This window comes from Thamnophis elegans, chromosome 12 (assembly GCF_009769535.1).
Source record: "Thamnophis elegans isolate rThaEle1 chromosome 12, rThaEle1.pri, whole genome shotgun sequence".
Taxonomy (NCBI): Eukaryota; Metazoa; Chordata; class Lepidosauria; order Squamata; family Colubridae; genus Thamnophis; species Thamnophis elegans.
In genome coordinates this window covers 4543355-4604302 of record NC_045552.1, presented here as the reverse complement: position 1 = coordinate 4604302, position 60948 = coordinate 4543355, and the positions used below count along the sequence as shown (strand labels likewise).

The window sequence follows — 60948 nt, the reverse complement described above, 5'->3', positions numbered from 1 at the left end:
TTATTTTTACATTTTTCGATCTTTTTTGTCGCGCTGTGATGACGTCACATACGCGCTTTCGTCGACCGGGATTTTGTCGTCCGCGGTTTTGTGGTGGAACCGAAAAGTCCAGTTGCCTCTTGAAAAAAAGCACCCTTGGGGCTATTACTAGAGCAGAAGTGGGGGGAACCATGGCCCCTGGATGACTTGTGGACTTCAACTCCCAGAATTCCCGAGCCAGCCTAGGAATTCTGGGAGTTGAAGTCCACAAGCCACAAAGGGCCCATAGGGAACAGAATCTATCACCCATCCTAGAGCAGAGATACTTCCCTCTATCACTTTCTTCTTCCATCCATCCCATTTAATTAATTTAATGCAGGGCAGGAATGCACTATTGTTCTTTCAATCTTTAAAGCTGTGTTTCTCAAACCTACGCTGGTTTACAAGAGGCGGACTTCAACTCCCAGGATTCCCCAAACCAGGGTGATTCTGGGAGTTGAAGTCCTCCAGGCTTAAAGCCGCCATGGCCGGAGACCTCTTTTAGAAGGCTTAGCACATATTTTTGTCACCTCCACACAAATCTACCTGCCGTTACGAAGAAGCCATCCTGATTTCAGGAGCGCGTGCCTGCAGGTCATTAGATTGCTGTTTAGAGAAATCCTTTGGAATCTCCTTGTCGCTTTCTGATTTATCATCTGATCTCTAATGAGCAGTTTCGTCATTGGCATTCAGAGGTGATGGAAGTGACAGCGCGAAGCTTTCTCCCGTTTCCCGGGCTACACAATCGACGATCTTTCCTTTGACGGATGGATTCCTGCCTCCACTCGGCTGCTCCTACGTAGGTTGAGCTTTCCCTGGCCGCCTGCTGGGAATCTGCGTTCCACATGTTTCCCCTGTGCATAAGCAGAGTTCTCTGGGAATCAGCAGCAGAATTGGACAGGAGGATCTTGCCTTTGTGTCGAGGGAACAAGAAACGGGGGGGGAGGGGGGGGAGAGAACAGGCACCGCTGGTTACATTTTTATCCATTTTCCTTCCAAAAGGTGATTCGGGTAGTCCTCGATTTATGACACCCCCCCCCCAATTGAGCCCCAGAATTAGTGACATAGGAATATAAGCATGTGAGTTTATTCCCCCAGATGCTGGTTGGTTTCCCAATTCAGCTGTTGACAATGAGCCGAGGTGGCGCAGTGGTTAGAGTGCAGTACTGCAGGCCACTTCAGCTGACTGTTATCTGCAGTTCGGCGGTTCAAATCTCACCGGCTCAAGGTTGACTCAGCCTTCCCTCCTTCCGAGGTGGGTGAAATGAGGACCCAGACTGTGGGGGCGATATGCTGACTCTGTAAACCACTTAGAGAGGGCTGAAAGCGCTATGAAGCGGTATATAAGTCTAACTGCTATTGCTATTGCTAAGGGATGGGGTGATCAGAGTCATAATGGGGCACAGAAGCCATTGGGAAGGGAGGGACAGTTTCAGAGCAAAGGTTCTCCTCAGAGGCTTAGACAGAAAGCCAGAGTCCTCGATTTATGTCCACAATTGAGCGCAATATTTATGTTAAGTGAAAATTTAAGTGAGTTTCCCCCCAATTTGTGTTGTGCTCACCTAGGCTCCCCCCAGCAGCCCGAAGCCGAGTGAAAAAAAATGGCCGTCATTTTCCCCCCAGTGCCGTTAGCTTTGAATGGCCACTAAATGGATCGTTGTAAATGAAGGACTATCTGTGTTTCAACGGGTTGGGATTATAAACAGGCACACGCATACTTCCTATCTTTCATTGAGTTCACACACACACAGACTCCCTACCTCTCAATGGGTTGGGAATAAACTGCCTATCATGCCTCCTCCCTCCCATAATTCCCTCTTCAAATAAATCAGCATCACACTGGCTGTTTTGAACGTTTTTGTTAACTCTGGCGACGAGTTGCATCCTTTTATTAAGAGAGACGAGCGTTCCCACGACCCCCGGGCCCCTCGTTTGCACTGCACGCCACACCCGCGGACGCAACCGACGTTAATTCGCAAACGGGCCCGCTCCTTCTCGAACGCCGCCTCTCTCTCTCTCGCACGTGTCTGTGTCCTTCGGTTCTCCCGAAGTTAAGACTGACGTGAGACCTTCAAGTGCTTGAGGTAGGAAAATCCAAGAGGAGGCTCTGTGGCCGCCCGCCCACCGCAAAGTTCTCCTTCACCAAAGTCCGCCGTTCGGAGCGGGAGGCGTAGAAGAGGAGCAGCGTGGCTCCGCGGGGGCTGCCCTTCCGAGATGGGGGGCGCGGAGGCACCCCAGAGTCCCTGGCGAGTTGCTTCCTCTCACCTCAAAAGGTGGAGCAGCTCGGGGAAAAGCAAACACGTCCGGACAGCGGCCAAGGCAGCCGCCAGCTGGCAGCATCCAGTAGCCGGGCGATTTCTACAGAGAACACACAGCTCCATCCATATTTCTGACATCTCACTACTCCAGGTCATTTGCCTTACTACTTGACAAACAATCGGGCCGGCAGCCGGAGCTCCCCGACAACTACTACTACACATCTCCTAGGAGGGTCGGTCTTGCCGTTTCTCATAGAGAGGACGCCGGGGCCGGAAGACCCCCCTTCGGCTCGCAGAAGAACCTGCCGTTCAGGCTGTAGCCGCCCTCCGCGTGTCCTCCCCGCACGTCGAAGTCGATGGTGACCTCCTCGATCTCCTCGTGGCTGTTCTGGACGGTGCTCTTCCCGTGCAGCTCCTTCAGGTGGCGCCGCAGGCCCGGCTTGTGCGTGAAGTGCATCTCGCAGTAGTTGCACTTGTGGGGCTTGATGCCGCTGTGGAGGTTGAGGTGGTCCTGCAGGGTGGCGTTCTGGGTGAAGCACTTGCGGCAGATGGGGCACTGGAAGGGCTTGAAGCCCGTGTGGACCCGGATGTGGCGGGTCAGGTTGCTCTTCTGCGAGAAGACTTTGCCGCAGCGGAGGCACAGGAAGAGCTTGTGCTCTTGCACGTGGCTGACCAGGTGGCCCAGCTGCTGGAACACCCGGCTGCAACGGGGGCAGCGGTACGGCCGCTCCAAGCCCGGGACCTTCCACGAGGCCACCCCGCTGCCCGTCCTCCACTCCCGGTAGTTCATAGCCGGGCGGTGGCGGTGCAAGGGGTAGTTTCTCCACTGAGAAGCGGGCGAGGGGGTCGCGGAGGGGAAGGGGAGCCCTTTGCTGCCCATCTCGTCGTCGTAGCAACCCTGCAGGTAGCTGCGGGTGATCTCCACGGCGGAGTTGATGAGGGAGAGGGAAATGGCGGGAGAGGCGGGGCCGTGGGAACTGCGGGGGGTGAACTCCACGGCTGCCATTTTGCTTTCTTCACAGTCTGCTTTGCCCGGGGTGGAAGAGGGCTGCTTCTCCCTTTCCTCCTCCTCTTCCTCCTCCTCCTCTCCGTCTTGCTGCTCACTGCTCTCCTCCTCCTGCTTCTCCTGCAGCAGGGCGTCTGCCTTCGGGACCAGGTAGTGGGAGACGGCCTGGGCGCACCGTTCCACCACGTGGCCCATCTGCAGGAAGGAGGCCGCCGTTAAGTAGTTGACCAGTTCCTTGATGGGCACGTCCAGGCACCCCGTGTAGCAGGACAGCAGAAGCTGGCGCCCGATCTCCGGGCTCTGGAAGAGGGAGACCGTCACCTCTTGGGAATCGTTGAGCAGGAACTGGTCACGCAGGAAAGGGGAGCAGGCCGCGAAGACCACGCGGTGGCCAGGAACCCGCAGCTCGTTCACCTGCACCGTCACGTCGCAGAAGCGTCGCTGCTCCCGCAGCTGGTCCATGCGGTGCAGAACGCCATCGCCGTATCCGGGAAACCGGAACTGCAGCCTCTCGGAGGCTGGGGCCATTATGATACGCCTAGAAGAGACAAGACGAAGGAAGATGTCAACCCTGAAGTGAACCTGGCTGAGGACATCTTGGAGGCTTCAGGGTTGTCACACAACAGAGGGAGGGGGGAATTAGTTAGGTAGAGTTTTGTAGGCAAAACAGTAAAGCTTTCCTGTGGGAACCAAGGACGTTCTCACAGGAGGCTGAACAGAGGAGGAGCAAAGTAACCAAGCAAGCGGCCAGCACCTGGATCGGACAGCATGACCAGTGATTTGGGGGAAAGGGGAAACTTTTACTTTTAATTAGGTAAAAGCCATAGGAAATCTCAGAGTCGGCTTTCATCAGTTGTGCCAATATGATGTATCGCCAATATGACATTCTGCTTGGATAACCCTCAATGGATCGGGGAAGCAGACGGGGCTCAGGATGCCGGGGAACGGCTTCCATTAAATCGGAGAGTTGAAGGAGAGTCGGCTTGATGTCAGCGTCCCAAGCAATGCACCCCTAGAAAGCAGAACTCCAAGGCAGGCAGATTCCTCAAAGGACAGTTTATTGGATACATCACATTGGCACAAACTGGTGAAAGCCAACTCTGAAAGTTCCTGCAGCTTTTACCTCATTAAAAACTGTGAATGACTGGCAGAAGTTCCAAGGGAGAGAGGTCCATTTGGAGGAGTCTTTATGTTTTGATCTCCAAGAGCAATAAGCTTTGATAAAACAGAGGGAGGGAAAAAAAGAGTAAAGCTAAAGGTTCCCCTCGCACATCTGTGCAAGTTGTTCTCGACTCTAGGGGCGGTGCTCATCTCCGTTTCAAAGCCAAAGAGCCAGCGCTGTCCAAAGACCTCTCCGTGGTCATGTGACTGGCATGAAGCAACGCCGAAGGCGCACGGAACGCTGTTCCTTTCCCACCAAAGGTGGTCCCTATTTTTCTACTTGCATTTTTTACGTGCTTTTGAACTGTTAGGTTGGCAGAAGCTGGGGCAAGTAACGGGAGCTCACTCTGCTACACGGCGCTAGGGATTCATACTGCTGACCTTTCTGATTGACAAGCTCAACGTATAATACAATACAATAGCAGAGTTGGAAGGGACCTTGGAGGTCTTCTAGTCCAACCCCCTGCCTAGGCAGGAAACCCTATCAGACAAATGGCTATCCAACATCTTCTTAAAGACTTCCAGTGTTAGGACATTCAGAACTTCTGGAGGCAAGCTGTTCCACTGATTAATTGTTCTAATTGTCAGGAAATTTCTCCTCAGTTCGAAGTTGCTTCTCTCCTTATTAGTTTCCACCCGTTGCTTCTTGTTCTACACTCAGGTGCCTTGGAGAATAGCTTGACTCCCTCTTCTTTGGGGCAGCCCCTGAGATGTTAGAAGGCTTCTATCACATCTCCCCTGGTCCTTCGTTTCATTAAACGAGACATACCCAGCTCCTGCAACCGTTCTTCCTATGTTTTAGGCTCCAGTCCCCTAATCCTCTTTAATCCTCTTTAATCAAGTGTTTTAGCCACTGAGCCACTGCATCCCTATACTAAGAGTAGGCTAAATTAAAAAAGCAATAATTTGATCCATAGACCCTGATCAATTGAGAGCCAGTTTAGCCTAGTGGTTAAGGCACCAGAACAGAACTGAGTGACGGTGAATTAATCATGAAAGCCGGCTGGGTGATTTTGGTCCCCAAGAGACGTTGAGTTCTAGTCCTGCTTTAGTTGTGGGGGAAAAAAATGGATGACCTTGGGGAAGGCATTCTCTCTCAGCCTGGCCTACCTCACAGGGCTGTTGCATGGAGGTAAAATAGGGAGGAAAAAAGTTGTTGTTTCGCTGCCTTCGGTTGTTTAGTAAAAAAGAATCAAGGTGGGGTATAAAATAAATAAAATAAACGTGATCGATTTAAACTTTTGTGTATGGACAACTTCCCTGTAACAATTCCATTAAGGCAAGGGTTTAAAGTTAATTTATTTTGCAAGTTCAGATTTACTAAACAGACAAACGGGGTCCTTGTTTACAATGAATCCTTATTTTGAATTCATCCCACAACTGAATCCAATAGGAAAAAATAAGGAATTTCAAAATGATATTATTTGTGAAGAGTTTGCCTAGATGAATAGGGAAGGTTTGGATTATTTTACATCCGGCCTTTTCTTTTTTCTCAAAACCCCGCTTTGTTCAATTAAAAACCTCGCCTTAGCTGACAATTATTTTGATTTCGTCCCCCCCACGTGCCCTCTTACTACTATTCCCGAAAGCGTCCTACGCAGTCGGACCAACCAGCGGCCGTCTCCTTGCGTTGAGATCCCCGCTCCTGTACGCAACCTGCGGGACAGCCGTTCGCCCGTTGCGCTATCGGCGCGGGGAGTTCCTTTTGCCATTCCGAAGCTGTTCTTAGAGCGCCCCCTGGAGGCGCCTTTGGGCGTCCCGGTACGCTCTTTGCGTACCTGCCCGTTCCTGAAACGCCTATTCAGAGACGGCACTTACGCTCGTCGCCTAAGGGGTGGTGGCTCTTTATACCGGGACGTACGTCGCGCTTGTGGAGCCACTCACCTCACCGCCGCCTCGGGCACCTAACTGCCTCTTCCCAGGGGCCGCTTTCGGGTTTGAAGCCCTCCAAGACGGCCGCTTCGCATCGGCTCCCTTAGGCCTGGTCGCAGCACCTCGGCTGCGCCGCCATCTTGGAATCCGCCTCTCAAAGGGTCCGGGACTTTTTCCTCCCAGGCGGGCAAGGGCAGGGATTGCTCCGCGCCGCCACCCGCCTCCGGGGCGCAGCACAAGGGGGACCTCCGAGAGCGGGTGGGGGAGTGAAGGGTCATGCTAAGCGCTGGTATCACTCCGCGGGAAAGAGTCCCAAGGCTCAGTCCTTCTGACGCCCCATTGGAAGCATAGCTTCCCCCCACCCCACCTTCCAGTCGTTCCTGTCTCTCTAGGGCCACCTCCCCTCCCCAAGTTGGTGCCTCCAGAGGGTTGGAACTACAACTCCCACCTCCCAGGTTATCAGGGTGATAAGGGAGTTACAGTATATAATGTATCTACTCAGTCCTTCTGATGCCCCATTGAAAGCTGAGCCCTTCCCTCCAGTCATTCCTGCCTATTTGTCCCCCAAGTTGGTGCCTCCAGAGCAGGGGGGTTCTCCAACCATGGCAACTTGAAGGCTTGTGGACTTCAACTCACACAATTCCTCAGCCAGCTGGCAGTTGAAGTCCCCGAGTCTTAAGGTTGCCCTGTTCCAGAGGGTTGGACTACAACTCCCATCTCCCCAGCTGGCAGGTGGGAGAGGAGCTCTAGTCCAACACATCTACTCAGTCCTTCTATCGCAGTGTTTCTCAACCTTGGCAACTTGAAGATGTCTGGACTTCAAGTCCCAGAATTCCCCAGCCAGCATTCGCTGGCTGGGGAATTCTGGGAGTTGAAGTCCAGACATCTTCAAGTTGCCAAGGTTGAGAAACACTGTTCTATCGCACCACTGGAAGCTGAGCTCTCCCCTCCAGTTGTTCCTATCCATTCGCAATGTCCCCCAAGTTGGTGCCTCCAGGGGGGTTGAACTACAACTCCCATTTCCCCAGCTGGCAGGATGGGAGCTGCAGTCCAATGTAACTACAGGGCACCATTTTGGAGGTAATCCGAAGTCCACAATGCATCCCCAGTCCTCCCAATCTGTTGTTATGATTTCCCTGGATTGCACTAAATTAACTTTTTTCCCCTTACCCGGCCTAGTTCTTCAGGATAGTAATAGCAATAGCAGTTAGACTTATATACCGCTTCATAGGGCTTTCAGCCCTCTCTAAGCGGTTTACAGAGTCAGCATATCGCCCCCACAGTCTGGGTCCTCATTTCACCCACCTCGGAAGGATGGAAGGCTGAGTCAACCTTGAGCCGGTGAGATTTGAACCGCCGAACTGCAGATAACAGTCAGCTGGAAGTGGCTGCATTACAGCACTCTAACCACTGCGCCACCTCGGCTTTATGAGTAATACTCATAGGGTTCGTTTGACAACAGAATAACAGAGTTGGAAGGGACCTTGGAGGTCTTCTAGTCCAACCCCCTGCTCGGGCGGGAGACCCTATATACCATTTTAGAGAAATGGCAGTCCAGGCTCTTCTTGAAAGCCTCCAGTGATGAAGCTCCCACAACCTCTGAAGGAAACTTCTGTTCCATGGGTTGATTGCTCCGTCAGAAATTTTTCTCTTTTATTTCTAGATTGAATCTCTCCTTGGTCAGTTTCCATCCATCATTCCTTGTCTGGCTTTCGGGGGCCTTGGAAAATAGCTCGACACCCACCCGCACCATCCTCTCTGTGGCAGACCCTCAAATATTGAAAGGCAGCTATCATGTCTCCCCTGATCCCTAATATTTCAGACAAAATATTTCTCCAATCTGTTTTTAAAACCTCCAGTGATGGGAGCTCCCACAACCTCTGGAGGCAACCGATTCATTATTCTGTCAGGAAATGTTTCCTTAGTTCCAAGTTGCTTCTCTCCTTGATTAGTTTCCATCGGTTGCTTCTTCTGATTTTCTGACCCACCCCCGGATCAAGACGCTGGATCTGTTCCCCTATTTTCTCCCTCCACGACAGGTCGGTGAAGCAAGTTGAATTGGGAAATAAAAAACCAGCCTGAGATTACGAGATAGCTGGACCCCTTCCTCCTTTGTACATCCTTCCTCATTTTGCACAAAACCACAATTCTCGTGCCGTTTCCTGCCCTTGTAGGAGCAGGAAAAATACTTGGGCCGGCCCTGTCCTCAGACAAGATTATAAAAAGCTGGTAGATCAGATGTTCAAGAAAGAATCACTCCCCATATCCCGCAGATGTTCTTGCGGGTCATAAAATTCAAGATAGAGACCACACACCCCCACAGAAGATAGCCTCCCTATCTTGACTCTTTAAACTTTAAACTTTAATAGAATTTGTATGCCGCCCACTCCCTAGGGACTCTGGGCGGCTCACAACAAGTAAAAAGCATTTAAAATATTTAAAAATACACAATTAAAAATCAATACAACATCCATTCCATCAAGTGGGGCTGGAAATTAATCAACAGCCCCAGGCCTGCCGGAACAGCCAGGTTTTGGTCGCTTTACGGAAGGCCGGGAGAGTGGTGAGGGTCCGGATCTCAGCAGGTAGTTCGTTCCACAAGGCCGGTGCAGCTACAGAGAAGGCCCTCCCTCGGGGAGCCGCCAGCCGGCATTGTCCGCTCGACGGCACCCGGAGGAGGCCCAACCTGTGTGATTTTATTGGTCGTTGGGACTCCTTCCTCCCTGCCTCCTCACCCGAGATATCCTGAATTAAAAATGTTTGCGGGCGAAAAAAACCTTATAAATCCCAAACCAGCCACTAATAAGATTGTGACTGTATTTCTGTGGTTCTAAGAAGCCTTTGAATGCAAACCATACAGAGTGCGTCAAAAAGCAGGAAGAAAGGGGTACGTGGTTGAAAATGGGAGTAAAGGCATTTTTTCTCTTTTTAACCAAACTCAGCCTTTACATGCTGATTCACCGAAGATTATCTTAATCTTGGGTTTGGATTAACGGTCAGTCTGAGAATTAAATTCAGGGTTTACACCCCAACTGGCAAGACACAAAACCTTGGGAATTCTCCCAAGCGCCGATCTTTTTGAAATGTCCCAAAGATGCTTTCTCAAAAAGACAACTGGACTTTGTTTTTCCTTGAAGAGGTTTCACTTCTCATCTAAGAAGCTTCTTCAGTTCTGACTGAATGGTGGAAGATGGGTTTATATTCCTCTCAGTCATCCTGTTGTTATCACTCCCTCTGAGAGATGTTGAGGCTACTTGGGGGTTTATCTGTGCTCGCAGGGTCACCTGAGTATTGCAAACGGGTGTGGAACCTTCTTGGAAGTGGTGAAAGGACTGCGTTGTAAACAGGAGATGGGTGGTGTCACCACCACCACCACCCGGTTCAATTTTGACAGATGGACTCTTTGACCCTTTTCAAACCAGAGGTTCTCTGTGTCCAGAATGTGGACTTTAATGTCTTCAAAACAGTAGCCTTTCTCTTTCAAACGCAGATCGAGTGCTGAATCTTATCCTCATGGGTTTCTTCTCCTTATATTGTGCCATGCGTTCGCCAGCAGCCACTGGCAGACTCAGAGAGTGAGGAGGTTGGGGAGGAAGATGGGCCAGTCCTGGAGTCTGGGGAAGGCTCTGATGAGGGCTCTGCATCGGAGGCAGAAAGGAGGCCAGGGCCGTATGCCAGTTATCAACTGCCTTTGGAGTCGGAGATCAGTAGGGCAGAAGAGCATCTGGAGCCTGTTCCCAGTGTGCGCATGGACAGAGCTGCCAGGAGAAGGGAACAGTTAAGGAACAAGGGCCGACTTGGGAGGAAAGCCACCGGTGGATGGTGAATGGCCCCTCCCAAAGGGAATAAAAGAGAGCCGAAAGGGGAGTGGACTTTGCAGGAGACAATTAGTTCGCTTAATTGTTCGTGACTCTCCGAGACTCCTTGCTAAGTATTTTCTAGTACAGCTTTGCATTTGGAAGATATCGGCCTGGCAGCTCTCCAAGACTGATAAGATCTGTAAATTCACCCTTGAAAGACTGTTTGCCGGGACTTTGCTGGATGTGAATGAGAGGAATTCACATTAGCCAAAAAAGGGGTGGTTTTTTGGGGGGCAAGGAGTCTGCACCGTGATTTGGTGAAGCCGAGGTCAGAACACCATGTAACAACTCAACCACTCTCAGAAAGTGTGCTAACGTGCAGATGACCGCAAGGAACATAAGTCCATTCCCCACCAGTCAGAACTGAAGAAGCTTCTTGGAAGAGAAGCAAAACGTTTTCAAGGAAAAACGAAGTCCAGTTGCCTTTTGAAGAAACGCCTTTGGGACAACCATGATCTGGATGACTGAGAATCTCCATAAGTATACCATGTTACACCATTCTAAACGTGGTGTATTTCAACAAGAGTCTATGGAATATATACTGTATGTATCGTATTTTTTAGAGTATAAGACGCACCAAGGTTTTGAAGAGGCAAATAAAAAAATTTTTTTGCACTCTGCAAACCTCCCCAAAATGCCCCGTTTTTCATTAAAAAAAAAAAAAGGCACGGATAGCCTTTAGGAAGCTTATAGAGTGCTCCTAGGGGCTGGGGGGTAAATTGAGCAAAAACCGGGCCATTTTTTGCTCATTTCTGCCCTTCCCAGCCCCCAGGAGTTCTCTAAAAGCTTCCTAGAGGCTCTGCACGGCCACTTTGATGAACGGGCAGGGCTTCGGGAGGCAAAAAATGCCGTGTTCAGTGTATAAGACGCACCCAGATTTTCAGCCTCTTTTTTGAGGGAAAAAGGTGCGTCTTATACTCCGAAAAATACGGTATATTTCATAGCGTTGACCACTCATCTTGCTTGCAAAACTCTTCGTTTTGACCAGCCTTGATCCAGGAAAAGTGATGCATTTATTGGAAAATAACAATTCTAGTTCTACGAATTAGAAATAAATACCGATTTCCTTGGGCAAAAAAACAAAAACAAAAACATCATAAATTATAAATTATACAACTCGTAAATTGAGGTCAAGAGTGCTGCCAACAGCTATAAATTCAGGCCAGTTGCAGAGTTCTCAAAATGCATGGAGAGGCTGATCAGAACTTCTCATTCAATTCATAAGTACCATTTTTTGGGGGTGGGGCGGGGTCTGTCGGAACTTTGGTTGTAAGTTTTTATAGCTGCGATTTTTTTAAAAAAACCTTACCTGGAATTTACTTCCACATGACACTCCCCTGCCCCCCCCCCCCGGCCCGTCTCACCCCCCCCTCCAGTACAGAGGATACGTCACTCAAAATCAAGCCAGCTTTTATTTACAAAAATAGTTGTCCTGCTTAGCCCCAGAAGCAAGCTGAAAACCGAGGTTCCCATGTTCCCGAGAGCTTCCCTCCCACTTCGGTTTATAATAACAGCAGCGCTCCCCCCCCACCCCTCAAGGCAACCTGGTGAAGTGGATAGAAAAGAGAATTGTGAGAACGGGGAGGGGAAAAAAAATTCAGTGCAATGCAAAGTATTCCGCTCGAAACATGGCTGGAATCCGAAGGGGAGGTCGACGAGGCAAGGCAAGTGAGATTTTGTGCAAATGAGCGGAAAGACTCAAAAAGTGTTTGGAGAGTTGAACTCAGCTGGCCTGGATGGACCATCATCCCCTCCCTCTGTTGTGCTTCTGGTGGCTAGGAATGGAGTGGTAGGATTTGATAGAAAGTCACGCAACACACCCACCGCACCCCTAAAAATCTTTACCTAAATACCGAGATCAAAAAAGTGTGTGTGTGTGTGTGTGCGGGGGGGAAGGTATGGGAGTGCGCCAAGGTGGAGTTGCAGAGAAGGAGTGAGAATATTGTGCAACAACAAAGAGAAATCGGCTGTAAGAGTTTTACGTTGCTTTTTTTTTTTTTTTTTGCCTTTTTAAAAAAAATCCTAACGGGTATAAAAGCATCCTTCCGGGAGATGAACGGGGAGACGTCGGGACAAATGGCAGCCTCACGTCGGGCGAGCTGTGGAGTCAGGCAGCAAGATCGATTCCCCCGCGAGAGAGGTTTTCGGAGGAATTCCATCCAAAGTGCGAAAGGGAAAAAAAAAACAAAAACAGAGCACCACTGCAAAATCACACGCCATGTCGAGACACAAGGTCTGGCGGGGTGGGTGGGTGGGATTAGGACGGGGGCTCAGGCCCCCACCCCTCTGCCCGAGGTGCCACTTGAAGGGCCAGAATCCTGGCCGGGAATGATAGCGGCTGTCGGAGGGCTGCTGGTGTTCTTGGCTTTGTTCGGCTGGTCCAAGGAACGGTCCCCAGTTTGGGGTTCCGGAGTTTTGCTGGTGGGTTGAGCCTCCTCGTTGGGCCCAGCGGTCCAGCTCTCGGCCGTTGGAATGTGCGACGGTTTGTGCTGAGGGAGGACTCCGTTCTCCTGGATGGAAGCGGGGTCCGTGTTCACAGCCACGGCTGGAGAAGTTCGCTCCAGTTTGCGATGTTTCGGAAGAGCGGCCGGGGGCGGTGGAGGAGCAGCGTCGGAAGGGACCAGAATGCTCCGGATGATCTCGGTGCAGACGGCCGAGGCCTGGCGGGTCTCGCGGCACAACTGGGACAGGCTGAGAAAGCCGTGAGGCAAATCTTGCACCACTCGCAGGGTGACCGGACGGCCAAGGGCCCGCAATCTCTGGGCAAACATCACGGAGTCGTCCAACATGGGATCCAGAGCACACGCCTAAGGGGGAGAGATGGTTGGAGCCTGTAAATCCTAGGAATCGGGAAATCCATGCGCTCCTAACCCTCACATACCCCACAGGGCCAGTTTGGTCTAACGGTTAAGGCACCAGGCTTGAAACCGGGTGATGGTGAGTTCTAGTCACAAAAGCCAGCTCAGAGACTCTGGACCAATCAGCAGGAGACTGAGAGTTCTAGTCCCGCCTTAAGCATAAAAGCCAGCTGGATAACTTTGGGCCAATCAGCAGGAGACTGAGAGTTCTAGTCCCGCCTTAGGCATAAAAGCCAGCTGGATAACTTTGCGCCAATCAGCAGGAGACCGAGAGTTCTAGTCCCGCCTTAGGCATAAACGCCAGTTGGGTAACTTTGGGCCAATCAGCAGGAGACTGAGAGTTCTAGTCCCGCCTTAGGTATAAACGCTGGTTGGGTAACTTTGGGCCAATCAGCAGGAGATAGAGTTCTACTCCCACTTTAGGAATTAAAGCTGTCTGCAGGGACTTTGGGGCAATCACCAGGTGAATGTGAGTTCTAGTTCCACCTTAAGCATGAAAGCCCGCTTGGGGGGGGGACGACTTTGGGCCAATCAGCAGGAGACTGAGCATTCTAGTCCCGCCTCAACCATGAAAGCTGGCTGGGTAACTTTCGGCCAATCAGCAGGAGACTGGGAGTTCTAGTCCCACTGTAGGCATAAAAGTGAGCTGGGTGACCTTGGGCCATTCATTCTCTTTCAGCCCACCCTACCTCACAGGGTTGTTGCTGGGGAGGCAAAATAGGAGGAGGAAGGTAGATTAGATTATGTTCACGGTCTTGAGTTCTTATAAAAATAACAAAGGTGAGATATATAAATAAGGGAACAAATGAAATAAAAATAAAATAAAGAACAGGGTGTGATTAACCATTTCTAGGGCATTTCATCCGGGTTAGGGTTAGGGGTAAAGTTAAGGGTTACGGGTCACAATAGGCTTTGTGCGAGCCTGCTCCCCCAACTCACACATCTACTCAGCCCCGCTTCCCCCCCACCTTCCCCTCCCTGCAGCCACACAGGCCTGCTCACCACGATATGAACCGGAGGGAGTCCCTTCAACATTTCATCCGGGGCCAACAGCGGCGACATGAAGGGGTTCTTGACGATTGGCGACAGCTCCAGAGGCAGGCTGGCGGCGGCCTGACCGGTGCGTAGCGGCTGGAAGCCGTCGGGAAACATCAGACCCTGGGGATCGCTGGAGGGGAAGGCCTCTTTGTCCTGGTCGGAGAAGAAGAAGGTGGGCTGATCTTCGGGGTCTGGAGTGGTAGCGCATGAGTCTCGCTGGACATCGGAGGACCCCAAGAAATTTTGACACGTCTGGCTCTTCTTCCGGGACTCTTTGTGGCTGGCAAACGGCTTAGACTTCAGGCTCGTCTCGGAGGCACTTTTCCTCAAGGCTTCTGCACAGAACAACAGAACAACAGAACAACAGAGTGGTTGGAAAGGGACCTTGGAGTATCCCAGGGTCAAGTGATTTGCAACCTTCCCGGCTGTTTCGGACGAGCAAAGTCAATGGAGGAAGCAAGATTTCATTTAGAACCCCTACTGAGCAAACATTTCCATTGTTAAGGAAGGCGATTGGGTGAATTTTGACCCATTTGACGTCATTTTTGTCCGTTAAGCAAGACACAGCACGTTCTTAAGTGAATCCGGCTTCCCTGCTGACTTGGCTCGTCAGGCGGTCACAAAAGGGGATCACCCAGTGACCATCACAAATACACGCCAGTTGCCAAGTGCCTGAATTTTGATCACACGTGACCCCTCCCCTCCCGAATGCTACGACGGTTATAAGTGTGAAAAACAAGTCACAAGACGCTTTTTAACGACGTTGGTCGCTAAACGAAAGATTGTAAGTCAAGCAGCCACAGCAGTTACAAAGCCCTGTGTTTTAAAAGCAGCAGTGCCTGATTTCCGCGAGAGAAAAGGACAGTTCCTACCGAGTGCTAGAATTACCGTATTTTTCAGAGTATAAGACGCACCTTTTCCCCTCAAAAAAGAGGCTGACAATCTGGGTGCGTCTTATACACTGAATACATCATTTTTTGCCTCCTGAAACCCTGCCCCCCCTTCACCAAAATGGCCATGCAGAGCCTGTAGGAGGCTTCCAGAGAGCTCCTGGGAGCTGGGGAAGGCAGAAATGAGTGAAAAACGGGTCGTTTTTTGCTCAATTTCCCCCCTCCAGCCCACAAGAGTACTCTATAAGCCTCCTAGATGTTATGCATGCAATTTTTTGACGAAAAACGGGCTGTCTTTTGCTCGTTTTTGGGTGCCCACCCACCAGGAGCACTCTTCAAGCTCCCTAAAGACTATTCATGCCTTTAGGGGAAGGAAAATGTAACCGTTTTTGCAAAAAACGGGCCGTTTTGGGGAGATTTGCAGAGTACAAAACCTTTTTTTTTTTTTAAATGGCTTCTTCCAAACCTTGGTGTGTCTTATACTCTGAAAAATACGGTAGTAAGGAGTTTGGCAGCATCGGCACTAGGCGGCCACAGGACACGCCCTACGGAGCCCGGGTGGTTCTCAGAGCTAGTGCCACGTCTGCCGTGGGAAGGCGAAGAAGAGGAAGGCAGCAGCAGACGAAGCAGGGGAGCTGGCAGCTTGGAGCCTGGGGGTAAGGCCCCTCTTACCATTTCCTGCACCCGCCCTATTGTGCTTGCCTGTCTTGTCCATCAAAGAGCCAACCAAGGCGGACGCACCCAGGCGCAAGTCTCGGAAAAGGAGGGCCGTGTTACGGCGCATCATATTCATGGGGTCCAGCTTCTCCAAGCTCAAGTCATCAGGCTGTTCGGACTCCATTCCTGCGGGTTGAGAGAGAAAAAATGAGGAAGGGGAAGTGTTTGGCTCAGTGCTGGGTTCCGGATCGCGTTGCAACCGGTATGGTGGAACGGGGCTCGGCGTCCACCACATGAACGTGCTCAGCATGCGCGCACAAGCACGCAGATGTATTCTTACCTCCTGCAACGCTCTGCGACGCCTCCACAATGCTCCAGCTGCTTGGCAGAGTGTCGCGCAAGCGCTGTACGCTCCATGCGTGTGCGGAAGCGCCAAAGAGCTCAAATACAGGTAAGGAGAGAGGGCGGGCCCTCCGGAGCACCGTACTGGAATGGAACCCGGTGTTCCCGGCAGGTAACCAGTACGCCTGTGCCAAGGAGTACCGGCTGCAACCCACCACTGGTTTGGATTTAAGAATGTCCAACCTTGGCCACTTTAAGACTGGTGGACTTCAACTCCCAGAATTCCCCAGCCAAGGTCGGACATCCTGGCTTGGGGTCCTGATCGCAGAGACAGAGGTCCCATCTCATTGACCCACAGACCTTTTTTTGCTCAATTTTTGCCCACCCCCTCCCAGCCCTCTATAAGCCTCCTAAAGGCTATCCATGCCCCTTTTTTTGACAAAAATGGGCCCAATTTTGCAAAAAAAGGGCAGTTTTTTGCTTGTTTTTGCCCCCCCCCGCACTCTACAAGTCTCCTAAAGGCTATTCATACCCCTTTTTTGAAAAAAAAAACTGGGCCCATTTTCACGAAAAACGGGCCGTTTTTGGGAGGTTTGTAGAGTGCAAAACCTTTTTTTTTTTTTTTTACAAAATTTGCCTCTTCAAAACCTTGGTGCGTCTTATCCTCCAATGCGTCTTATACTCGGAAAAATACGGTATATAAAACTACAAGTTTGTGTCAGGGTCTCTGACTCCATTTGGACACCTGTTGAGCAATTCCCTGATATAGGCCCTCTGCCATAAAGGGTTTTACAGGTGACAACCAGCATCCTGAACTGCACCTGGAAGGCAACTTTGAAATAAAGCTCGTCCTACATCATGGGCCCAATCCTTCCTAAACTCCTCCAGTTCTGACACGGATGCCTGGGGGGTTTTCAGTCGCCAGCTCTACCTTCAACCTTTCTTGTCCCACTTCTCTTCAATGTGGGAGCCCTTCAGAGGTGGGTTCCTACCAGTTTGCACCAGTTCGGTAGAACCGGTTCGTCAAATCTACCGAACCGGTTAGAAGAGGTTCCACCAGTGGACCCGGAAAGCAGGCCACACCTACAGAAGAGGTTCCAAAATTTTTTGAAACCCACCACTGACACACACACACAGACAGAATCACACAGAGAGAGAAAGAGAAAGAAAGGAAGAAATAAATAAAGAAAAAAGAAAAAAGAAAGAAAAAGAGAGAGAGATGAAAGAAAAAAAGGAAAAAGGGATAGAGAGACAAAAGGAAGGAAAGAGAGAGAGAGAGAGAAAGAGAAAGAAAGAAGGAAAACACATGGCTGGCAAGCCACTCCCACCAGGTCACATGGCCGGCAAGCCACTCCCACAAAGGAGACCACACCCACAGGGTAGGCTTGAAAATTTTTTGAAACCCACCACTGACACACACAAACACACAGACTCACCCAGAGAGAGAAAGAGAAAGAGAAAGAAAGGAAGAAAGAAAAAACTAAAAAAGAAAAAAGAAAGAAAAAGTGAGAGAGAGATGAAAGAAAAAAAGGAAAAAGGGACAGAGAGACAAAAGGAAGGAAAGAGAGAGAGAGAGAGAGAGAGAGAAAGAGAGAGAGAGAGAAAGAGAAAGAAAGAAAGAAAACACATGGCCGGCAAGCCACTCCCACCAGGTCACATGGCCGGCAAGCCACTCCCACAAAGGAGGCCACACCCACAGAGTAGGTTCGAAAATTTTTTGAAACCCCGGAGCCCTTCCTCCCCATTTTCCAGCGAGATCCCTCACCTGCGTAGGCACTGAGGCATTTGCACAAGACACTGAGAGGCAGGAGCGGGTCCAGCAGCGTGAGAAGGCGCGAGGGCGAGGCGGCGATCTCCAAGAGGGTGACGGGGTAGGCCGCCATGATCCCATCCGGCAACTTGATCCCAAAAGCAGCTGCGCGCATGGAGACGGTGATGCAGAGATTGCCGCCGGCGCTGTCCCCGGCAAGGCACACCGTTTGTGCTGTGGAACCTGGAACGGAAAAGGAATCAGGGATGGTGGCGACAAAGAGAGAGAGAGAGAAGCAGAGAGACCAAATTACAGATTGACACAGTTGGAAGGGACCTTGCAGGTCATCTAGTCCAACCCCGCCCCCCCCCCCCCAAACAGGTTCTCCCGAATAGGTGCGAACCGGCTGAATCCCATCACTGGGCCACTCCGAATTCCTTACCCAAGAGGTGGCAGTTTTTAATGGCCCAGCAGTAGGCAAAGAAGCATTCTTCTAACGCTCGTGGGAACGGAGCCTCGGGCGCGAGCGAGTAGTCGATTGAAAGAATAGGGGCCCCCAACTCCTGAGCCCACGATTTCAGGTAAGGCTCGTGCGACTTGGAAGTCTGGGCTACGAAACCCCCTCCGTGGAAATGCACCAAGAGGTAGGGGGATGGAGGAAGGGTCTTGGATTTCCAGGGCAGCTCCAGGGCCAGCGTTCCTTCCGGCCGCATCAATTTGAGCAATTCCTCACTATCCTAAAGAGAAGAAAAGAGATTGCTGCGTTAGGTTCCCAAAGGCTTAAAGCAAGCCTCTCGCCGCTTCCTCCCTACGGTGCCTGAGTGATCCCTTCAGGGATCTTGTGACAAACACCAGCACCTGTTTCTGGGAAGCATTTCGCTAAGCTGCAAAAGGAGGAAAACAAGGTTGATTTAATCAGAACAGAGCTAGAAGGGACCTTGGAGATCTTCTAGTCCAGCCCCCTGCTCAAGCAGGAGACCCTATACCATTTCAGGAGCCAAGGTGGCGCAGTGGTTGGAGTGCTGTACTGCAGGCCACTTCAGCTGTTATCTGCAGTTCAGCGGTTCTAACCTCACCGGCTCAAGGTTGACTCAGCGTTCCATCCTTCCGAGGTGGGTGAAATGAGGACCCAGACTGTGGGGGCGATATGCTGACTCTGTAAATCGCTTAGAGAGGGCTGAAAGCCCTATGAAGCGGTATATAACTGCTATTGCTACTGCTATTCAGACAGTTGGCTGTCCAGTCTTTTCTTAAAAACTTCCAGTGATGGAGCACCCACAACTTCTGGTGGCAAGTTGTTCCACTGGTTAATGGTCCTCACTGTTAGGAAGTCTCTCCTTAATTCCAGGTCGCTTCTCTCCTTGATTAAGTTTCCATCCGTTGCTTCTTCAGGTGTTTTGGAAAATAAATTGACCTCCCTCTTCTTGGTGGCAGCCCCTCCAATACTGGAACACTGCTATCATGTCACCAGTTGGCAAAGAAAGATACTTATCCAGAAGGAAACCTTTGATTCTAAGCAAAGGTTCTCCAAACTTTGAGATCTATGGACTTCAACTCCTAGAATTCCTCAACCAAACTGAAGTCCAAAAATCTTAAAGTTTGGAAACCCCTGTTCTAAGCCATCTCCTGCCTTGGGCACGAGGTTTCCTTGTTTGTTATAACCGAGGCTTCCCAAGAGCATGAAACAAACTCCTTTGTTTCCTGTGCTGGCAAAAAAACCTTTTATTAATTGACTGTCAATTCTGCTCATTCACAGCCGCCAAAATCTTTCAAAGGAGGATTTACGGTCACAGACCTTATCTGGCTTGGAGAGCTGCCAGGCCGGTATCTGCAGAACTTGGCAAGGAGTCTCGGAGAGTCACAAACTAATTAACCAGACTAATTATCTCCTGCAAACTCCACTCCCCTTTCGCTCCTCTCTTATTTCCTCTGGGAGGGGCCATTCACCGTCCACCTGTGGCCCGACTCCCAAATCAAACCCCCTGTTCTTTAGCCGTTCCCTTCCTCTGACAACTCTGTGCATGCGCACACTGGGAACAGGCTCCAGCTGTTCGTCTGCCTCATTGATGTCTGACTCTGAAGGCAGCTGATAACTGGCAGACGGCCTTGGTCCCCACTCCGCCTCTGACACAGAGCCCTCATCAGAGCCTTCTCCAGACTCCAGGACTGGCCCATCTTCCTCCCCAACCTCCTCACTGTCCGAATCTGTTCCCAGCTCTGCTGCATTGCTTGCCAAAGATACGTTTTGCTTTCATCAACAAGCAGGGATGGTCCCCAAATTGCTATGCTTGGAACATGCTATTCCTCAGCCTGTCCATACCTGTCCTTCACGCAACTCGTGGGAGATGAGCCTCATCTGGACGGCTCCTGGCCCAGTGTGGGCCACCGGAGGTGTGATGGTGACAGTCAGTTTGGGGTTAGAAGCCAGAGGCAGCTCGAAGGAATGGGGTGGGACCAGTAGGGCTCGGGACAGCCGGACCTGTGAGGAAGCCATACTAGCCAGCGACTGCAATGAGAGGAAAGGATAAAACAGAGATTAAAAACTGGCTTGTCCTCAAATAGAATAGAGTAGAATAACAGAGTTGGGAGGGACCTCGGAGGTCTTCTAGTCCAACCCCCTGCTTAGGCAGGAAACCCTACACTGTTTCAGACAAATGGTTATCCAGCAAACTTCCAGTGTTGGAGCATTCACAACCTCTGGAGGGCAAGTTGTTCCATTGATTAATTGTTCCGGTAAGAAATTTATCCTTAGTTCTAAGTTTGAATGAATGTTTGAATGTTTATTTTATTTATATGCCGCCCTTTTCCCCTGAAGGGGACTCAGGGCGGCTCACAACTCAAACCAGGGAAGGGGGATACAGACAAAATTAAAAACGACACAAAACAATGCATAATTTAAAACACACAACAGTCATACCATTCGAGACGGGGGCAACAATTCTTTAGCCCCAGGCCTGTCGGAACAGCCAGGTTTTAAGGGCTTTGCGGAAGGCCTGGAGGGTGGTGAGGGTTCGAATCTCCACGGGGAGTTCGTTCCAGAGGGCCGGAGCAGCCACAGAGAAGGCTCTCCTCCGGGTAGTTGCCAGTCGACACTGGCCGGCAGATGGAATTCGGAGGAGGCCTAGTCTGTGGGATCTAATCGGTCTAGTGGAGGTGATTGGCAGCAGGCGGTCTCTCAAGTACCCAGGTCCAATACCATGAAGGGCTTTATAAGTGACGACTAGCGCCTTGAAGCGTATCCGGAGACCAATAGGCAGCCAGTGCAGCTCGCGGAGGATAGGTGTTACGTGGGTGAACCTTGATTAGTTTCCACCCATTGCTTCTTGTCCTGCCCTCGGGTGCCTTGGAGAATAGCTTGACTCCCTTTTCTTTGTGGCAGCCACAGAGATATTGGAAGACTGCTATCATGTCTCCCCTAGTTCTTCTCATCAAACTAGACATACCCAGTTCCTACAACTGTTCTTCATTCAGCCTCCAGTCCCCTAATCATCTTTGTTGTTCTTCTCTGCACTCTTTCTAGAGTCTCCGCATCTTTTCTACATCGTGGCGACCAAAACTGGAGGCAAATATTCCAAGTGTGGCCTTACCAAGGAATTATAAAGTGGTATCAACACTTGATCTTGATTCTATCCCTCTGCTTATGCAGCCTAGGATTGTGTTGGATTTTTTGGCAGCTGCTGCACATTGGATAGCCAATATCTTTCCCTAAGGCAATGTTTCTCAACCTTGGTGACTTGAAGTCCTGTGGACTTCAATTCCCAGAATTCCCCAGCCAGCTGTGCTGGCTGGGGGATTCTGGGAGTTGAAGTCCACAGGGCTTCAAGTCGCCAAGGTTGAGAAACACTGTCCTAAGGATTCAATGTACAGAACGTGTTTAGGAACAAGGGACTAGATTAGGCCTCCTTCAGTTATCTCCTGCCTTTCCTCTTGTCCGTGGTAGTCCTCGACTTACGGCGGTTCATTTAGTGACCGTTCAAAGTTACAACGGCACTGAAAGAGGGGACTAAGGACCATTTTTCACACCTACGACAGCATCCCCACGGTCACGCGATCAAAATTCAGACATTCATTTGGCAACTGGTTCGTATTTATGACGGTTGCGGTGTCCCGGGGTCGTGCGATCCCCTTTTGCGACCTTCTGACAACCAAAGGAAATGGGGGCGGCCAGGTTCACTTAACAACTGCGTTCCTAACGAAACAACCGCAGTGATTCACTTAACAGCGGTGGCAAGAAGGGTGACAACCAATGTCTCACTTAGCAGCAGAAATTTGGGACACAATTGTAGTTGTAAGTCGAGGAGTACCTGTATAATAAGAGTTATAGTAGTCATAACAGAAGCAATAAGCCATTTTTTTGTTTACCCTTATGAAGCTCTTTCAGATCTGCTCTTTTTTTCCAGTTTATCTTTTTGAATTTTTGTGTTCCAAGAAAATATTCATAGTTGCTACTCACCGCCAGCAACTCCGTCTCGGTGAGGTTCCAAAATTTCTTCCAGAAATGTACATCCAAGTTCTGAGTAATGCGCTCAAACTCCGATCCTCGAAGTTCAGGGTCAATGGCAAATTTCCCACTCATGAAGAGAGAGCCAGCGGCCACTCCTGCACGAAGGGAGGGAGGGAGGGAGGAAGAGTCAGGGAGGGAAGGAAGGAAGGGAAAGAAAGAAAGAGGTGGATAGGTGGATGGATGGAAGGAGATTAGAGGGAGGGAAGAAGAGAGAGATATACAGAGGAAGAAAAGAAGGAAGGAAAAGGAAGAGGTGGATGGATGGAAGAAAGGAGTACAAGATTAGAGGGATGGAGGAAGCGACAGATATAGAGACAGAGAAAAGGAAGGAAGGGAAAGAAAGAGATGGACGGATGGAAGGAAAAGCAAGATTAGAGGGAGGAAGAGATAGATATAGAGACAGAGAAATGGAAGGGAGGGAGGGAGGGAATGGAGGAAGGGAAAGGAAGAGGTGGATGGATGGATGGAAGGAAGGAGATTAGAGGAAGGGAAGAAGAAATAGATATAGAAAAATGGATGGAAGGGAGGGAGGAAGGAAGGGAAGGAGGGAAGGGAAGGAACGAAGGAAAAGGAAGAGATGGATGGATAGATGAAAGGAAGGAACGAAGTACAAGATTAGAGGGATGGAGGAAGAGACAGATATAGAGACAGAGAAAAGGAAGGAAGGAAGGGAAAGAAAGAGATGTACGGATGGAAGGAAGAATAAGATTAGAGGGAGGGAGAAAGAGATAGATATCGAGACAGAGAAATGGAAGGAAGGAAGGAAGGAAGGGAAAGGAAGAGATTGATGGATGGGTGAATGAAAGGAAGGAGATTAGAGGGAGGGAAGAAGAAATAGATATAGAGACAGAGAAATGGAAGGGAGGGAGGGAGGGAAGGGAGGAAGGGAAAGGAAGAGGATGGATGGATGGATGGATGGATGGATGCATGGATGGATGCATGGATGGAAGGAAGGAAGGAGATTAGAGGGAGGGAAGAAGAAACAGATATAGAAAAATGGAAGGGAGGGCGGAAGGAAGGAGGGAAGGAAGAAAAGGAAGGAAGGAATGAAGGAAAAGGAAGAGATGGATGGATAGATGGAAAGAAGGGAGGAGAACAAGATTAGAGGGAGGGAGGAAGAGATAGATATAAAGACAGAGAAATGGAAGGAAGGGAGGAAGGAAGGAAGGAAAAGGAAGAGATTGATGGGTGAATGAAAGGAAGGAGATTAGAGGGAGGGAAGAACAAATAGATATAGAGAGAGAAATGGAAGGGAGGGAGGGAGGGAGGAAGGAAGGGAAGGAAGAAAGAAAGGGAAGGAAGGGAAGGAGGGAAGGGAAGGAAGGAAAAGGAAGAGATGGATGGATAGATGGAAGGAAGGAACGAAAGAGAACAAGATTAGAGGGAGGGAGGGAGGAAGAGATAGATATAGAGACAGAGAAGAGGAAGGAAGGAAAGAAGGAAGGAGAGATCAACCTTTGGGATAACTAGGTTTCTTGCAAGGACCTTCTCACATTAGGGGAAGGGAAGGATCAGCAAGGGCAACACACCCACCATGTAACTCTTACTGTAGGCCAGGGGTGTCAAACTCAATTTCATTGAGGGCCGCAACAGGGTTGTGTTTGACTTTGGGGGGCTGGGGTGGGCGTGGCCAGTTTAATGCAATTGGTGTTGGGGGCACCTGTGATGGCCCACATGCTCTGCCAGTGAAAATGGACTCCCAATCTCTGTTTTCGGCTGAGACACCCTCCTGCAACCCTCTGCCAGTGAAAATGGAGCTTGGGAGGGTTGCTCACAGCCCTCCCGAGCTCCATTTTTGCTGGCAGAGGCACCGCAGGCTGGCCCTTCACTGTTTCCAGGGCACCCCCAGATCTAAGCACCCCGCGGGCCGGATCCAGCCCCCGGCCCTTGTCTCTGACATCCCTGCTGTAGGAGGTACTTGAGCCTTGATACTCACCGATGCTGGAAGTGTTACGTTTGTAATTCTCCCCAAAGGAGACCAGGCCGATAGCGATGGTCTGCAGGAAGGGCCGGATCGAAGGAGCAAACTGCAAAGGTCAAGAAGCGACATGAGAATTGGCGAGCAATCCTGATGGTTTTTTTTAAAATCCTCGTGACATTAAAACCCTGCCTGCCATTTCTTTTCTTTTTTTTTCTTTTTTTAAAGTAATCTTTATTAGTTATACATTTTTTTAAGAGTAAAACATACAAATACAAATTTAAACATACAACCCCCCCCCCCCCCGCGGTGACAGTCATTCACAGCCCAACTTTTTTCTTTCCTTCCTCATTGTTAGGTCTCTAAGCCCCATCTTCTCATTGCAAAGTTCAGGGATCTATTACAATACCCATGTTCACTTTTAACTTTCCCCCTTTTTAAGTCCCTGCTGTTCTCCTTGTCGCCCACATATACCATAAGTTCCAGCTAAGATAATGTTCCGTTTCTCCTTTGTCCCTCAGCCAACCCGTCATTCTGTCCATTTCTGCACATTCATAGATCTTTTTTAATTATAGCCTCTTCCGACGGTATGGTAGTGGATTTCCAAAATTGTGCATAAGTTATTCTTGCGGCCACAATTATATGTAGGCTCAAATGCCATATTGAACTGCTCATGTTTTCTGGTTTAATGCTTAGTAGAAGGTTCTCAGGTCTCCATTCCATGCTTGCCCCGGTAACCACTTTTAGCCATTTTTTAATCCTTTTCCAGTATTTCGTGGCCTCAGTACAGGACCACCAAATATGGTAGAATGTGCCATCCTTTCTTCCACATTTCCAACACAATGGAGATAACCCAGGAAACATCTTGGCTAACCTCGTTGGGGGGAAGTGCCACCTATAAACCATCTTGTATATGTTTTCTTTGAATGCTGTAGATATTGTAAGTTTAATGGTCTTACTCCATAGATCCCACCATTTGCCCATTTCAATCTCATAGCCAAAGTTTATCTCCCATGCTATTAGAAGGCTTTTATCCATCTCTTCATTAGCATCTGCCTGCCATTTCAATACCCTGGCTCCGGAACTGAATCTACTTATTACTGAAATTTATTTTACGTATTTGTGTCAGAAGCATCACAATTCAAATAAGGCATTATTATAGGATATACAATTCAAAATGCAAGAATAGAATAAGAGAATAGAATTAGAATTGAATAGAGAATAGAATTGGAATAGAAAATAGAATGGAATGGAATAGAATGATGCGGAATTTAGAATGGAATGGAATTTAGAATGGAATGGAATTTAGAATGGAATGGAATTTAGAATGGCATGGAATTTAGAATGGCATGGCATAATCATATTATAAAATAGAATTCTTGATTGGCCAAGTGTGATTGGACACACAAGGAATATGTCTTCAGTGCATAAGCTCTCGTTGTACCTAAAAATTATAAGGGATAAATAAACCACGATCATAGTCACCACAAAAATATGTTCATCATAAATCATAAGACACAACACGTAGTGATGGAATCAACACCGTAGAATGAGCTACGGTAAATAAAACAATATTATAAACTGTAAAGATGCCAGCAACAAAGTTATAATCATAAGGAGAAAAGGAGATAGGCTATAGGAAGGATGAGGAGAATAATAGTAATGCAGTCTTAGTAAATAATTTGTTAGTGTTGTGGGAATGAGTTGTTTAGCAGAGTGATGGCATTCGGGGAATAAACTGTCCTGTGTCTAGTTATTCTGGTGTGCAGTGCCTTATAGCCTCATTTTGATGGAAGGAGTTGAAACAATTCATGTCCAGGATGCGAGGGGTCTGTAGATATTTTCACAGCCCTCTTTTTGATTCGGGCAATGAACAGATCCTCAATGGAAGGAAGCAATTCCGTAGTTCTAATTCTCCTCTGAAGTCCGTGTCTCTCTTGTTGGGTGGCAGAGGTGCAAATGACAGACTCAATCACTCCTCCGTAAAACAGAATCGGCAGCTCTTGGGGCAGTTTGAGCTTTTTGGAGGTACAAGTGAAATAGATCTCGCCTAGAAACTGGCACGGTGAATTGCGTCCGGTCACGCTGCCCATGAGCTCAAGCGTACACGGATCGGGACACAAAGGGCAGGTATGCATGTGTGTTGCTGTCACCACAATCGGCAAAGGGCAGAAGTCACCGGATCACTGCAGCGAGAGTGACAGGCAAGAGAGCTGGAGACAGGCGGTGGGGAGGGGGGGGAATGCAGGAACGTGCCTGACCGTTCAGGGCTGGATGGTCAAGGCTGCAGCTTGTACGGGAAAGTGGGGGAAAAAATAATTAAATAGCAAGGTCACCGCTGTAGGGAGGCCGCAGCTGTGACAAGCAGCTGTGGCTTAACAGGGTCCCTTTTGACGAACTCTGGTTGTGTGTCTGTGTGTTAGGAGTGGAGATGAATAGCTGATCGGAAATAACAGGAGTTCTGACGTCTGCAGAGCTGTGTTTCTCAACCTTGGGCCCTTTAAGAGGTCTGGACTTCAACTCCCAGAATTCCCCAGGCTGGGGAATTCTGGGAGTTGAAGTCCAGACCGCTTAAAGGGCCCAAGGTTGAGAAACGCTGCTGTAGAATCAAAACATTCAACAATCAGCAATTCTCTTCTCTCCAGGGGGGAAAAAAAAATAACTTAATGTTGCACGCCGCCCTTTGCATCACTACGGATGAGTTGGGCGGCTGTATAAATTTGTTTAATAAATAATAATAAAACAAGCTGACTTCCTCAGGATGTTTCTGGCCCTCCAGGAAACTATTCTGGCAAACTACATTTCCCCAACCAGTCTCGTGTTTGCGTGCGTTCCAAAAACAGATCAAAAGAAGCAAACACAACCTCCTGCCCCAAGGAGGGGGAGAAGCCCCCCCCCCCCCAAAATGAATCATCAGCAGGGAAACAAAGTCCAATTTCTTCAAAAAAAAAAAAATTCCAGCTGGGGGTGAGACCAAAGAGCTTAAAAGAATAGGCAGCTGGAAGAGACGTTGGAGGTCTTCTAGTCCAACCCCCTGCTCAAGCAGAGGACCAGATATAATTTGAGACAAATGGCTGTCCACTCTCTTCTTTAAAAAAAACAAAACAGTGGTGGAACCAGTTGTGATGCCACAACTTCTAGTGGCAAGCTGTTCCGCTGGTTAATAGCTCTCACTTTTAGGAAGTTTCTCCTTAATTCCAAATAATGGCGAGTTCTAAAACCAGCTTGTGGGGGTGTGTCTTTGGGCCTCTCTCCCTCAGCCCAGCCCACCTCACAGGATTGTTATTGTGGGGAAAATAGGAAGAGGAAGATGTGTGGGATATGTTTCCCCACCTTGAGTTATTTGTAAAAATAACAAAAAGCGGGATGCAAACAAATAAACAAACACATGCATGCATATATACCAAAATCCTATTAAATATATATATATAGAATAACAGAGTTGGAAGGGATCTTGGAGGTCTTCTAGTCCAACCCCCTGCTTAGGCAGGAAACCCTACACTACTTCAGATCAATGGTTACCCAATCTCTTCTTAAAAACTTCCAGTTTTTTTAAATAGATAACGGTGCCCCTCCCCCCCGCACATCTGTGCTAATCGTTCCTGACTCTAGGGGGGGTGGGGTGATCATCCCTGTTTCAAAGCCGAAGAACCAGCGCTGTCCGACATCTCCGTGGTCATGTGGCCAGCATGACTAAATGCCAAAGGCGCACGGAACGCTGTTCTCTTCCCACCAAAGGTGGCTCCTATTTTTCTACTTGAATTTTTTACATGCTTTCGAACTGCTAGGTTGGCAGAAGCTGGGACAAGTAAAGGGAGCTTACTCCGTTACGCAGCGCTAGGGATTCGAACCGTCGACCTTTCTGATCGACAAGCTCAGCGTCGTAGCCACTGAGCCACCACGTCCCTTTTTTTATAGATAGATAGATAGATAGATTATATAGATATAGATATATATAGATAGATATAGATGATATAGATATAGATGATATAGATAGATAGATAGATAGATAAATAGATATAGATGATATAGATATAGATAGATAGGTAGATATAGCAGTAGCAGTTAGACTTATATACCGCTTCATAGGGCTTTCAGCCCTCTCTAAGCGGTTTACAGAGTCAGCATATCGCCCCCAACAACAATCCGGGTCCTCATTTTACCCACCTCGGAAGGATGGAAGGCTGAGTCAACCCTGAGCTGGTGAGATTTGAACAGCCGAACTGCAGAACTGCAGTCAGCTGAAGTAGCCTGCAGTGCTGCATTTAACCACTGCGCCACCTCGGCTCATATCTATCTATCTATCTATCTATCTATCTATCTATTTATCTATCTATCATCTATCTATCTATCTATCTATATCTATATCTATATCTAGATAGATAGATAGATAGATAGATAGATAGATAGATAGATAGATATAGATAGATGATATATTGATATAGCTATACATACATATATACGTATATAGATATAGATATATAGATAGATATATAAATGTAAAATCCTCCATCTTCCCCCAAACCTGACACTTCCCTCCAGGATTGTGTATGTGTGTTTCACCTCCTTCAAGATGGCCACCTTGGCAATCCTCACCTGAAAGCCCATGCAGCGTCCGTAAAAACACCCCTTCTGCATCGTGACGTATTCCCGGAGAAACTGCTCCGAGAGGCCTCGATCCTCGTGGTTGAAGAGGTACCCGGGGCGGTTCTGGGTCAGCAGATGCTGGGCTAGGTAAACCAAGGCTCGGAGTTGAGTCAAGGCCACGCAATACGCTTCCAGCTCAGAGCAATTGTGGTTGGTTCGGAAGAAGATGCTGCGGCGGTTGGCGGCCACGTAACGGCTCTTGTGGATGATGTGAGCCACGCAGCAGCGCACCGTCTGGGCCAGGCTGCGGTAGCCGTTGGCCGGCGTGTGCTCGTCCAGGTCGAAGATATGGTAGATGGTGGAGAAGTGGTTGAGCATCGGCTCGAGGGACCGGGCGTGTTCTCGGATGGTGGTGAAGGCAGCCAGGAAACGTTGCCCGGTTTCGGTGGGGACGTTCTGGAAGAAAGCCACGTTATCCTCGGCCAGCGTGAGCAGAGTTTGGAAGAGCGGCCGGGCATCCATGGTGCTGGAATTGGGGGAGCCTGCCAAGGGAGGATGAGAAAGGAATGAAAAGGTGAAGAGTTCAGTTCACCTGAGTTCCAGGTAAAGAGAGAGAGGCGAGATGAAGGAGGAGAATTTGGCGGCGGGATGGACGTGGCCCAAACTCCTAACTTTTACTTACATTCTCCCTCCTCAGTCTCAGCTAAATACTCCATAAGGACCCCGTGGCTCTGGGATGACTCCTGGCCCTATAAGGGGAGGGGGCATCGCTTTATTAAAGGTCAGCAAAGTCCCATCTCTGCCCCCAACTCTTCTCCTCAATTGTCCACCCCTTTGAGGCTGGACAGAAGGAGACAGCAGGAGGATAGCAAGGACATTTGACCACAGAAACGAGAGAAAGCTTAGGCTCAGCGGGTTAAAACCTCGACCACTTTTAAGACTTCTGGACTTCAACTCCCAGAATTCCCCAGCCAGCATATCTGGGAGTTGAAGTCCACCAGTTTGGACTTCAACAGTTGGAAGGTCCACAAGTTGCCAAGTTCGGACACCCCTGGTTTAGCCCGTAACTCGTAATTCCCTCTTCTCCATCTGTTTTGACTTCTCTTCTTCAACTCTCCACCACAAAAAAAAAGAGTACAATTGCCACGAATTCCCCTCCTGGAGTGGGAGTGAGACACAAAACCACAACACTCACAATTTTTGCCAGATCGCCTTCCTCTCTTTCCCCAGCAACCGTATGTCTTCCTCCCCCAACCCCGTTCGTCAAGGGAGCAAGCGAGCAATCGGTGGTGGGCATCTCTGGCCAGAGCGGAGACCCTTCCCCATTTGGCTAACAAAATTCTCCCCTCCGTGCAAGGTCGGATGGGTCTCACCTTAGGGGGAGGAAGGGGGGGGGGGAGATCCTGCTGCGAGGAGAAGACGACAACTCACCCGGTGTGTCAACTAACCGGCATCCAGCCTTCCTCTCGGATGAAGGGATCGTGTTGCCTTACAATCACTGGCTGACTTAAAAGAGGGCTGGGGAAACTGACTCCGCCTTTGGAGGACGAAAAGGAGGGGTCAGTCCAGAAGAGGGGGTGGGGTGGGGTGAGGAAAGCAGAAGGAGCTCTCTCCCTCCCCTCCAGGCTTGCTGGGTGAAGGGGTACAGACTAAACAAGATGCTTACATTTAACTCACCACGAGAAGGTCTGGGGAGGAAGGAAAACAGGATGGAAGGACGGATCTCTCTGTCTGTCTGTCTCTCTTTCTCTCTCTCTCTTTTTCTCTCTCTCTTCCTCTCGCTTTCTCTCTCTGTCTCTTTTTCTCTCTGTTCTCTCTCTCTCTCTCTCCTGTCTCTCTCTTTCTCTCTTTCTTTCTCTCTATTTTCTCTCGTTCTTTCTTTTTTCCTCTCTCTCTCTCTTTCTTTTTCTCTCTCTTTCTCTCTTTCTTTTTCTTTCTTTCTCTCTTTTTCTCTGTCTGTTTCTCTATTTCTCCTCCTCTCGCTTTCTCTCTCTTTTTCTCTCTCTTTTTCTCTCTCTATTTCTCTCCTTCTCTGTGTCTCTCTCTCTTTCTTTCTTTCTCCCTTTCTCTCTTTTCTCTCGCTCTTTCTCTTTTCCCCTTTCTTTCTTTCTTTCTTTCTTTCTTTCTTTCTCTCTTTTTGCCTATCTATCTCTCTTTCTTTCTCTCTTTTTCTCTCTTTCTTTCTTTCTCTCTCTCTCTTTTTGTCTCTTTCTTTCTCTCTCTTTCTCTTTCTTTCTCTCTCTTTCTTTCTCTCCCTCCTTCCCTCCTCTGGATGAACTTACTTTTTTTCCAGAGAAGATCACCTCCTCCAGAGACAGGAATTCTGGGCTAGCAGATCAACCTTCCTCTGAAATGCCATTTCTGGAATACATTAGGCACCAAAGCAGATCTTTAAGGAGAAATCTGGGTACCCAACACAAGGTTTTTTTTGGGGGGGGGGGAACTCAAGGGGAAGTGAGAAGCCCCAAAGATGCTTTTTGAAGAGACAACACTGAGCTGGAGAAGCTTCTTGGGATGAGAAGCAAAACGTCTTCCAAGACAAACCAAGAAAGTCCAGCGGCCTCTTCCAAAAGCATCTTTGGGACAATCAGAACCGGGACGACTAAGAATCGGGGAAGATTTGGAGGCAGGAGGTGTGATCAAAAGGGGGAAACGGTTTGGAAAAGAAATCGAAGCACAATCTGTACAGGAAGTCCTCGACTTACGACCACAATTGAATCCCCCACATTTCTGCTGCTAAGTGAGACGTTGGTTAAGTGAACGTCGCCTCATTTTACAACCTTTTGTGCCACCGTTGCTAAGTGAACCACTGAAGATATTCAGTTGTTAAGTGAAACCGGCTTCCCCATTGACTTCACTTGTCAGACGGGGGGGGGGAGGGCACATGGCACCCCGGGACACTTCAACCGTCATAAATATGAGTCAATTGCCAAGCATCTGGATTTTGATCGCGGGGCCGCGGGAGAAGATACTACAAAGGTCGTAAGTGTGAAAAATGACCGTGAGTCACTATTTTCATTGTATTGTAACTTCGAAGGGTCAGTAAACAAAACATTACAGTGGCATTTCGGTAATAAATAAATTCAGTTCTCTGGGCTAGAGCTGTTGGGGGAATACTGCAGTGGTTCTTAAGTGTGAAAAACGGTCACACTTTTCTCAGGGTTCCACCACAAAACCGCGTTCGACTAAAGCGCGCTCGACGAAACCGCGTAGCTGACATCATCACAGCGCGATGAACGTGACGAACGCTAAAGCTAAAATTAACCCCTAAACCTAAACCTAACCCCCTAAACCTAATCCTAAACCTAACCCTAAACCTAACCCTTAACCTAACCCTAAACCTAACCCTTAACCTAACCCTAACGCTTAACCTAACCCTAAACCTAACCATAACCCTTAACCTAACCCTAACCCTTAACCTAACCCTAAACCTAACCCTAACCCTTAACCTAACCCTAAACCTAACCCTTAACCTAACCCTAACCCTAACCCTTAACCTAACCCTAAACCTAACCGTAACCCTTAACCTAACCCTAAACCTAACCCTTAACCTAACCCTAAACCTAACCCTTAACCTAACCCTAACCCTAACCCTTAACCTAACCCTAAACCTAACCGTAACCCTTAACCTAACCCTAAACCTAACCCTTACCTTAACGTGAATCGGCTTGCTTTCAAAGCGCTATTTAAAGCGCCCTTTTTTCTCCGGTTGCTGTTGTCGCCCTGCTGATGACGTCAGCGACGCGGTTTAATCGGGCGCGCTTTAGTGGAGCGTGGTTTTGTCGTGCCACGTTTTCTCAGTGCCGCTGTAACTTCGAATGGTCATAACAATGAATCGTCGTAAGTCGAGGGCTACCTCTGCCCATCATTCCCTAAAGTAATGCTTTATGTGATTCTTGGGTGGAAGAATTCTTGCCATCAGCAAAACCTCCAAGTCACTCACAGTTTGCAAACGGCTAGCTAGACATTTGCCCCAGATTCTCCTGCACGGAATTTCATTCGAATCCCGTGAAGAACCAGTTCTAAGAAAAGAGGAATTGTGTTCTTTTTCAACACTACACAAACAGGGCCCTTTCTCAACACCTGGCACATTGCCTTGGCTCTTCACCCCCTTATGTTCATGAGTCCTGATCAAACGGAGATGAATCCGCTTTTTAAAGAGGAGCCACGGTGGCGCAGTGGTTAGAGTGCAGCATTGCAGGGCTACTTCTGCTGACTGCCGGCTGCCTGCAATTTGGCGGTTCAAATCTCAACAGGCTCCAGGTTGACTCAGCCTTCTGTCCTTCCGAGATCGGTAAAACGAGGACCCAGATTGTTGGGGGCAAGAGGCTGAATCTTTAAACCGCTTAGAGAGGGCTGCAAAGCACTGTGAAGCGGTATATAAGTCTAAGTGCTAGTGCTATATTAAAGGTAAAGGATGCCCTCGCACATATGTGCTAGTCGTTCCCGACTCTAGGGGGCGGTGTTCAGCTCTGTTTCAAAGCTAAAGAAACAGCGCTGTCCGAAGACGTCTCCGTGGCTGGCATGACTAAACGCCGAAGGCGCACAGAACACTGTTCCCTTCCTACCAAAGGGGGTCCCTATTTTTCTACTTGCATTTTTTACATGCTTTCGAACTGCTAGGTTGGCAGAAGCTGGGACAAGGAACGGGAGCTCACTCCTTTACACGGCGCTAGGGATTTGAACCGCCGAATTGCCGACCTTCTGATCAACGTGGTGGCTCAGTGACTAAGACGCTGAGCTTGTCAATCAGAAAGGTCGGCAGTTTGGTAGTTGAAACCCACCCATAACCCATCTCAGATTGCCAAGACTGAGAAACACTAGTCTAAACCCACTACGGTCTCACACCCAAACTCAGATAGTGTTTTTGCCTTAAAACAGGCCATTATTTGCGATCTTCTGAAAACAACAACATTAGCTCGTGTTTTCTTATCACACCTTCCCAATTTCTCACGCAGGCCTACAGATCAGCAGCTGTTGTTAGTCGTGTTGGATGTTCACTTCCTTCCTTCGGCGTCACAGTGCGTGTAAACTCTTAAAAACACCTCCAAACACAGCCAGCCTCCCAGGAATGGGTGCGATTGTGATGTCAGCGGTGTCGGGCCAATCACCGCCGTGTACAGCCAGGTTCTGTCACACCCTCCCAGGTGACATTCTCACAATTCATGAATGAAAGGGGATGAGCGAACTATCGCATCATCCTTCTCCACTCAAAGCGGGCGCAGCCAGCCGAGCCGATGGGCAGGTTACAACAACAACGTCTCATAACACAACGCTCCAGATCGCCGATTCCTTCGAGCAAGGGAGAGTTACCCAAGCCCCGTGTAACGCAACAGGCGTGTTTTAACCGTAGCACAACCTGTGAAATTCACCTAAGGCGGATTGTCCTCTGAGAGGCACACCGAGTAACGTCGGGTTATCAAGACTTCATCGTTCTTTTTGATTGCTGTTAATTAGCAGACGGATGGCTTGGCATAACTTGTGCGGTGTGGCGTGAACAAATAAGAGGCCTTATCTACGGAGGAAGTATGGCATGCAACACCGCTGGCTTCCTCAGCTATGAAAAGCCACGAGTAGTGAATTCCAAACGCCAGGAAGGAAGGCGTGTAACTAGAGAGCTGTTTTGGTGGAGTGGTCAAGGCACCAGGCTAGATGGTGAGTTCTAGTCCTATCTTAGGCATGAAAGCCAGCTGGGTGACTTTGGACCAACCACCACGAGATGGTGAGTTCTAGTCCTATTTTAGGCATGAAAGCCAGCTGGGTAACTTTGGACCAACCACCAGGAGATGGTGAGTTCTAGTCCTGTCTTGGGCATGAAAGCCAGCTGGGTGACTTTGGACCATCCACCAGGAGACGGTGAGTTCTAGTCCTGTCTTAGGCATGAAAGCCAGCTGGGTGACTTTGGAACAACCACTAGGAGACGGTGAGTTCTAGTCCTGTCTTGGGCATGAAAGCCAGCTGGGTGACTTTGGACCAACCACTAGGAGACGGTGAGTTCTAGTCCTGTCTTGGGCATGAAAGCCAGCTGGGTGACTTTGGACCATCCACCAGGAGACGGTGAGTTCTAGTCCTGCCTTGGGCATGAAAGCCAGCTGGGTGACTTTGGACCAACCACCAGGAGACGGTGAGTTCTAGTCCTGTCTTGGGCATGAAAGCCCGCTAGAGGGACTTTAAGGCCCCCCATCTCTCGGCCCAACCTCGCAGGGTTGTGGCTGTGGAGAAAAGAGGAGGAGGAGGAGGAGGAGGAGGAAGTGTTGGATATATTCGCTGCTTGAGTCATTTGTAAAGATAATAAAAGGCGGGATATAAATAAACAACAGTAATAATGATGCAGACTCTTCCTGGAAGGATGTAACATTACCTTACCAAAGAGGACAGAAATGCAGGCCTCTGCTTTCCTCATTCCCAGGGCATCAGGTATATAAGAAGCAGGAGAGCAACGTGAAATCCCGAGTGGACATTCCAGCCCGCACCGGAGAAACAACAGAACGAACCGAGTTGGGAGGGACCTTGAGAGATCTTCTAGTCCAACCCCCTTTTCTCAAGCAGGAGACCCTCCACCGTTGCAGGTCTCTACCTACCAGAGGTGGCTTCCTACCGGTTCGCACCGGTTCGGTAGAACTGGTTCGTCAAATCTACCGAACCGGTTGGAAGAGGTTCCACCAGTGGAAAGCAGGCCATACCTTTCAAAATTTTTTGAAACCCACCACTGCTACCTACCGTCCAATCTCTACTTCAAAAAAAGCTCCAAGCTTGGAGCATCCCCCCCTAAAAAAAACGTCCTGGAAGGCAAGCCATTGGGCTGATTAATTGTTCTAAGGACCCCCGCAACCCACACACACTTCTGTTCTGAGAAAATTACCCATTGCCCCAAACTGACACACACACACACACACATCCACGGGGACAAATTCCTCCCGTGCCTGGCAGTTCCTTCCCCAAGAAGTGGAATTTGGAATGGGGTTGAGTCACTCCTTCGGCAGCTGGGAGAAAACAACATCTTGGGGAATTGGGGGAAACTCAGCTGGTGTGTGTGTGTGTGTTGGGGGGGATTAGGGCAGGGGCCGTAAACAACAAGGGGGGGGGCAGTAGGGGAGAGAGCAAGGAACGGGCTGATATGGAAGAGGTTCCACAGCTTTGAAGGGGAAGAGGACGGAGTTGGGACACCGAGAGAATACAGACGTTAAGCCAATCCTTCCCCTGTTCTCAAAGCCGGAGACCCTTTGCCCTCCGCCGTCGGAGAAGGGAAGGAGAACAAATAAGGGGAAAGCTGGGCAAACCAATAGCATATGGCTAGTCCTGGACTTACAGCCATTTGTTTACTGACCGTTCGAAGTTACAACAGGACGGAAGACTGTGACGACTGTTTTTTCAGGCTTACGATCAAGAAAGGGGAAATTTGCAGCTCCGGGTTGAAATGAGAGGTCCTGGGTGCTCTCTGAGGCTGGGTGGTTTTCTCACGGACGTTTCATCACCCAACTGGGTAACGTCACCAGTGCTGGAATGGAGTGGGGTTTGCGGAGAGGAGGAGGAGGAGGAGGAGGAGGAGGAGGAGGAGGAGGAGGAGGAGGAGGAGAAGGAGGAGGAGGAGGAGGAAGACTATAGGGTCCTTTGTTCTCCCTGAACTTGATGTTTTTCTCACAGATGTTTTATCACCCAACTAGGTAACGTCATCTGTGCTGGAATGGTGGGGTTTGCGGAGAGGAGGAGGAGGAGGAGGAGGAGGAGGAGGAGGAGGAGGAGGAAGAGTAAGAGGAAGAAGAATAGGGTCCTTTGTGCTCTGAGCTTGGTGGTGGTTTTCTCACGGACGTTTCATCACCCAACTAGGTAACATCATCAGTGCTGGAATGGAGTGGGATTTGCGGAGAGGAGGAGGAGGAAGAGGAAGAAACTATAGAGTCCTTTGTGCTCTCTGAACTTGATGTTTTTCTCACAGACGTTTTATCACACAACTAGGTAACATCATCAGTGCTGGAATGGAGTGGGATTTACGAGGAGGAGGAGGAGGAGGAGGAGGAGGAGGAGGAAACTCTAGAGTCCTTTGTGCTCTCTGAACTTGATGTTTTTCTCACAGACGTTTTATCACCCAACTGTGTAACATCATCAGTGCTGGTATTAGCTTGTTCTAGCACTGATGATGTTACCTAGTTGGGTGATAAAACATCTGCAAGAACACAGAGAGCGCCAAGGACCCCATACTTACGACCATGGCAGCATCCCTGTGGCCGCGTGATCAAAATTCAGACGCTTGGCCACCGACACCTACTTATGACAGGTTGCAATGTTGTGTGTGTATCTGTATCTCTGTGTGTCCCCCGTCATCACCTTTTGTGGCCTTCTGACGGGCAAAATCAACAGAGAAACCAGATTCCACTTACTTAACAACCAGGTTGCTAACTTTACAGCTACAGTGCTTCCCTTCACAACGGCGGCAAGAGGGGGCAAAAAACTCACTTCATCCCTGTCTTGCTTAGCAACGGAGACATTGGGCTCAACTATGGGTCGCAAGTCGAGGACCACTTGTATTTTGGGTCAGGGATCGAGGCGCTGTGTCGGGTCCAGCCAGCCAGTCATTCTCTGTCCCCCCCTGCCATCCAGGGGTGGGTTGCTGCCGGGAAACCCATGTCGCACTGACCAGGGAACCAGTTCAGAGGTGTGGCAGGCTTGGGTTGCTGCTGGTTCCAGTGACGCAGGCTGGCACACCACTATCGGTTTTTGCCGAACTGGTAGGAACCCACCTCTGCCCCCATCCCATCCCGCCTCATCCTGGTCCGGTTACACAAAGCAAAAAGAGCATCAGCCCTCCTCTGTCTCAACCCGTTTTCCTTTTCTTTTTTAATTAACAAATATGTAAAATACACACACACACACACACACACACACAAAACCTAGACCAACTCTTCAACTTAGCAACTTGAAGATGTCTGGACTTCAACTCCCAGAATTCCCCAGCCAGCGAATGCTGGCTGGGGAATTCTGGGAGTTGAAGCCCGGACATCTTTAAGTTGCCAAGGTTGAGAAACACTGACCTAGACGTACACCACATTTACACAATACAATACGGGCAGGCGCTTCCTATTCTTTCTAACAGCAATTGTCAATCGATACCGCTCACCTTATATTATTTCCCCTTGTCTTGCATTTCATTTGGATCTCACCCTTCTTAACCCTCTTATTTTACTCGTAACTATTATTTTTGGAATTTTGTTATCATTGATTCTTGTTTCTTTCCTCCATCCACCTATACCATTGATCCCATATCTGGTAGAATTCTGATTCTTCTTTTCCCTGGATTTCTTTAGTTAGTTTGTCCATTTCGGCACAGTCCATAACCTTTCTTATTATTTCATCTTCGCTTGGGATTAATTTGTTTTTCCATTTCTGGGCAAAGGCAATCCTTGCCGCCGTAATTATATGTAGTATTAAATACTGGATTTCTTTTTTTTTTTTTTGTATTTCGCAGACATTATTCCTAATAAAAAAAACTTCAGGTTGGCATTAGCCCGTTGTTCTTTAATCCCCGGCTTCAATTAGGAGGCCTCGGATAGCAAAGGAGATGCCCACGAGGGCAGCTGTGCCAGGCACTCAGCGTACAAACCCTCCTTTGTGGGTTGCCAGCTGGGGCACCAAGCTCCACTCCCCCCCCAAGAGCATTCAAAGAAAAACAAGGCATAATAGAAAGGGAATACGCAGGTTTCTGCTCTCCGCTCTTTGAAAACGTAGTACTTGGACCAAAATAATAAGCGAAACAGAACATATCTTAAAGATCACTCAAATGAGAGATATAAACGAGACTGGGAAAAATGGATTGACTATATACAAAATAAACACGGGACCAAGAAATTCCAGTTAGCCTATGCTGAAGATCAGGAACGATTTAAATTGTTTAAAGTTAACTCAGCAAGAAGAAGCTAAGATCAATGTAGAGATGTTATTAATTTCTTTATTTCTTGACTATATACAAAATAAACATGGGACCAAGAAATTCCAGTTAGCCTATGCTAAAGATCAGGAACGATTTAAATTGTTTAAAGTTAGCTTAGTAAGAAGAAGCTAAGATCAATGTAGAGATGTTATTAATTTCTTTATTTCTTGACTATATACAAAATAAACACGGGACCAAGAAATTCCAGTTAGCCTATGTTGAAGATCAGGAATGATTTAAATTGCTTAAAGTTAGCTCAGCAAGAAGAAGCTAAGATCAATGTAGAGATGTTATTAATTTCTTTATTTCTTGACTATATACAAAATAAATACGGGACCAAGAAATTCCAGTTAGCCTATGCTGAAGATCAGGAATGATTTAAATTGTTTAAAGTTACCTTAGCAAGAAGAAGCTAAGATCAATGTAGAGATGTTATTAATTTCTTTATTTCTTGACTATATACAAAATAAATACGGGACCGAGAAATTCCAGTTAGCCTATGCTGAAGATCAGGAATGATTTAAATTGTTTAAAGTTACCTTAGCAAGAAGAAGCTAAGATCAATGTAGAGATGTTATTAATTTCTTTATTTCTTTTTTTCTCAATAGATTTTAGACTGTGTTTGTTAAAAATTTATACCGTGTACGGGTTCTGGGAAGTCTGGGGGGGGGGGAAGGAGGAGGGGGGTTGGGGGGTCGGGTGGAGGGAGGGATATACATCAGGCTAGACACGATGTGTTAGATCTCAATGCAATGTGACTTCACATGTATACTGTTTTTCTCTAATTTTTCTTTAAAAATAGGATAAGCCAAGTATATTGACATATAGTGGAAATACACCAAGTGGTGGAGGAGTAGGAAAGAAGAAAGGTGGGCAGAGAGGGATGGGAGAGAGGGTGGGGGGGAAGGTGAGGAGGAAGGGGGGGAGTGGATGTGGAGAGAGGAGTGGTAGAGGGTGCGTGGAAGTAGGGTAGAGGGGGATGATGGAGGGAAGATAGAAAGTTGGAGGGTGGTGGAAGAAAGAAGTGTACGGAGAACGGAAGAGGTATATTGGGTTTTTATTTTCTGGGGCATTGTCGACAAGAGGAATTGATGCAATTACTGTCTAATACTGTATGGGGTATACATGTGAGTGTATGAAAATGAAAATATACTAAAACATCTTAAACAACAACACCAACAATAAAATGATGTTTCTAACAAGGAAAAAAAAAATAAGCGAAACAGAGCAGGTAACTTTAGCGGCACCTGCGGGGCAGCGCGCGGCTTACCCGATACACACTTAAGCCGGTCCGCAACACTACAGCGGAGACGGACGAAGCTTGCAAAAACGCGAGGGGCGGATGGCGGAGGGGAAAGAAAAGGGGGAATTAAGGCTTTGCAACAGCACCATTGCCAATTTGCCAGGTCAAGTTGCAAATCGAAAACAGAAACACAAACAAAACTTGCCAGCCCTGACGGGTGAGGACGACAGAAATGACAAGTGAAAAACAAATGCTGAAGGAAGTTGGCACCACTCCGGGTTTCCCCCACCCTGTTTTTTTTTCCAGCATTATTATTATTTTTTTGTTCTGGGATAGAGTGCTTATTACAGTTGCTCGTGTTAAAAAATGTGGGTTACTAGAGAGCAAGAATCTGCAGACGTGGCGACGGGAAGACTTGGGGGCTTCAACTCCCAGAATTCCCCTGCCAGCCATACTGGGAGTTGACGTCCCCCCCCAAGTCTTAAAGTTGCCAGAGACTCCCTGATATAGAAGAAATTGCTGTTCTGATGCAGACTTCCCAAGAACATGAAAGACGAAAACCCCTTTTATTAATTGACTGTGAATTCTGCTCATTCACATCCAGCGAAGTCTTTCAAGGGAGGATTTACGGTCACAGACCTTATCTGGCTTGGGAGGATTTACAGTCACAGACCTTATCTGGCTTGGAGAGCTGCCAGGCCGATATCTGCAAAACTTGGCAAGGTGTCTCCGAGAGTCACGAACCAATTAAGCGAATTGTCTCCTGCAAACTCCACTCCCCTTTCGCTCCTCTTTTATTTCCTCTGGGAGGGGCCATTCACCTGTGGCCTTACTCCCAAATCAACCCCTGTTCTTTTGCTGTTCCCTTCCTCTGGCAACTCTGCGCATTCGCACACTGGGAACAGGCTCCATATATTCATCTGCCTCACTGCTGTCTGACTCTGAAGGCAGCTGATAACTGACATACGGCTCTGTCCCCCTCTCTGCCTCCGACACAGAGCCCTCATCCGAGCCTTCCCCAGACTCCAGGACTGGCCCATCTTCCTCCCCAACCTCCTCACCGTCCGAATCTGCTGCCAGCTCTGCTGGCCACTGGTGGCCCATAACACTCTCCAGGAAATTAAGACATCATTGAAATGGAAGGCTTAGAGAGAGAGGGGCATCTTTCTGAATTTTGACGGAGAGAGAAAAATATACCAGATTATCTCTTACTATGTCAAGGGCAGCAAAGAAGTTGAAAAAACCCGATTCATTAAACAGCAGCGCGAAGTTACGCTTGGATGGAGTAACAGAGATTGTGGCAATCTTGATGTATTTGCAGTTGGCTGTCCTAAGTAAGACAGTAGCGATTTCTCAAGGAACAACAAAATGCTGCACCCTTACACATCAGAAGAGGATTGACTTCTCTCCCAGCTAATAATGTTATCCGAAAGCGTATGAATTAAGCAGGAGTATCGCTGTCTAATAAGACAAGATTAAAGGGAATTTTGTGGTTAGTTGGCCTAGGGATATTTTGGTTATGCAATTGGGTTATTTGTCTGGCCATTATTTCTTGCGCAAGGAGACAGTTTTTCTTGCTCAAAACCAGTTAACAATAGATTGATAGCTTGACGCTAATTAATTTTGTTGATAGGCAAACGAAGCACCAAGGAATTCAGCAAAAGTTGGAGGGAAGGAAGATGCGAGGTACAAGGGTGGGGGGAGATTTTTTAAAAAGGCATTAATCTTCTTTCCCCCATTCCTTTTCCTTCCCTTAATTTCCTATTTCTATTTTTTTCTTCGTATTTTATATAATGACATCAGTATAATGAAATTAATATAATAAACAAAAAGGAGGAATTGTAAAAGTTGAAACTCTGGGGCATTCTCATCCCACAGCCATTTTTGTTCAAAATATTAAGAGCAAGCATGAAGGGATTCAAGATCCTTCAACCCTGCAATATTTATGGTGCAATCCTATGTAGGGAAGAGTTCTATTAACTCAGAGCTTGATCCAACTTAAGCAGGCTTACAAAGATCAAAAGTATTCTGGGTGGAAAATTTGAGAAAAGCAACTTATCCTCTAAGTAACGCGCAACTACTTCGGGAGTTCAACCCCATTTCAGAATTTGAAGGTTTAACTGTAAGGAGCCTAAGCTTTCCAAAGATGCTTTTCAAAAATCAACTGGACTTCCTTGATTCGCCCCCCCCGCCCCCTCTTCTGAAGAACCGAAGAAGCTTCTTGGAGGAGAAGCGAAATGTTTTCAAGAAAGTCCAAGTTGCCTTTTGGAAAAGAAAAGGAAAAAAAAAAAAAACACTTATGGGAAAACCATGGACCTGGGTGAATGAGGATCTCCACAGACAATCCTAAACCTCAACATCAGGTTGTAAAACACGTAAGCAATCTGTGGATTTTCAACGATTGTGAAATAAGCACAGAAACCATAGGGAGCTGCGCTACAAATCACTCCACAATTCTCAGCACATTAAAAAAATAAAATCTGGCCTCTTTCCTCATGTTTTATAGCCATTGGCCAAACTTTCAGAAGCCTGCAAACTACCCGCGTCACTTGATGCAGCCTAAAAGAATAACTCACTGATTTATACGTAAACTAGCAAGCTATATTTGTGCTGGCGGTGGCCTTCAGGAATCTTTCCAGTTAAGTAATTTTGACAGCTATCATCCCACTGCCTTGGTTGGTGCAGCGCCGTCATGATAAAATGTTGGTCCTGTTACACGGTTGTACCACAAAACCGCGGACGACAAAATCGCGGTCGACGAAAGCGCGTATGTGACGTCATCACAGCGCGACGAAAAAGATCGAAAAATGTAAAAATAAAGCTAAAACCTTCCCCTAACCCCCCCAAACCTAACCCTAAACCTAACCCTAAACGTAACCCTTAACCTAACCCTAAACCTAACCCTAAACCTAACCCTAAACCTAACCCTAAATCTAACCCTTCACCTAACCCTAAACCTAACCCTAAACCTAACCCTAAACCTAACCCTAAACCTAACCCTAAACCTAACCCTTAACCTAACCCTAAACCTAACCCTAAACCTAACCCTTAACGTAACGAAAAACCTAACGCTAACCCTTAACCTAACGCTAAACGTAACGCTAACGCTCTAACCCTAACCCTAACCCTTAACCTAACCCTAACCCTAACCCTTAACCTAACCCTTACCTTTATGTGAATCGGCTTGCTGTAATTTAATTTTTATTTCAATTTTTCGATCTTTTCCGTCGCGTTGTGATGACGTCACATACGCGATTTCGTCGACCGCGCTTTTGTGGAACGCGCTTTTGACGGGTCACGCTGTTACACAGCTTCAGTAACTGGCAAGGATGATGGGATCTGTGATCCGAAACATCAAAACGGCCCGTTGATGTCTGCAAGGAGTAGAAATCCTTGCCTTCCCCAACATCCAGTCAGAGCTGAAGAAGCTTCTTGGTTGAGAAGCGAAATGTCTTCAAAAGAAAAAAAAAACCAGAAAGTCCAGTTGCCTCTTGAAAAAAAAAGCATCTTTGGGACAGCCATGACCTGGATGTTTGAGAATAGACAGCCAGCTGATGTATTACAGGATGAATTACTCAATCATTTACCGGTATATCCGTGTTTCTCAATTTGGGCCATTTTGAGATGCGCGGACTTCAACGCCCAGAATTCCCCAGCCAAGCTTTTGAGAAAAAAACTGATTCACACTCATTGACTCTGGATTTGCTAAGTGAAACACCTAGAAACTTATGAACCGAGTCTGATACACCTTGGAGGAATCATGCTGGGGAAAATGGACTTCCTGAATCAGCAGTCCCGGGGCACCTTCTATCCCACGGGTGGTTATCTTTATGACCCGTGGACTTCAATTCCCAAAATTCCTGAGCCAGCATGGCTAGCTTGGGAATTCTGGGAGTTGAAGTCTGTCAGTTCCACCCTAGAACCCCTGTTCTAGCCCAGTGTTTCTCAACCTTGGCAACTTGAAGATGTCCGGACTTCAACTCCCAGAATTCCCCAGCCAGCATTCGCTGGCTGGGGAATTCTGGGAGTTGAAGTCCGGACATCTTCAAGTTGCCAAGGTTGAGAAACACTGTTCTAGCCTCTGCTCCTTTCTAGGAAAGCTCAGTGTCGGGGGCCCAGGCGTCCCCTAGATCCTTTAGATCACATCCCCCAGAATCCCCGCTGCTTGATTTTGCAAGCAGGGGATTATGGGAGCTGTAGTCCCTAAAAGAACACCCACCCACCCCAGAAGATCAGCGCGCATCTTCACACCTTTTATGCCCACCATGATTTCCCTCCCTCCAATCCTCCTTCCCCAAACGTGCTGTCCTAAAGAGGCTCATCTCCTTCCATCTGCATCACCCCCCAGGACCACAATTCCCAGAATCCCCCAGAAAAGTTCCTCGAAGGGCATAGAGTCGCGCCAGGCTCACTTCAGCGAATAAGCCTGCCCTGATTTCTTTCTCCCACCGTGTTTGGACGACCACCACCTTCCAAAGTCACTAGTTCCCGTACTTCCCTGGAAGCGGTCCAGCTGTCAAAGTCCCACCCCCCCTCCCTCCCTCGTCAATGGAACCGTCCGAACCGCGGACCGCGGCTCACAAGGCGGGCCGTCCCATTCCTCTTTTGGGGGGGGGTGTTATTATAGCTGCTCGCCCGCCCGTCCCGCTCCTTCGCCTTCTACTCACCCAATGGGGCTGCCGTCCACCTCTGCCCACAGGTGTCCTTTTTACGGACCGGTTTCCGCCTCAACCCGAACATTCGGAAGCGCCACATGACAGCCGCGCACCAATGGGCGGAGTCGCCGCGGGGGCCCCTTTGGAACGTCACCCCGCCAGTTCTCTTGAAGACGGCGTTCTGATCCCGCCCCCTCTGTTTTTTTTTTTTTGGCCGCCGTTCTTAAAGGGGCCGCGCGTCCCCCCGGCTTCTGCGGAGAAAAAGCGATGCTTTAAAGTGAGCTTCGGGGTTGGATTTCATTTGGGTTGACCGCAGGCGGGTTTGCGGTCTGCGCTGCCTATTGCATCTCCGTGACTCAATTTTATGTCGAAATTCTAATATGAAAGAGCTGGGGTAGGAAGCCCTGCCCAGTTTAAGATGGGTGGACTTCAACTCCCAGAATCCCCCAGCCAGCAGGGTGATTTGCAACAACCTGGCTGGGGGATTCTGGGTATTGAAGTCCACCCAATTTAGAGCATGCTGGCTGGGGGACTCTGGGAGTTGAAGTCCACTTGATTTGCAACAACCTGGCTGGGGGATTCTGAGTATTGAAGTCCACCCAATTTAAAGGATGCTGGCTGGGGGATTCTGGGAGTTGAAGTCCACCCGATTTGCAACAACATGGCTGGGGGATTCTGGGTATTGAAGTCCACCCAATTTAAAGCATGCTGGCTGGGGGATTCTGGGAGTTGAAGTCCACCCGATTTGCAACAACCTGGCTGGTGGATTCTGAGTATTGAAGTCCACCCAATTTAAAGCATGCTGGCTGGGGGATTCTGGGAGTTGAAGTCCACCCGATTTGCAACAACATGGATGGGGGATTCTGGGTATTGAAGTCCACCCAATTTAAAGCATGCTGGCTGGGGGATTCTGGGAGTTGAAGTCCACCCGATTTGCAACAACCTGGCTGGTGGATTCTGAGTATTGAAGTCCACCCAATTTAGAGCATGCTGGCTGGGGGACTCTGGGAGTTGAAGTCCACTTGATTTGCAACAACCTGGCTGGGGGATTCTGGGTGTTGAAGTCCACCCAACTTGAAGCATGCTGGCTGGGGGATTCTGGGAGTTGAAGTCCACTTGATTTGCAGCAACCTGGCTGGTGGATTCTGGGTATTGAAGTCCACCCAATTTAAAGCATGCTGGCTGGTGGATTCTGGGAGTTGAAGTCCACCCGATTTGCAACAACCTGGCTGGTGGATTCTGGGAGTTGAAGTCCACCCGATTTGCAACAACCTGGCTGGTGGATTCTGGGAGTTGAAGTCCACCCGATTTGCAACAACCTGGCTGGTGGATTCTGGGAGTTGAAGTCCACCCGATTTGCAACAACATGGCTGGGGGATTCTGGGTATTGAAGTCCACCCAATTTAAAGCATTTTGGCTGGGGGATTCTGGGTGTTGAAGTCCACCCAATTTAAAGCATGCTGGCTGGTGGATTCTGGGAGTTGAAGTCCACCCGATTTGCAACAACCTGGCTGGTGGATTCTGGGAGTTGAAGTCCACCCGATTTGCAACAACCTGGCTGGGGGATTCTGAGTATTGAAGTCCACCCAATTTAAAGCATGCTGGCTGGGGGATTCTGGGAGTTGAAGTCCACCTGCTTTGCAACAACATGGCTGGTGGATTCTGGGTATTGAAGTCCACCCAATTTAAAACATGTTGGCTGGGGGATTCTGGGTGTTGAAGTCCACCCAACTTAAAGCATGCTGGCTGGTGGATTCTGGGAGTTGAAGTCTACTCGATTTGCAACAATCTGGCTGGGGAATTCTGGGTGTTGAAGTTCCCCCAATTTAAAACAACATGGCTGGGAAGTTCTGGGAGTAGAGGTTCATGCATTTTAAGCAAACTGGGGAATTCTGGGAATTGAAATCCACCCATCTTAAACCAAGCTGGCGGGTGGATTCTGGGAATTGAAGTCCACCCAACTTAAAGCAAGCTAGTTGGGGAGTTCTGGGAGTTGAAGTCCACCGATATTAAAGTTGCCAAGTTTGGAAAACCCGGGGGGTAAAAGATGGCAATATTGCAACCTCCCTCAGAAGGCCGTTTCGCCTGCAAATAATCAGAACTGGCATATTTTCTGCGCAATCAAGTTTATTAAGAAACAGAAGCTTTTGTGAGCTCCAACTCATGGAATTGTAGGAAGTCACCCCTCTCCTAGAAGAATGAAATGTCCTAGGAAATATTAAAAAGGCAGAATATTTCCCTGGATAAGAAATGGAGAAACATGTATTGAGGCAGGAAACAGCTTTTTAAGAAAGCATAATAGAATAATTGAAATGAATTAAGTAATTTAATATGTGTGAGTCCGAAAAGGTGCAACAATTTTTGCTCTTGTTGCCAAACACTAATACCATCTTCCTCTCTGCCTGGTTTCTCCGAACATGCCAAAACTTGTTGTTGATAAACCAAACATTTTCTGGGTTATCGTAGCCATCTAGCTTCTATACAGCTTTCTTGGCAGTGAAAGGTTATATTTTGTAATTAAAAAAATAAATAAATGAGATCGTATCCTTAGCTTTCACAGGAATGTAGGGACGCAGGAAGAATTAGCCGGTGTGTGGCTATGGTGTCCACCTACACACAGGAAAAGAAAAAAGGACAATAAACATCAAACCGGTTTTTAAATGCATCTGTTTCTCAAAAGGACCCATGTGCCACATCCAGGCAAAAAATGCTTCTTGAAGATGCCATCTATTTCCAGGTGTTTGGTTTGGTTTTTTCACGAAGCGTTGAGCTGGGATTTCCTTTCCTTTCCTGGTCATATTTGTTAAGAACTAAGATTTTTGGGAGAAAGATCAGCAACCTCAGATATGCAGGTTATACCACTCTCCTGGCAGAAAGTGAAGAGGAACTAAAGAGCCTCTTGATGTGGGTGAAGAAGGAGAGTGCAAAAGTTGGCTTGAAACTCAACATTAAGAAAACTAAGATCATGGCATCCGTCCCTCTCAATTCCTGGCAAATAGACGGGGAAGAAATGGAGGTAGTGACAGATTTTATTTTCCTGGGCTCCAAGATCACCGCAGATGGGGACTGCAGCCAAGAAATCAAAAGAGGCTTGCTCCTGGGGAAGGAAAGCGATGGCAAATCTAGACAGCATCCTAAAAAGCAGAGACATCACCCTGCCAACAAAAGTACGTTTAGTCAAGGCTATGATCTTCCCAGTTGCAATGGATGGCTGTGGAAGGCTGGACCATAAGGAAGGCTGAGCGCCAAAGAATGGAGGCCTTTGAACTCTGGTGCCGGAGAAGACTCCTGCATTGAGTCCCTTGGACTGCAAGGCCATCCAACCGGTCAGTCCTAGAGGAGATCAACCCTGACTGCTCTTTGGAAGGCCAGATCCTGAAGAGGAAACTCAAAGACTTTGGCCACCTAATGAGAAGGAAGGACTCCCTGGAGAAGAGCCTTGTGCTGGGAACGATGGAGGGCAAAAGAAGAAAGGGACGACAGAGAATGAGGTGGCTGGATGGAGTCACCAAAGCAGTCGGCGTGAGCTTCGATGGACTCCAGAGGATGGTAGAGGACAGGAAGGCCTGGAGGGACGTTGTCCATGGGGTCGTGATGGGTGGGACGTGACTTTGCAACTAACAACCACATATTTGTTCAATGAGCTGTAAAGCTTTTCTGTCCCAACTTCATAATTCACGCCAACCTTTGCTGTAAATCAGGATAAACAGTAAGCTGGATGGAAAGAGGCTTTGTATATAGACAGACATAATGAGGTTAAAGGAGGTAAAGGAGAATTGAAGGGAGTATCTCCCAATGTAATTGGACGGAGTCACCAATATTCTTACAGACACTTTCTTTTCCTAAGGAGAGAACTAAACTAAACTAATTACGGTAACTAACAAGAGTAGCAACCTAGAACTAAGGATTAAATTTCCTGACAGTTAGAACAATTGTGGGACGACTTTCCTCCAGTAGTTGTGAATGCTCCAACACTGGAGGTTTTTAAGAAGAGATTGGATAACCATTTGTCTGAAGTGGTGTAGGGTTTCCTACTTGAGCAGGGGGGGTTAGACTAGAAGACCTCCAAGGTCCCTTCCAACTCTGAATTGATTGAATTGGGTATGTCTAGTTTAATGAAAAGGAGGACTAGGGGGTGACATGATAGCAGTCTTCCAATATCTCAGGGGTTGCCCCAAAGAAGAGGGAGTCAAACTATTCTCCAAAGCACCTGAGGGGAGAACAAGAAGCAATGGGTGGAAACTAATCAAGGAGAGAAGCAACTTAGAATTAAGGAGAAATTTCCTGACAGTTAGAACAATGAACCAGTGGAGCAGCTTGCCACCAGAAGCTGTGGGTGCTCCATCACTGGAGACTTTTAAGAAGAAGAGACTGGACATCCATTTGCCTGAAATAGTACTGGTAGTCCTCCACTTACAACAGTTCATTTAGTGACCATTCAAAGTTGCAACGGTACTGAAAACAGTGACTTATACTTTTCACACTTATGACTGCCGCATCCCCACGGTCATGTGATTTACATTGGGATGCTTGACAACTGGTTCATAGTTATGACGGTTGCAGTGTCCTGGGCTCACGTGATCACCTTTTGCCGCCTTCTGAGCAGCAAAGTCAAGGGGAAAGCCAAATTCACTTAGCAACAGTGTTCCTAATTTAACAACTGCAGTGATTCACTTAGCAATTGTGGCAAGAAAAGTGGCAAAATGGTGCAAAGCTCACGCCACAAATTTCCCACTAACCTCCACTAGGCCGATACGATCCCATAGATTAGGCCTCCTCCGAGTTCCATCAGCCGGCCAATGTCGGCTGGCAACTACCCGGAGGAGAGCCTTCTCGGTGGCTGCTCCGACCCTCTGGAACGAACTCCCCGTGGAGATTCGTACCCTCACCACCCTCCAGACCTTCTGCGTCGCCCTTAAGTCCTGGCTGTCCCGACAGGCCTGGGGCTAAAGATTTCAACCCCACTCGAATTGTATGACTGTTGTGTTTTTAATGATGTATTGTTTTTTTATGTTATGACTTATTTGTCCTCCCTTCCCTTGAGTTGTGAGCCGCCCTGAGTCCCCCCAGGGAAAAGGGCGGCATACAAATAAAGCATCTCTCAATCTCAACTTACCAATATTTATTTATTTATTTTATTATTTATTAAATCGATTTATAGGCCGCCCAATCCTGGAGGACTCCGGGCGGCTTACACCGAAGAAAGAATAATAATAAAAAAATGACAATAAAAAACATGTTAAAAACAACACACCTACATTCGTTACGGGGCTGGATCTCAACAGTGAGGTCAACAGTCCCAGGCCTGCCAGAATAGCCAGGTTTTCGCAGCTTTTCGGAAGGCCATGAGAGTGAGCAAGGTCCGGATTTCTGGGGGTAGTTCGTTCCAAAGGGTCGGAGCAGCCACAGAGAAGGCTCTCCTCCGGGGAGCCGCCAGCTGGCATTGTCTGGCTGACGGCATCTGAAGGAGGCCCACCCTGTGGGATCTCATCGGCCGTTGGGAGGAATGTGGCAGTAGGCGGTCTTGGAGGTATGCTGGCCCTAAGCCATGTAGGGCTTTAAAGGTAATAACCAACACCTTGAATTGCATCCGGAGACCAATAGGTAGCCAGTGCAGCTCGCGGAGGATCGGTGTGACGTGGGTGTACCTAGGTACACCCAATATCGCTCGCGCGGCTGCATTCTGGACTAGTTGCAGTCTCCGAACACTCTTCAAGGGTAGCCCCATGTAGAGCGCGTTGCAGTAATCCAGCCTTGAGGTGACTAGGGCGTGAGTGACCATTTGGAGTGCCTCCCGATCCAAGTAGGGCCGCAATTGATGCACCAGGCGAACCTGGGCAAAGGCCCCCCTGGTCACAGCCGACAAATGGTATTCTAAAGTCAGCTGTGAATTCAGGAGGACTCCCAAATTGCGGGCCCTCTCTGAGGGGTGTAAGTTTTCACCCCTCAGGATCTGGACTGTCCTTTGGAGGCAACATCCATGTAAATTCAGCCTTATAGGCCATCTGGTGTTTAAGTAGCTCTCTCCTATTGTGATTTATATTCTGCATTCATATATTTTTACCAGGATTAACCAATGTTATAAATTAAATCATATAGACCAACAAGGTGGCACAGTGTTTCGGGCAAACTTTGCCCATTGCCAGCAGTTCGATCCTGACCGACTCAAGGTTGAGTCAGCTTCCCATCCTACCAAGATTGGTAAAATGAGGACCCATATCTTTGGGGTCAATAGGCTGTCTCCGTAAACCGCTTAGAGAGGGCGGTAAAAGGGCTTGTTCTGACCTCGGCTTCCTGAAAGCATGAAGCCAACTCCCTGTTGTCCCGACAAAAACCCCTTTTATTAACTGACTGTGAATTCTGCTCATTCACATCCAGCAAAGTCTTCCAAGGGAGGATTTACAGTCACAGACCTTATCTGGCTTGGAGAGCTGCCAGGCCGATATATGCAAAACTTGGCAAGGCGTCTCGGAGAGACTCATGAACCAATTAAGCGAACTAATTGTCTCCTGCAAACTCCACTCCCCTTTCGCTCTGCTTTTATTTCCTCTGGGAGGGGCCATTCATCATCTGGCCTTGCTCCCAAGTCGACCCCTGCTCTTTAGTTGTTCCCTTCGTCTGGCGACTCTGTGCTTCCGCACAGTGAGAACAGGCTCCAGCTGTTCTTCTGCCTCACTGATGTCTGACTCTGAAGGCAGCTGATAACTGTCGGATGGCCCAGGCCCCCTCTCTGCCTCCGACGTAGAGCCCTCATCAGAGCCTTCCCCAGACTCTAGAACTGGCCCATCTTCCTCCCCAACCTCCTCACTGTCCGAATCTGCTGCCAGCTCCACTGGCGGGCCACAACGCCACTATGAAGTGGCATATAAGTGTAAGTGCTGTTGCTATTGGTCACCAAACCGGCTTGATTCAAACGACAATTTTCCTCCCCTCCTCCTTAGCTGTGTGAATTCTGGGGTTTGCAATCAGCCTGATGAAGCCAATTGAGTTGGGCCAATTTAGCGTACATTGGGAACTCATGCCAATCTTTTGAAGAACCTGTTCCTATGTTCTCGTTCCAACTTGCAAAGGTGGGAATGGTGGCAACGGTTCAATCGCGGTGAACTGAGCTGCAGAGGAGCGCTATTTCAAATGTTCTCCGCCAGCTATTTTGAGGAAGGAAGCACTTGGATGTGGCTGAGCCAGTTTATAACTTCGTTTTGGGAAGAGGAATTAGAAATCTTGGCAGTTAATCCCGTGTTCTTATTCTAGGCTCAAGTGTATCTTTTTTTTTTTTGGAATATATTTTTATTATTTTTACATTTAAAACAATGCAGTATTGCGGTGGTAGATAAAAAAAAAAGACTATAAAACGGATAATTAAAAAAAATTATGAAAAGAGAACTCTACCAAATGCATTTTTTTGAAATGGCCCAAGAATTAAATCTAAAAGATGTTTGGAGAGAAATCAACCCACAGAAGACTCAATACACATTCTTTTCAAACCCCCATAATTCATGGTCCAGGATCGACATGGTGTGGATGGATCCAGAAATGGATGTAGAAGAGGTAGAAATAGCACCGAACATGTGGGCGGACCATAACCCATTAACAATCTGTTGTGGCCCAGCAGGAGCCGTTGGAGCTGCCACCAGACTCCGACAGCGAGGGGCCCTATGAGTCAGCTTTGGAGGATGTGGAGGACCCTGGACAGGGTTCCGACTCCGAGCAGGGCGCAGAGAGGCTGGTTGGCCATCAGGAGGCGCCTGACCCTTGAACCAGTGGGGAGGAGACAAGGGAGTGTGATCCGGATGTCTGCAGTGAGTTGTTCCGGATGCCGGGCACCAAAGAGCTAATAGGCGTAAGGAACAGTTGCGCAGTTACAGGAGGTAATTGCACTCAGCTGGTGGTCATTAGGCTCCTCTCCAGACTATAATAAGGACTGCTTGTCCACACGTCCCTTTTGCAGGAGTCAACGCATTGACTAAAAGTTGGAGAACTTTTGTGGCTAGCTTGGCGAGCTGGATTGCTGCCAAGGCTTATCTGTGCCGATATAGAAAGCTGTAAAATTACTGTATTATTGTTATGCACGTTCTGTGTTTTGTCTTGTTTTATTTTGTTTTTTTCCCCTTGTTGTGTCTTCTTTATATTTTTTTATTTTTTAAAAAAGATTTTTATTAACAAACATGTAAAATACACACACACAAAAATTAGACGTACATCACACTTATACAATACAAACAGGAGCTTCCTGTTCTTTCTAATGGCAATTGTCAATCGATACCTCTCACCTTATATTATTTCCCCTTCTCTTGTATTTCATTTGGATTTCACCCTTCTTAACCTTCTTATTTTACTCCTAACTATTATTTTTTGAGTTTTGTTATCATTGATTCTTGTTTCTTTCCTCCATCCACCTATACCATTTATCCCATATCTGGTAGAATTCTGATTCTTCTTTTCCCTGGATTTCTTTAGTTAGTTTGTCCATTTCGGCACAATCCATAACCTTTCTTATTATTTCATCTTCGCTTGGAATTAATTTGTTTTTCCATTTCTGGGCAAAGGCAATCCTTGCTGCCGTAATTATATGTAGTATTAAATACTGGATTTCTTTTTTTTTTGTATTTCGCAGACATTATTCCTAATAAAAAAAAACTTCAGGTTTCCATTCTATTTTATCCCCTGTTATTGCCAATTTTTGATCCTTTTCCAAAAAAATTTAGCCTCCTCACAGGTCCACCATAAATGGCAATATGTTCCTTCTTGAGGAAGGCGCAGTGGTTAGGGTGCAGTACTGCAGCCACTTCAGCTGACTGCTAGTTCTGCAGCTCAGCGGTTCAAATCTCACCGGCTCAGGGTTGACTCAGCCTTCCATCCTTCCGAGGTGGGTAAAATGAGGACCCAGATTGTGGGGGCAATATGCTGACTCTGTAAACCGCTTAGAGAGGGCTGAAAGCCCTATGAAGCGGTATATAAGTCTAACTGCTATTGCTAACTGCTATTTCTAAAGATTAAAACATTCAATAAAAATTATTTAAAAGAAGAAGAAGAAGAAGAAAAAGAAGCACCCAGAACCCTCCCCTACCTTAAGGACCTCTTAAGAAACGGGTAACGTCCATAGTAGACAGTTTAAAGTGAAATGTATGGGGATTAGGGGACCTAAACAACAGGATCAGGTAGAATGTTCCAGGCATTTACTGTTCTATTGCTGAAGTCGTATTTCCTGCAATCAAGATTAGAGCGGATTACGTTGAGTTTGCAACTATTGATAGCCCTTGTGTTATTGCGGTTGCAGTTAAAGTTGTCGCTCACAGGTAGGATGCTATGGCAGATAATTTTTGTGTACTAAACTTCGGTCGGAATGTAGATGACGTATTTGAAGGGCTGCCACGAAGATGAGGGGAGTTTTGCAACCTGTTTTGCAAAGCACCAGAAGGCAAGATGGAGAAACAATGGATGGGAACTAATCCAGGAGAGAAGCAATCTGGAATCCAGGAGAAATTTCCTGACAATGAGAACAATGAACCAGTGGAACAGCTTGCCACCAGAAGCTGTGGGTGCTCCATCACTGGAGACTTTTAAGAAGAAGAGACTGGACATCCATTTGCCTGAAATAGTACTGGTAGTCCTCCACTTACAACAGTTCATTTAGTGACCACTCGAAGTTACAACGGTACTGAAAACAGTGACATATTTTTCACACTTATGACTGCCGCATCCCCACAGTCATGTGATTTACATTGGGGTGCTTGACAACTGGTTCATAGTTATGACGGTTGCAACGTCCTGGGCTCATGTGATCACCTTTTGCCCCCTTTCTGACCAGCAAAGAGCTGAGGTGGCGCAGTGGTTAAATGCAGCACTGCAGGCTACTTCAGCTGACTGCAGTTCAGCAGTTCGGCTGTTCAAATCTCACCGGCTCAGGGTGGGTAAAATCTCACCTTCCGAGGTGGGTAAAATGAGGACCCAGATTGTTGGGGGCAATATGCTGACTCTCTGTAAACCGCTTAGAGAGGGCTGAAAGCCCTATGAAGCGGTATATAAGTCTACTGCTATTGCTATTGCTATAAAGTCAAGGGGAAAGCCAAATTCACTTAGCAACAGTGTTCCTAATTTAACAACTGCAGTGATTCACTTAGCAATTGTGGCAAGAAAAGTGGCAAAATGGTGCAAAATTCACTCCACAAATTTCCCACTTACCAATATAAATGTGTAAATTCAGCCTTATTCAGCCATCTAGTGTTTAAGTAGCTCTCTCCTACTGTGATTTATATTCTGCATTCGTATATTTTTACCAGGATTAACCAATTTTATAAATTAAATCATGTAGACTAACAGGGTGGGCACAGAATGCAGCATTCCGGGCAAACTCTGCCCATTGCCAGCAGTTCGATCCTGACCGACTCAAGGTTGAGTCAGCTTCCCATCAAAGAGACTGGACATTTGTCTGAAATGATAAATGTTTTCCCTGCCTGCCTAATCAGGGGGTTGGACTAGAAGACCTCTAAGGTCCCTTCCAGCTCTATTATTCTTTTCTGTTTTGCTTTTGGTAGAAGACTTACCTTCATTTTTTGGTTAGCATTTTGCAAAGGGTTCACTCCCATTTGTAAACGATTTTCCCCATAGGAAAGCCTTTATTTTCTGCACCTCTCCGGGTTTTACAAGGGGTTGCAAAATGTGCGAAGCAGGTGTCTAGCAAGTTTCATTATTGTTTTTATTTGTCCACACAATTCTTTACACAGGCCATTCACACACCCACAAAGGCCCCAAATTCAGAGCTTTATTTCCAACCAACCTAGAGCAAACAAGGATATTTTAAAAAATCAGAAAGGCGCAAGAATCAACATTGCACCTTGGATAAAAAAATCCCCTTGGGTGTTGCCGAGAAAACCAGGATAAACTATAAAGGGACATGGATCCCTTTAAAAGCGCAGTGTTTCAAAAACCTCCTACATTTGTTCTTATGGGACACGTGATGCTTGCTCTTGCGAGAATGACGTTGATTGTGATGTTCTGAAAGGGAACGTGGGAAAAAAAATAAAATAAAACAATGCATCTTTTAATGGGTCAGTTGGAGGCAGAAAGGTAGAGGATAATCCTCCACTTACGACCAGAACTTGTATTTCTGCGGCTAAGCGAGACCGTTGATAAGGGAGCTTTGTCCTGTTGTACGCCCTGTCTTGCCACAGTTGTTAAGTGAACCACGGCGGCTGTGTAGTATCCTGCCCCATAAAAAGTGGTTTTAATGGGCGGACACAATTAAAACAAGCCAGGGTTCTAGAAACATCCCGATGGGTAGTTTCTGATTTCTCCCTTTCTTCCACACCTACGGAAATGCTACACCCACGGATCCATCTTCCTTTACTTTCACACGAGTTACACCCAGGAGTATTGTCTTACCTGACAAACTACGTAAGCTGAATCCATCACAGGGACACTCAGGGCTGCGTCTCTTTGGGCGTCGGAGTCCATCTAGATCTAAAAGCAATTAGGAACCGTCATTAGAAGGGTGGTGCGGTGGCCTAGAAGTCAACCTCCCGCCTCACCATCAGGAGGCCGTGAGTTCAATCCTAGGTCGAGGCAGATATTTCTCTCTTTGGGCACACTGAGAATATATCTGCTGAACAAAACTCCATACTGGCGACAGTGGAGGGCATCCGGCCAGGAAACACTCTGCTCGCTCCATTCAGTTGCCCAGACTCCACCCTGCAAGGGATTACTAAAGGAAGATGATTGGAAGGAAGTCAGGAAGAGAAAACATGGCACATCAGAGGAAGAAAAAGAGGTACCTCCTCCTGATCCACAGATCACTCAGCGGTGGGATTGAAAAATTTCAGCAACCGGTTCTCGGCCCGGTTGCTGGGTGGGCTTGGCTATGGTGGGCATAGCCTACTCGGGCCTCCTGCACCATGGGGGGGGGCAGCGTTTACACCCTCCCCAGGCTCTGGAGGCTGTCCTTAAGCCTCCGGGGAGGGGGTGGAAATAGCCTCCCCCAGGCTCTGGAGGCCCTCCGGGATCCAGAAACGGGCCCGGAGGGTCTTCTGGAGGCCCATTTTTTGGCCCTCCCAGAGCCTCCACACAGGCCCTGCAGTTACCTGGCATGATGAACGGGCCGCGTTGAGACTCCTAGAGGGAAGGAGAGGGGCGGGCGGGGCCAGCCAGTCCTTCCAACTACCAGTTCGGTGAATCAGATGTAAAACTAGCATCCAGTTTGCCCAAACCGGTCCCACCCCTGAGGTCACCCCTTGAAGAAACGCAACCCTCAAAAGAGGAACCCTGATTAACAACAAAGCTTGTTTGCTTTTGAGCCAGGGCCCTAAGAACAGAGGGAGAAAAAAAAACCCCAAGGAGACAACCTATGAACACACAACCACACAATCCTTGCGCCAGAAGAAACCGAAAGTAATCTTGCAGGCAAATTTTCTTCCCGCTCCCCGATGGAAATCAAAAGACGAGGCTCACCTGGACAAGGGCAGTTCGGATGCCCCAACCTGCTTCGTTTCGACCTGCGCAGCAAACTCTCTTTCCCTTCGCCGTCCCTTCCATCTGGCCCCCCCAAAAGGAGAAAGACAAGAGGAGGTTGGAAGGGGCTACGAGGGACGACAGAAGCCACCGTCGACGTGGTTCAGGAAGATTTTTGTGGACTTGGCGCTCCTGGAGAAAGGATGAGCCACTGTCCCCGCTCCCTTCAACCCAGGTGGAGGAGGTGGATGCCCCCCTTTGGGGGCGATCTTCCAGTTTGTCACTTTTTCTTTCACACCATCCCATTGGGAACAGGTGAGAAAGGGGGGGGGACTGAGAAAAGGGGGACCTGGGAGAACTACGGAGGAGTGCAGACCAAATCTTTTACCTCCAGCTACCAAATTAAAAACAGTTTCCATGCTAGGTCAGGTACATGGATCCATTCACTGTGTCAATCTTTTTCCCTCCCTCCTTTCCTTCTTCTCCCTCCTTCCTTTCCCTCTCTTCCTTCCTCTCTTTCTTCCTCCTTCCTTCCCCTCTTCTCTTCTTTCTTTTCCCTCTCTTCATCCCTCCTTCCTTCCCTCTTCTCCTTCTCTTTCTTCCTCCTTCCTTCCCCTCTTCTCCCTCCTTCCTTTCCCTCTCTTCCTCCCTCCTTCCTTCCCCTCTTCTCCCTCCTTCCCTTCCCTTCTTCCTTCCTCTCTTTCTTCCTCCTTCCTTCCCCTCTTCTCTTCTTTCTTTTCCCTCTCTTCATCCCTCCTTCCTTCCCTCTTCTCCTCTTTCTTCCTCCTTCCTTCCCCTCTTCTCCTTCCTTTCCCTCTCTTCCTTCCTCCCTCCTTCCCCTCTTCTCCCTCCTTCCTTTCCCTCTCTTCCTCCCTCCTTCCTTCCCCTCTTCTCCCTCCTTCCCTTCCCTCTCTTCCTTCCTCTCTTTCTTCCTCCTTCCTTCCTCTCTTCTCTTCTTTCTTTTCCCTCTCTTCATCCCTCCTTCCTTCCCTCTTCTCCTCTTTCTTCCTCCTTCCTTCCCCTCTTCTCCTTCCTTTCCCTCTCTTCCTTCCTCCCTCCTTCCCCTCTTCTCCCTCCTTCCTTTCCCTCTCTTCCTCCCTCCTTCCTTCCCCTCTTCTCCTTCCTTCCTTTCTCTCTTCCTTCCTCTCTTCCTCCCTCCCTCCTTCCCCTCTTCTCCTTCCTTCCTTTCCTCCCTTCCTCTCTTTCTTCCTCCTTCCTTCCTTCCCCTCTTCTCCTTCCTTTCCCTCTCTTACTCCCTCCCTCCTTCCCCTCTTCTCCTTCCTCCCTTTCCCTTTCTTCCTCCCTTCTTCTCTCCTTCCTTCCTTCCCCTCTTCTCCTTCCTTTTCCTCTCTTCCTTCCTCTCTTTCTTCCTCCTTCCTTCCCCTCTTCTCCTTCCTTTCCCTCTCTTCCTCCCTCCCCCTCTTCTCCTTCCTTCCTTTCCCTCTCTTCCTTCCTCTCTTCCTCCCTCCCTCCTTCCCCTCTTCTCCCTCCTTCCTTTCCCTCCCTCCCTCCCGAACTTCTCTTTCGGCCCTTTTTCGCCCTCCCCAGCCTCCAGAGGCTTCCCTGAAGCCTGGTGAGGGTGAAAACAACCACTCCTGGCCCTCCAGAAGGGTGAAAAAATCAGCAGGCTGGCGTGCCACCAAATATGGCTCCGTGTGTGCCACCTGTGGCACGTATGCCATAGATTCAACTGCACCATTTTTGATAGTGGGCATTTCAGTCTCTTGAAAGCTTCCAGCTTAATGACCAAGCGAATGGTGTTGAGGGGAGACTGCTTGTCCAGGGATCTTCCTCTCCTTCCTTCTCACGCAACCATCTCCAAGAACCCTTTCCAAATCCTCTTACCTTCTTCTGAGCAACCAACCAAGCCAAGGAGGACCACTAACACCAGAAAGATGAAGAATCGGACCATTTCGATAGTAAACGTCCTTCGCTGTGTCCGTCAGTGGCCACTACTACTTGAACCAACCAAACTGGTTTTTTTCGTTTTGTTTTTTTGTTTGCATTTTAATCTCTCCTCCCAACCGGTAATATTTCTAGAAAAGGCTTCCGTAAAAATAAGAAAATCGGATCAGGGCAATCCCCGAGCCATTGTGCAAACTCCCCCCCCCCACCTTCCTGTAATCCTCCCTTAACTCAGTGAAGCGGTTGACGTGATGTGCCAGTGCCTGGAGGCTGTCAGGGTCTGGATGGGAGTTAACAAGCTTGCGCTCAATCCAGACAAGACCGAGTGGCTGTTGTGTTTCCCTCCCAAAAATTGGCTAAGCATTCCATCTCTCAGGCTGGAGGGTGAAATTTTACGCCCCTCAGACAGGGTTCGCAATTTGGGAGTCCTCCTGGACCCACAGCTGACCTTAGAACATCGTTTGTTGGCTGTGACCAGGAGGGCATTTGCCCAGGTTCACTTGGTGCACCAATTGCATCCCTACCTGAACCGGGAGGCACTCGCAACAGTCACTCATACCCTCGTGACCTCAACACTGGACTACTGCAATGCGCTCTACATGGGGCAGCCCTTGAAGAGCATTTGGAGACTTCAGCTCGTCCAGAACGCAGCCGCGCAAGCGATCGTGGGTGCACCTCGGTACACCCACGTTACACCTATCCTCCGTGAGCTACACTGGTTACCGATTGGTCTCCAGATACGCTTCAAGGTGCTAGTCGTCACTTATAAAGCCCTTCATGGTATTGGACCTGGGTACTTGAGAGACCGCCTGCTGCCAATTACCTCCCAAAGGCCCATTAGATCACACAGGGTTGGCCTCCTCCGGGTTCCGTCTACTAGCCAATGCCATCTGGCTACTACCCGGGGGAGGGCCTTCTCTGTGGCAGCTCCGGCCCTTTGGAACGAACTCCCCACAGAGATTCGGACCCTCACCTCTCTCCAGGCCTTCCGAAAAGCCGTTAAAACCTGGCTGTGTCGGCAGGCCTGGGGTTGATGAGTTCCCTTCCCCTCTCGATTGGTGTGGCTGTTGGTGATTTTAAATGCCTATATTTGTAGTCTTTGTGTTCCCCTCCCTCTTTGGGTTTGTGCGCCGCCCTGAGTCCCGCCGGAATAGGGCGGCATATAAATAAAACGAAACCTAAACCTAAACCTAATAGTTACCGATTTACAGAGGCGGCCAAATAATTTCCTTCTGTAGAGTCCAAATACACAAAATTTTTAAAAAACCTAATTGGTTTTGGGAGAGTTGTGGTTGGCAATGAATTCAAATGCATAGGTATTAGAATAGGTGGTCCCTGGCTCAACGGTAACCCATGTCGTCCTTGACTTACGATAGTTTACTGACCGTTAATAAATAGCTTATTTAGCAACAGAAATGTTGGTCTCAGCTGTGGTCATAAGTTGAGGACTACATAGAACAGAATAACAGGGTTGGAAAGGATCTTGTAGGTCATCAAGCCCAGAGATGGTATTCAGCCGGTTCGCACCAGTTTGCCCGAACCGGTGGCGGAAATTTTGCCCAGTTTGGTGAACTGGTAGCGATGGCCGGCTGGCCACGCCCCTGTCACCTCGAAGCTTTGCATACTCGCTCTCAAAGAAGCATCGGCTGGCCGCTGGCCACTTATACACTATATTGCCAAAAGTATTCGCTCACCTGCCTTTCCTCGCATATGAACTTACTGTAGGTGACTTCCCATTCCTAATCCATGGGGTTCAATATGACGTCAGTCCACCCTTGGCAGCTACAACAGCTTCAACTCTTCTGGGAAGGCTGTCCACAAGGTTCAGGAGTGTGTTTATGGGACTTTTTGACCATTCTTCCAGAAGCGCATTTGTGAGGTCGCACACTGTTGTTGGAGGAGTTTACGTGGCCTACCACTTCGTGGCTGAGTTGCTGTCGTTCCCAAACACTTCCATGCTCTTATAATACAGCTGACAGTTGACGGTGGGATATTTAGGAGCGAGGGAATTTCACGACCGGATTTGTTGCACAGGTGGCATCCTGTCACAGTTCCAC

General features: G+C 48.2%; 2 protein-coding genes across 6 annotated transcripts; both read right to left on the bottom strand.

Annotated features, from left to right (window-relative positions):
• Positions 1 to 1376: 1376 nt before the first annotated feature.
• LOC116515179 (zinc finger and BTB domain-containing protein 26-like) lies at positions 1377 to 6475 on the bottom strand. The gene is made up of 2 exons (XM_032227082.1): positions 6328 to 6475; positions 1377 to 3820 (listed from the first exon to the last, which is right to left on the bottom strand). The coding sequence occupies exon 2, from the start codon at positions 3808 to 3810 to the stop codon at positions 2527 to 2529; it is 1284 nt and encodes a 427-aa protein (XP_032082973.1). The 5' UTR covers positions 3811 to 3820; positions 6328 to 6475; the 3' UTR covers positions 1377 to 2526.
• Positions 6476 to 12162: 5687 nt separating this feature from the next.
• Positions 12163 to 44675, bottom strand: LIPE (lipase E, hormone sensitive type). Of its 5 annotated transcripts, XM_032228430.1 has the most exons (11): positions 31002 to 31162; positions 30151 to 30256; positions 28729 to 29261; positions 24151 to 24241; positions 22164 to 22309; positions 20031 to 20216; positions 18153 to 18447; positions 17726 to 17953; positions 15634 to 15804; positions 14036 to 14406; positions 12163 to 12982 (listed from the first exon to the last, which is right to left on the bottom strand). In XM_032228430.1, exons 3-11 carry the CDS (start codon positions 29239 to 29241, stop codon positions 12446 to 12448), a joined length of 2538 nt encoding a protein of 845 aa, XP_032084321.1. In that variant the 5' UTR covers positions 29242 to 29261; positions 30151 to 30256; positions 31002 to 31162; the 3' UTR covers positions 12163 to 12445. The 5 variants fall into 5 exon arrangements, with proteins under 5 accessions (XP_032084321.1, XP_032084317.1, XP_032084318.1 ...); XM_032228426.1 differs by lacking the exons at positions 30151 to 30256; positions 31002 to 31162 and adding an exon at positions 44555 to 44675; XM_032228427.1 differs by lacking the exons at positions 30151 to 30256; positions 31002 to 31162 and adding an exon at positions 44555 to 44675 and having other exon boundaries at positions 15664 to 15804.
• Between the last annotated feature and the right edge of the window lie 16273 nt (positions 44676 to 60948).

Excerpts from the sequence above, each read along its gene's own strand:
- LOC116515179 (XM_032227082.1), bottom strand. The coding sequence starts at position 3,810 with ATGGCCCCAGCCTCCGAGAGGCTGCAGTTCCGGTTTCCCGGATACGGC.
- LIPE (XM_032228426.1), bottom strand. The coding sequence starts at position 44,642 with ATGTGGCGCTTCCGAATGTTCGGGTTGAGGCGGAAACCGGTCCGTAAA. Across the intron at positions 18,448-20,030 it reads ACGAGTTGCGTGAAGGACAG|GATAGTGAGGAATTGCTCAA; the intron begins GTATGGACAGGC and ends TCTTCTCTTTAG. Across the intron at positions 12,983-14,035 it reads TCCCTCCGGTTCATATCGTG|GCGTGTGCTCTGGATCCCAT; the intron begins GTGAGCAGGCCT and ends TCTCCCCCTTAG.